The following is a 72,089-nucleotide window of genomic DNA, read 5'->3' as shown; positions in this document are numbered from 1 at the left end:
ACACTGCGAAACGAACCGATCGGGACGTGCACATGTACGTCATTTTCACACGTGCACCCACTTGTACTACATATGAGATAAATCAGATCCTTCTCGCAAGCAGGTATATATTTAGCCATGACCGCGCCTGTTGGCAACTACTGGTATTTGGCACCATCTCGACAGATAAACCCGCTGGAGGGGTCAGCTGACAAACGCTGAGGAGATGGAGGGTAACAGGGAGAATCAAACAGACGGGCGGGCTGGAGTGTGACAGCAAAAAGGAACTGAATGTTCTGCAGGAAAAAAAAGTCTTTTTTTTTGTGTGAGATGTCTTTTTTTTTTTTTGTCAATAAGATAGATAAATAAAATGAAACAACGGTATAGTTTTGAGTGTGGCTCTGCTCACGTAATGCCAGGGATCAACTTTGAGCAAGCTGGACACAGACTGTCCCTAAGCCCATGAACCTGCGACAGATCCTGAGCTGCACAACAAACCGTATAAATGAACACATTTTAAAAGTGGCTGAAAATTCCTGAAGATCTATGTTACGGATAGGTAAGCACTGTTTATACGGGCATCTGGTTGAGTAGGGTGGGTCTAGGTAGGACATGCATGATAGGAAGGTGTTAAATACATTTATATATGGAACTTGGAATCAATACCTAGACTCTTCTGCTGTTTAAAATGTCTTCCATACGAGATCTGACGAGGACTAAAATATATATACATTTCACCTTTTAAATCTTTCTTTTAAATTTCAAAATGTTGTTTAAACATTTAAATGTTGTTCGGAATAATTTCACCAGGCAGGGTCTCCAGGAGGCAGACACCCTCCCAACCCATTCAGAGCAGACTTAAGACTTTCCTTTTTTAATAAAACATATGGTTAGGGCTGGCTTAAGCTTGAACCAGCCATAGACTCCCCAGGGAATGAATACGCCGAGCTCCTATCTCTTTCTCTCCCTCTCTCTGCATGCATTCACGTCCAATTAATAGATGATGCTACGCTAATATCCACCTGTGAGGACCTGTGTGGGCTTTATATGTTTTTTTCATTTGTAGAAGTGTGTAATTTGAACTACAGGAGAGAGAGAAGGGAAATGAGGGAAAATCAGGGGAGAGGTAAAAGAAGAACAGACAGGAAGAGAGAGGGAGAAGATGCATTATGCTGAACAACCTGCCAGGTGTGTTGTATTCCCTCAAGAACAGTACACACACACACACACACACACACACACACACACACACACACACACACACACACACACACACACACACACACACACACACACCCCCACACACACCATGTGCAGTAACGTGTTATCAATATTGTTTCTTGCAGTGTGGTCGCCGCGGAGGAAAAAAAAGCAGCAACGCTCACAACACTATTGATCAAAACCTGTCAGCCTCCTTTGTATGTAACCTATGTTTTCTGTGTGCACGGGCAGGCTTCTACCATTTCCGCTCGTGTGTGCATTCGAGGAACGCGCGCGTGCACAGGCTCAGCTTGGCTGAAGTGAGAGCAGGCAGAGATGCCGCTTATGAAATTGGTATCATTTATCTTGGATGTGTTGGAAGGTGGTGGAAGCTTGCCTGTGGGCTTCCAGAGCTGGAAATATCAAGGAACAGAAATAAGTTTGTGTTTTGAGGTACAGGGAGGTTAATTTGTGTGTCGTTTTCGAGGGGGGTTTTTGACAAATGTGACTTCCCCTTCATGTTCTACCATGCATAGATTTTCTCTAACATGAAGAAATTCAAGCCTGGGACTGTGTTTTGGATTCTAGATCGCATTCTTGTTGGTATATGTGCTGTTAATGTAGACTGTGGATGAAATTGAGGTATATTTGTGCTTTTTCTTAGCAAGCAATCAAAAAGTGCTCAACGTTTGCCTTTCATGCCTCTTGTTGGACAGACAAACAGGCTAGATGCAGTTGTCTGTCAGCAATATTGCAATAGCAACAATTCTACTTGAAGAAAAGTCAACTTGTGCGGAGGCCTCTAGGCGGACGGCTCGGGTACAAGTCCGACTTGTGGCTCTTTTCCTGCATGTCGTCCCACTCTCTCTCTCTCCACAATTTCTGTCCAACCTCTTTAAAAAAAAGGCAGAAAAATAAACCTTAAAAAAAGAGGTCAACACCCTGCGTTTGCTCCATGTGCATGCTCCATGTTATTACCTGCTGCATACATGGATTTGCCCACGACTCCATGCAGATGTTTTCAAGTCGAGATGAACAAATTTGGCTGTTTGCGTTCAGCATGCAGCGTACTCCCCACTGGTGAATTTCAAGACATTTTAGGAGTGCAGTGTGTGTGTGTGTGTGTGTGTGTGTGAAGGAGCTTATGGTTCAGTGGTTGAGCAATGATTGTAAGGGAGCTGTCTGATACTTTAGCCCTAGTGAAAGGGGACGACCTCTAGCAGCAGTTTCACATGAGCGGGGTCAAACACAGATTAAAGGGGGCATTTATAATACTCACCTCGACGTGCGTCTCTGGCATTAAATTGAACTACATGCTTGGCAGCTTTTGATCAGGACTGTGTATGTCTAGCTTCAGAGGGACTTTCAGCAGAGAGGCTTTCATGCTCACTATACTCACAGCAGTCCTGTCTCAACTCAGTGTCTAAAGGTGATGTCAATGATTCACTCTTTTTCAATGGAAACATTTCTGTTCCAGGAAACCTTGAAGGCAAACAAAGAGCACAAAAGTATTCATTCAAGAGTCGGTAAAGTGCAGGTTCACTTTAAGCGGCATTGACAACAGCGTAGATGTTCCATTTAATACGCGATGCCGAAATGCTTTCACACCGAACACACCGCTTGGTTTCTTGAAATAAACTAAATAAATAAATAAAGTTAAAAATAGACTATTTGATTTGATCACTGATGACTGTCCCGTCTGCCTCTCTAATGATGATTAAAATGGAGTAGGCTGCAGCACACTCAGATGATTGACAGAACAATGTCATCCCGTGTGTGTGTGTGTGTGTGTGTGTGTGTGTGTGTGTGTGTGTGTGTGTGTATGTGCAGGCAAGTAGAAGCGTGAAGGTGTGTGCACCATGTTGAGGGGTTTATTTATACGGAGTGCATTCCACACACACCTCTGTTAATGGATTGCATGGAGATTAATGCATGCATGTACGTATATGTGTTTGTGTTGATGGGTTGTGAAATGTCTGGCGTCGGCATTAATGAGTTCAGATGGCTCTGATCTTAACATCCGCCCCTCTCTCTCTCTCTCTCGCTCTCTCTCTCTCTCTCTCCTTCCCCGCTCTCTCTTTCTGTTGGTCGGCATCAGGCCCTGTCTGACAGCTTTGGCAGCTCGTCAAGTCTACTCACTACACACGCCACTCAAACCCCGTCCAAGCAAATAAGCAATTAATCACTAGCATCCACAAGCAGCCGACGCAGGGGAAGAGAGGAGGAGGAGGAGGGGGAGGGGGGCATGAAGACAGGGGGTATCAGGGTTCATTTGGGTTCAAATATAACCCCGCCCCCATTCACACTCCCGCTCACACTAAAACAAATGCTCACAGTTCCCTTGTGGATTCAGCGTTGGCGGCCGCATAACAAGGAGATTATCTTCTTAATAAGTCAGGGGAGGAATTATGGAAATGAAAAAAAAAAACACGAAACAACTGGACAGCATCTGTTGACTAATAAAACAAACTATTGTCTCTATTAGAGTCTCTTCTCCGCCCACAGTAATGGTGATTAAATGATTAGTTGCTGATAGAAATGATTAAATGGTGCGTATGGGAGAGAGAGTGAGTGTACCTTTTGTGTGTTTCATAATGTGGAAACAGAAGACAGACTTGCTTTGGAAAAGCTCCTAAATATCAAGTTAATTTGCTACTTGTTTGCTCCTTTGATACTGTGGACCCCCATTGTTCCTGAAGGTGGTTAAAACATTGAATGTTTCGCACAGACGGCACAAATATGTAATATTATTTTCGTAATTTATTGTATGAAACGCTAGAAGTAGAACACCCCTAATCTCTTGAACTACTTTTTTTTAAATATATTTTCACAATAATGGATATGATTTGCTAGTTTTGATTTTTACATGTTTTTGGAAACATGTAAAAGCAGTGTCTCATAACACTCTGGGGGGGTCTCGACTCCCACTTTGGGAACCACTGATCTAGCTCGTAATACACTTATAATAAACATTTCTTTCAACAGATTTATTAAAAAGCTGTGCAAGATATTTACGGTGAACATCATAAAGAAACTTTATCTTGAAATATTTGCCAACCACTGCATTGAAAATGTTTATAACCTTCCTTTATCATATATATGTTATCACACTTTCAGTTTCAAGGACAAACACTGAAGTACTTGTGTGGCTGTTGATACATTTCATAACCCTTAGTCACCCTCTACAATCTGGTTTTATAGCCATTCAATTGTTTCCGCTGTTTGTTTACTTAGTAAGAGATAGCTTAAGTGGTTAGGTGATAGAGACTGGACGTCCTTCCTGTCTTCTTCTATAATTGGTCGAGAAAAGTTGTTTGTCCTTTATTGCTGTCTGCTGATCTTTTGACTTTGGTGCCTATAGGTCAGCCCTTTGACTTCTGCTGATCCTGAAACAGATGGCACACTGGATGTGTCTGTGAAATCTAACTGGAGAATAAAAAAATGAATTTTCTGTTTTGACAAGTGAAGGAGTGAGGACTGCTTGTTGCAGGTGGACAAAAATCTTGGAGAAAAACATTTACTGAGATGCCCTGGGAATTATGTTTTAAGAGCTGACCTGCAGTGTAATTTCACTTGGAACTAAAGGTTTGAACACCATTTTTAACAGAGAGGCTTAAATGAAAACAGTATGGATCCAGAGTTGAATTCTACTCAATAAGAGGCGATCAAACAATGTGCTGCCAGCACATTTTTCAGTGCACTCCAAGACTTGAATTATTAATCCGTCAAAATTCAAAGACACTCTTAAGCCACCCAATATGACTGCTACCACCCAGCCCCCACCCTCATATGCATGTATTAACAAGTGAACCCTGTGACTCTTAAATGCCATAACATAGAGAAGGAGGGAAAGACTGACATTTTAGAAAAAAAAAAAGATCAGGGAGGGAGACCAACAAATGACACGAGACAAAGAAAGTGATAAGCCCTTATTACACACACACACACACACACACACACACACACACACACACACACACACACACACACACACTCTGGAAAAGTTCTAGACATTTTCATTTTCATTTATTTTTATTTTCCCAACAGCTGCTTCATTTAAACGGTTAACAATTTATTCCAACAAAAATGGATTCAACATAGAATTTTGAATGATTAGAGATAGAAATTGGACATTTTAGTACAGCTATGGCCCTGACATATCGTCTTTCACACATGGCCCTTACAGCCGCAGATTTTCTTTGTTGGGGAAAGAAAAGGGGTGGGCTAGTTTAAAAAGTCAAGACATACTGTAAAGGATGCTGCGGATGTGGAAGTTAGTGTCATGTCTCTAATGTATCCAAGATGGTGGACTAGCAACAGTCCGCTACGATTGCAGTGTTTGCCTTTATGTCAATGCAACGTGTAGTTGGACGTATTCACATCACAAAACAGTTGGGATCAAATCACATGATTGCAAACAGAAAAGAGCACATATCAGCTTTTTAAGATCAACCTGGATGTGTAGTGGTCACAGGATGTAAACGTCGTCACCCACACTCACCTGCAGTGATTGTTCCTGAATATTTCCTGCTCAGTTTATACATCAGCTCATCAAGTCTTCTTATGAAATCTGCAGAAATCTGGATAAAGTCAGAGTGGAAAAGTCAAACATTTCTGGCGAAACATGCAGCTTACCCCGAAAATTTCAGGATTTTTTATTTTTTTTTGTGCATGTGTGAAAAGGCTAATAGAAAGAAGGGTACAGAGGAGCCTGGACTGAGAGACTTTCTCTCCATTCGCTGGGGTCCACCGGAGATTTCACAGCTGGTGGGCCGCATGTCTGTGCCAATTCCCTCACTAAAAAAAATAAATAAATACTCTCCACTCACCGACACCAAGATCAGTAGCATCAATATGTGTGTGTCCCTGTGTGTGCACATGTCTGTGTTTACTGTGCATCATTGTGTAACTGTCCCTCCCACAGCAGACACCTCAGCCAAATGCCAGGATGCCTGCTTAAGATCCAAACGGCTGATAACTGGCTCAATCTGCAGTCAAAAGTTACACCGCTCCAAGCCGTTAATGTAGGAAATATCTACTGCAGCGCCAGTGGCTGTTGCAGACACACAAACACACACTCAGGCATGCAAAGAATGATGCTTTGACTGACAGAGAGACAGACAGACAGGCAGACCGTCTCTTGTTGATATCAGACGCATGGCGATGAAGCTGACAGATAACGGGTGGCATTTCTTATTTGACATGCAGTACACCCTCATTAAATTCCAACCAGGCCAGCAGGCACATATTCGGAACATTATGAAATGACGATAAGAGGCTTCCTTTTTGTTTGTGATTGTAACCTTTAGTAGGAGATTGGTGTTTGTTTGTTTGTTTTCTAGAGTCAGCCAGCTGTAAGAAGTGTTTCAGAGAATATCGGGTAAGAATTAAGTGTATAAACTGTTCTTAGCTTTTTTTTGGAAAATGGCCCTTCAGTCTTGAGAGGTATGTTACTGGAAATTCTCATTTTTGAGATGATGTGGCTTCAGCGTTGGCTGGTTTGCAATATTTTTGATCGTCCAACTGCAACGTCTTTCTGTTCCTGGTTCCCTGATGTTAGCGTTGACTTCACTGCAGTCCTATGTTTGAATCACAGATAGTTGATGATCAAAACAATACAAATATACCACCAAAGTTGTAATACGTTTAGATTTCATTCAACTACAACAATATCCAAAGCAAAACCATAACAACCAAGGCCCACCAAGGCAATTCATTTGCTATCTTTTCAGCCTCCTAAAGATAAAACTCCAATCATTAGCCCAAGCAAGGTAGCTCCTCAAGGTTCCTTCTAATTTGCTCTCACGTGAACAAAGTTTATATTTGACATGTCGGCTTCCTGTTGTACTTTGCCCCCCGAAAAGCTTGGAGCGTTCAAAGCTCTCGGCTGAAGGTTGTGACTCATGGTACCATATCTGAGTTATGCCGTTGTTTTCACTGAACACTCGAGCTATGACGCATCCGTGGTGACTTTAGCCTTCAACTCACTGAGGCAGAGACACTCCCTCATGTGCTCACACTGGTATCTGAATCTCAGACATTCTAGAGACAAACATGAAACCATGTGATATACAATCAGTGCAACAGTTACCAAAAACCAAAATCATTATAGACTGAAAATCCTCTCTACCTTGGTTGGAAAAAAAAAAGGTGTAGAAAACACTTCAAGTGAGTTTTTGGGGGCCCCACATTTTTTATGTCAGTTCGCTTTTTAATATTCATAGACGGCAGTCGAATCTTGACGAAATTTGCAGCCGTCTCTAGCTGCACCTTTCTTTTTGCCACTAGTCTTCTAACATTTTTCTTTGCTGTCTTTTTTTCTCCTCTTCCCCCGAGCAAAGGGGACAGCTGCTTATCCCTGATAAACGCCTGGCATTTGGCGCGACGAGAGAAGGGAGAGATGAGGGGAGAGGGGGGTGAGGAAAGGGGAGGAACGGTGGAGGGGAGGGGGAGGAAGTAGGGGGGGGGGGGGGGGGGGGGGATGTCAGATGGGTGCGGCACATTGGTCGAGACGATGAGAAGTGAAAAAGGCAGCAGGGATTAAAGAGCAGGGGTTTTTTTTTTATGGCAGCGGTCAAGCAAGAAGACGAGCGTGGGGGGGGGGGGGGGGGGGGGGGGGGGGTGAAGACGAGAGAAGATGAGGTCTAATCGTGACCTAGATTCCAAGACGGCCAGACATAATAGGCAGGGCCTTACCCCACGTGAACCCCCTCACCCCCAGCCCTTCTCCTCAGTCATAACAATAACAGAGAGAAGAGGAGCTGCAGGAGGAGAGGAGAAGAGGGAGGGGGAGGGCGCCCGGTTTGGGGATGGTCCCACTCCAGCACCTCAGTCGCCTACCTTGTTTGGCCTCTCTGTGTCTCTAACTCCAGGCAGCTGTATGCAGCGTACGCCCTCAAACCTCTGGAAATTCCTGGAAAGGGATCTTTTGGGTCAACGTTTGGATAAACTTTTCCTGGGGTCTTCTGAGATCAACTCTGTTAGGATCAGGCTTGTTTTATTTGCTGAGAAGGACAAATACTCTTAAGCGGAATGGATGGAAAATCAATAATATTGGTGTGTAAGCTCAATATGCTGAATTTGAAATACATTCATGGTATAGTTACAGAAATTCCAGGAAACACACTTCCCATATGAAACAAATAAGATATCATTATGCTGACCAGGGAGCTCATAAGCTGCTTGTTGTTAGTTTTCGTTACCTTTGGACAGAGTGAGGCTAGCTGTTAGTGCTCAAACGTAAGGGTGGAAATAATCTCCTGATCTAACTCTTGGCAGAGCATATTTCTCAAAATGTTTCCTATTACTTCAAGGATTTCTCTCACCTTGTTTGTTTGCGTTGAAACACGTGTTTACTCGTTGTTTAGAAGGGAGCAACTACAGCAAACACCTTTCGAAAATACCCATCGTTTGTAAGAACGAAAAACATGTCTGTGTTGTACATCAAACTGTTTGTGAGCTTGTCTACACTCTGCTAAACTGTGCTCCCTATGAATCAATGTAAACATGAAATATGAATCAATGGACTAAAATATTCAATAATACATGAATATGTACAAGCCTACAGGGGTCAATAGTGCAGTGGTGAGTTGTGCAAAGGATGTTGAAATAAACATGACAATGAATAATGTAAATATATAACAAGTGGGTTTATTTACAGGTAGGTGGTTTTTACAGTATCAATCCAGTTTCAATTATAAGGCACCTTAATGGCAGCTTTTAATGAAACTGGCTCATGTGTCATGACCCCACCGAAGTCCAATTTATGACACAGGAGTAGATTCCAGTCAATAAGCTGCTACCAATAACCTTTCCTCCAAGTTTTGGAAGAAGTATATCCGCTTAAATCTCCAAATTATCCCATTGTGTTCCCTAAGATATATCTATTGATCCCGATAATTTGCTAAATGAACCTGAGCCTGACGTCAGGATCAATAAATACTCTAATAAATGTAAAATGGGAAGTAGAACATTCGGTCATCAGGACCCGGGAGGCATATATATACAAATATTTGAGGAATCATTCATTATTGATTGTCAGATGTCTCAGCTCAGGTTTACAGTCAAGATTACCTTCTTGCATAAATGGTAAAAACGATATACATTTGTCTCAAATACTGTGATACAGACTGTTTGCAGCAGACACACATTCTGATACTAAAGATCTTAACTCTCTCTCTCTTCCAACATTCACCGCAAGTTTTATCTTTATATCAGGATTACAGCATAGTTGATGTCGGTGTATGTCTGTATCTCTTTTTTTCTCTCCTCTCTCTCTCTCTCTCCCTCTCACACAGTAGACTAAAGCTTATCTTGTTGCCCTGGTTGTGGAATCAGACCCAGACAGTCATTGCGATGTAAGATGTCTCAGTGCGTGACTTCAGGCTGACCCTGAGAGTTGTCCTCTTCCCGCCTCTTATGAATCCACACAGTCATGCTAGGAACATATGAAATCATGCAAAAGGACTTTCCCCTACAGCGTTGCGCTCGTGATTGTTGGTGTGACACACGTCTGACAGTACATCATTTCTATGTTCAACGTTTAACAGTAGATTTACAAGAGCAGGAAAAACTGTGGAAAGACGAAGTATAATTGTGCTCAAATTGTTACACAATTGGAGCTATTTTGTGATACCCGACTGTTTACTCATCCACTTAATCGCCTCTCAGCAGCTCAAACAGGTGTTACAAGGTGTGCTCACCGGCTTTCACTTGAGGTTTCTGTTCACAAAAAAAAACTGCAAGAAAAGGCACAATTTGCCAGTTCATAAATACAGATGGGACCTCTCTCTGGACTACAAATATAGAACAATTATCAAACAGATATTATCGACAGGATGCTGTCAAAAAGAAAATGTTATTTTACCCAAGAGCCCTGTGATGCCCTTTACTGGAGCCCTGTGAGTGACTAGCCACCAGTCCAGGGTGTACCCCGCCCCTCACCCAATGACCTCAGGCCCCACCGACCCCAAACTGGAAAAGCAGTATAGACATTGTATGGCGTTGGTCATACAATATATTTTAAGTAACTTAACAATTTCAAACTGAATGCATGTATGTATTTCCAATCAGCCAAGACAACTATATTTAATTCTGACCCTATTTATTTTGCAGGTCAAACATTATCCAAACCAAAAACCTCCAAATATCTTGGCCTCACATCTCACTTTTAAAGATCAAATAAAGAAAGTAACTATGAAGCTCAAACAGAAACTGTATGTTTTTATCAAGACCACACCGTATCTCACCCATTCTGTCTCTGAAACATATCTACATGCAATCATTCTCTCAACAATATTCTACTGTCCAAACCATTGAACCTATAGCTGGACTGGATAATAGAGCTTATATGATTCATGGCAGCCTTCCCCCTTGCGCTCATCACTGCTTCTCGCTGTAACGCCCTGACCTTTCAGAATTATACAGATATTCACGCCATTACAATTTTACTTTCAGATCAATAACAGTTCAACAACAACTCTTTTCCAGTACTTTATATATTTTATACATATTGTCAAAAACAAAACAAAAAAAGTCTGAAGTGCATGTCAGCAGTGCTGGAGACGTATGCAGTGTTTGTAGACTTGATTCTAAAACCTGATTCTTAAGGGGAAGATTATGGCCTAATCTGTACTCCCCAGTGCCATTTCACTCCTGAGGAGTGGCAAAAGGCTAATTCCCTTATTTGGCCAAATGCAGCTGATGCTATGGCCTGAACCAAAACCAGGGTTATTGGCTAGATTTCCAGGGGCGGATCACACGAATATTTGAAAAGCCGAGGTCATTGGGTTGGTTTGGGTTAAACAGAATTTGGTTTTGAGTCAGGGATGGGGAGTTAGTGAGTGCAGGCGTGGGAGGATTGTGGGTTTTTTTTCGCTGAGAGAGAGAGAGAGAGAGAGAAAGAGGCTCATCCTGTAGCCACCAGCGACAGTGACCAGCATTGGATTTGCAAACTGCAATCATTCCAAATAGATGCTGTGCATCCATAATAAGCATTTTGCACTCATGCAAAGTGACAATTTGTGCGTAAATACAACCATTGGACAATATGGTGGTCTATTTCTGACTCATGGCTGCACAAGGAACATACTGAATTGTAAAATGAAAAATGTAAAACGGCCATGAGCTTTTTATTTGATGGACTTTTCACTGAGACTAAATCATTCATACATGATTGATCTTGTAAAAGATAGACGTAGATGTTGTTAAATAGATATTTATTTCTTGAAAAGCTTTCCCAGCAGTTCTTCTTGTTCAGTTGCTTCCACAGAACACAATACAGTTATTATGCAACATGGGAGAGAGACTATCAAAAAAATACTGGAGACTAAAAATAAAAAAGGAGAAAGGTCCTTCAAGGAGAATGAAGAGAATGTGCCAGGCTGGCTGGTACAGTAAAAACATACAATTACTAGAGCTGCTTATGTGTTTACCCAAGCCTAAGTGATTATAGGTGTGCTCTCAAACAGAAGCATCCTTGACAATCATCTTCCACACTAACCCGTTGTTCTGTTCCAAATCTGGCAGAACAGCAATTAATATAACCAAACTGCTAAAAATAAATCAAAACATTTGGGATATAAATAATCCTTGCAACTAAAGTCGGGGGCACTTCCTCTCTTTGTTCCATGCCGAGAAGGGCGTGCGAGTAAAAATAAAGAGAGAGTGGGAGAAGGAAAGGAAAGAGGAGGGCGGGATCGTATTAAATAAAGAGGAGAGAAACAATGTGGGTAGTAAAAAAAATAATAACAGAAAGAGTAGGAGACACAGTTGTGACAGCCATGGAGGAAAATGAATTGGAGGAGAGGAATGTGACAACTTTCCCTTCTTTTCACTCAGATAAGTAGATGTGTGGCTTGGGGCCAAAAAGGCCAAGCGGACACTTTAATTATGAAGACAAAGGAACTGAAGAGAGGCTTGGATGATTGTGGTAGTGGTGGTGTGTTTGTGTGGGGGTCCTTGAGTGCGTTTGTAGTGGAAAAGGGAGTAGTGGAGTGGACAGATGATTTCATAAGAGTGGAACATTTTGCCTTTTTTTAGCTTTTGAGTTTAAAAACTGTCAAACTAATTCGCTTAAATATGTATTTATACAGTTCAAAACACACACACACACACACACACACACACACACACACACACACACACACACACGCACGCATGTGTAAGCACAGAAAAGACACAATGGTGCATTATACAACTCATGTTGCACACTACATGAAAGTCTAACAAAACTGACAAACATCTTAGGGAATTCAACTGATTCAACCTGAATTGAAACTGTGCGGCTTTGCAACAAAAATAGCCCCCTCAAAATACTAACAATGTCTAAAAATATTACCTCAATGACAGCTTGAGATAAAAAAAAAATAAATAAAAAAAAGTGCAGTATGATGCTCAATGGTTATTCATTTTATGCAAAATCAGGCCACTGATCAAAACCAATTAAAGCTAGTTCCATGGGGGAATAAAACAAGCTTTCATTCCTTTAAAACTCAAGACTGACTTTGATCTATTTTGGACACTTGACAGCGGCTAAGGTCCATGACAGGTCTTGACATGAGGTTATAGTGGATTCTGTTATTACAGGGTCGGAGCTTACACAAGCTGTTATTGGCTAAACAGAGGTTGGTGGTGGTACGTTGAATAATGGATGATTGGCCCCGTGTTCTTTTTTTCGAGGTAAAATGGGCACCTTGTAAATGAGGGGCTGGTCAGCACTTGTGGCCTTGGTGACATCTGATACAGGTTTGTCAACATTACAAACACACATAGAGAGACGCACACTTCTAAAGGTATCCACCAGAAGCACACACACATACAAAATCAGTATAAATCCATTTGCACATACACACACACACACACACACACACACACCCTGTTTGACAGTCATTGGTCAATAATCTTCGACAGGTGCAGCTGGTTGTAGGATAAAATGCCTGTGTGTGCTCATGTGAAATGGAAAACCAGCCCCCTCTTTAACCACTGCGTTCATGAGCCGAGGTAATGTGTCCTCACCCCCACCCATACATTAGCTTTTAAAGAGGGACATTGGGGGCTTGGCAGTTGGCATGACCAAAAACCTCCACCAATCAGACGACCACATGAAAAGAATAGAAAATAACTCTGCTTTTCATCCACTTTTAAAAAAAAAAAAAAAAAAAAAAAAAAAGAGATTTTCCCAGAAAGTCTCCAAACTGAGACCAAGACCAACATCGGGCTTCTTGATTGCTTTGAGGATGATTTACAGGCAAGAAAATATAAAGGTTTTGAAAAGCATATGGGCTTAAGTTTATGTGGTTCACACCATGCATGTTGCTCATGAACAGCTACCACCGACGAAGCAAGAAGTCAATGTGACACCTCATTTTTCGGCGGCTTGTTTTCTTCTGGTCACAGGCCAACCTCTCCAGCATTAGTATTCCATCAGCACGGTCAGGTGATGATGAGAAGCTGGATCTTAGGGAAGCTGAGAAGGCCAGTTGTGACGATCACTTTCACTTGACGCACGTCTTGATACACAGCCAGCATAACCTGAACCTCTGGGTATGTAAAGACTCTCAGATCCCCTAGATCCCCCCCCCCCCCCCCCCCCCCCGTCACTTGAGGTCACAAATAAACCTGGGCTGGGAGTAAGGTTGCCTAGAAAATTCATAAAATGACACTGATGAGACACATTTTTTTTATTTGTTGGAAAAAAAAACCCTGAAATTGTACATGCAAAAACAAAGCTGGAGAGAAATCAAAGTGTTAACCCAAAGGACAGATTATGCTGGTTGACCTGAAACTTTAGTAAATACAGTTCTTTACTTTATCTCATTTCTTTAGAATATGATATTGATTCAGAAATGCTGAGCTACACCAGGGTGTCAGTGAAGTTAAATAAGTATTCGGACTGCACGTATACGGAAGTAATAGCTAGGATAGCTCAGCTCTCTCACATGTTACAGCTTCAAATATTAAAATAGAAGTTGCTATGCAGGTTTACGCTTTGCAAAACTGACAATTATCGCGTGTGTGGAAAAAGTTTTGGTTGGAGCCAGGAAATGACCAGAGGTAAACATCGAACGGGCTTAAGAATACAAGAAATGCAAAACTACAACAACAAAAAAAAAGTTTGCAAAGAAATTCTCTTACAAGCCTGCTACCTGTTAAGAATACTTTAGCTCCCACCAGTATAGCACACCACAACTCCAAGCGAAATGTCCAATTTTGGGACGCATTTTGGGTAATGCAGGCGTCATAAGAAATGCATTAAAATACGTGGTTGAATGGTTATTTAGCTTTCTCTTTCAATAAGACATTGGTAATGTTTTTGATCAGCTCACTTTGAGTTTGGAAGAGATCCAGAAGAAGAAAATTGTTGAGCAACGTGGATTTTATGTAGGAGACAGCATTTAACCAATGTGGTATATGAGTCCTGTTAAGAGTTGGAGTTACAGGATCATCACTTGACAGCAGCTGTAGAGCTTTCAGTGAGCGTATCACATCACCTGCCAAACCAGTCCATGACCCACTTGTGTTAAGTGTCAAACCGACCTGTAGTATATGTTTACTGCTAAACAGTGGCACCCGGCCTGTTTTTCACCCAAACAAAATGCCTCTTTATCCTTTCCGTGACATCCAGGTTTAAGCCCTGGCTCAATTTCATCTTGAAAAAACAGAAATGGTTTAAAAAAAAAAAAAAAACGAAACAAATAGAGGTTCAAAGGCAGTCTCGAGAGCAGACAGCAGCTATTAAAATTGGCCTCGACTCATGCTCCCTTGTTGTTACACTGACCTTGAAATGCAGATGCTATTAATAATTCCCACGGTAAATGCACGGTTATTACCCTCAGCCACTCTTACCAAAAAAAAACGTGTGCACGGCATAATCAGGACATTATGTTAATCTAATGGAGATTCACCGGCGACGGAGTTGCGCTAAGCCGTGCCCGGCTCTCCCCCACCTGGGCTGTGGGGAATCACCGATGCATCCCTCTGAATGAGTGATGGATGTTGATTGAAGGTCATTACTTAGCACCCTGCTGAACTCCTGACCCCAAGCCTAGGGGGGGTAAAGGCCCCGCAATGCAAGGTCGAACAGCGGCAGGTGGAACATTACACAATACAACTCGCCTATAGACACACATGTGCCGGCAGGTTTAAGCACAACAGAGCTACACACATTCTACACAATGGGTTCAGCCCAAAGAGGATTCAATATCATATGGCATAATCGGCCTCTAAGCCTGAACACAGGGGGTCTCTGCGTTAGATGAGCTTAGGACGCTTCAATCCTATTTTATCTGCTTATATTTCCAGCACTCATAACTTTCAGGATTTAAAACTCGCTTGGGTCAAGGTAAGTTCAATTCCTGTGTGACCCTGCAAAGGTTTATATATATGTCTGCTGCGGTTTATTCAGAAGACGTTTAGCACTTCTGACATCCGATTCCCTGTAAACATTCTAGAAAAGGTCATCTTGGGCTATACGTTCAGATTTTCCGCTGGAACTATTTCATTCATCGGCGTGGGCTAATGCACACCAACACGACTCGTGACCACACACAATAAATGAGATTCCTTTACAAACCCTGGCGACATCATCTCCTGGGAACCCTGTTTAAACAGGCGTCACACACAACACTGGTGAAAAGAAAAAAGCTGAAAATTGGATCACAACGTCTCCCTCGTTTCCTCCTCTCTTTTTTTTTTTTTTTTTTTCCACTCCCACTAAGCCTGCTTCACGTGAGACAGTGGGATCCTTTTTAGGTCCTTGGAGAGACAGGCTAATCCAACTGTGGAGCCCCAAGAGGAGAAATAAGGGGGTGTGGGTGAGGAGGGTGGGGGGAGCCTGCCTTGAGGAAGGAGGGAAATGGAGGAACAGAGAGGGAGAAAGGTAGTAAGAGTCTCACAGAGCTGTTTCATTAAGGCCTCACTGTGTCTTTTAGGAATATCTACCATGTGTTTAGCGAGTCTTTTTTCTGCTTTGTCTCTTCCCATAGGGAGCATCGAGTCATTTCTCTTCCCTTAAATAGACAAGCGCACCCACACACACAAACACACCCTCCCTCACGTGCAGCCTACTACCAGACAAAGTGACTGTATGGTCGGATAGAGTAACAACCGTTTACTCTTCTCCCCTGGGATCTTCCTGCTACCATATATGGGGGTTAACCACGCTTTTTCCATTATGCACAAGCCAAAACAAATCGCTCCTTTTACATGTTTCACTACGACTTGGGGGAAAAAAAAACAAACAAGGCCTGAATTCTGCTCAAATTTACTTAAATTAGAACAGCATGAAAACGTAAAGGTCTTACACATGAGATTTCAACTTTAATAGAGCAGTAAACAAGTATTAGTTTTGTTGTGACTATATAAAAGTTATGGTGTCTTGAGCAGAGGATGAAGCCACACTCATTGTGTGTGTGTGTTGTAATTGGAGCTTCTCTGTTCTTTGTTTTGGTTGTCAGGCTGGCCATGTGTACATGTGAGTATTTGTGAGACTATTACCCGTCCCTGTGTTTAGAAAGAGACAAAGAGAGGTACCTCCCACACAGCTTACTTAAAGCAAGGTGGCACAGAGTAGCACAAGGTGTTAGCTGAAACACATTCAATTGAACTCGTCAAACTTTAGCTACCTTCAAATACTTCCTTGAAGTTTTAGGGTAGCTAACATTAGCAGGATATCTAGCAAGCAAATTATTAAGTTACATGGATTTAGGTCAGTTGGCAGACAGAAGAGACAGCTCCGAGCGAGCTACAGCAGACGGTGACTTAGTCGAGGATGTGTTTGTCTGTGTTTGTGATCAGTTCAGCCTCTGCATGAACTCAGCTCCAGACTCTGTTTCTTTCTTTTATTTCCCACCAGTCTCTCCCCCCCCCCCCCCCCTTCTCTCTTTCCTTTCTGTAAGTTCATGAAGTAAAGTAGGCCTGCATTTCCCCTCCAGTCAGCAGTCAACATTGAAAAAGAGAGACTAATTATATTATAACACCCAGCAGTGGTGGGCGGAAGCTCCCCAGCTTGCTGCTGCAGACAAGTGAAGACGCAAAAGTGAAACTAAATCCTATCTTTAATCCTACAAATAAGGAACAACGACTGTGACATTCCATCACGCTGAGAATTCATTCCTCTGGAAGTTTCAGTTCTCACCGATAGGCTCTTTCTTTCGCAGCTCACAGATTGCGATTCCAACAGTGTCGTATCAAAGTTCCGCCATCATTCCACCTTTAGTTGTACATGTTGAGACACGGCGTGTGAGCACACAGCTCTGACGCTACACATTGCTACCATCTCTACAATTCATTTAGCAGACGCTTTTATCCAAAGCGACGAACCTCAGAGAGTAAGTACAACACAAGCAAGTAACTAGAGAGGAGGAACAACGGCAGTCAGTGCAAACCAACACCTTTAAGTCCGATCGGACACACAGGAGCTGACAGGCAGTGCACAGAGGCAGAGCAATTTTTTTTCCATGTCCCCACATTACTAATGGCCAATCAGGGGCGGAACAACTTCGCCCCACCAGTATGCCTGGGAGCATTAACCATTGCAGGTGAGCCATAAAAGGGGTGTAAGAATCCCGCCTTGAACTGGCATCATGTCGAAGTCTGAGTCATTTGAAATCATTCCAGCTTCCATCTGCCTAAATTTGTGTTTACGGTCATCACAGCTTTTTCTGCGAGTTTTAATTGCTGCCAATTTAGTTGGAATAAGTGCAATTTACGATGACTTGGAAGATGAAATTTGAGTTTTGTTAATGGAATCTGGAGTTGTGGTGGACCACTCATTTTTTTTTGGTCTGAGATGCTGTTGCTTAAGTGCTACTAGTGGTTTTGCATGTTTTATAATACATCAAAAATGTCTGTTTTGAAAGATAACCTCATCCATGGAAACTGGGCTCCAAAAATATCAAACCACAAATGTTGCTTAAGTGCTTTGTTGTTCTACAACTGGTAAAGAATAGAATTATAAAAAACAAAAACAATATTCAGCAGACTCCTTGTCTAGACCATTGACTGTATATAAAAATGGACAACACTTCACAGTCTCCTTCCATTGTACTGAAGTGAAGCAAAAAATACCCCCACAATAGGTGTTGACAAATTGTGATATAAGATTCTTGTGATGGTTACACTTACCGTTATGTAGATATTATGACTGTATTGTTTTTGTTCCTCCTCTACTTTGCTAATCCAATTATTTTCTAGCTGTAAGCTAGCGAGCTAGTTAGCTAGTGTGTTTATCTCAGCTTTCAACTAAACTCAGAACTCGGTTTGGTGAACAGACTGAATAAAGTTCGGTTTATTTCCGTTTCTGTCCCTCAGGTTGAAACACTCTCATTAACTTGGAAATTTAAAAACCAAGGCATCACAAGAAACCTACATGCTAACTGAGTATCCACAAGAAGTAACACATATTTGGTCTTGCTTTCTGCGCTCACAGGATAAACAAGTGTTGACTTCAGAATCAATACTACTTGCACTTATCCGTCAACTTGACAACGTTAAAGGCATTCCAAGAAGTCGCTACTTAGACTTCAGTTTATATACGGATTAAACAAATGAGATACAACATATAGCCTATGGTGGTGAGCTTTAGAGGTGATGGCAGGTGGATTTTGTTTACCTTTTGGGCAGAGCAAGGCTTCTGTTCCCCTATGATTACAGTTTGTGCTAAGCTATGCAAAATGGCTGTTGTAATGACTTGAAACATTGTAGGAAACAATGCTTAATAAAATGAGACATTTATCTAAGAAAATGTTCAGCCATGATTCCATCCATCATCAATCCATCTTTCTTACCGGATTTAAAAGTCTGTAAGTGAGTTAGATGGGGACATGGATGTACTGATATATTGGCTTCCCTTTTAACCAAACATGCAACGAATTGTGTGCCTCTTATCTTTTGCTCTTCTCATGTTCTATGTCTCTCTCTAATTGACTAACAAGAAAGGTCATAATCCTGACCCAGAAGACCATATGCTTGGTGGTGGGGGTGGGGTGGAGGAAATAGAGAGGGGGAAATGAAAAGGATGTCATAGTAGAGGGTAGGGGAGAGGAAACAAGGGAGTTGTGAAAAAAAGGATGAAAATAAAAGTAAAAAAAAAAAAAGACCAGTTGGCAAAAGCAGAGATACACAGGGTGAATGAAAACATCGGGAGAGAAGGAGAGAATAAGAGAGGGGGGGCAGTGAACTCATTAAGGGCTTATACAGCAGGGATAAGGCCGAGTTGCACCCTGGGTGACACAGGGTTAACTAATCCCAGCCACAGTTCCTCCCCTGGGATCTGGACAACATACTCAGCTCTGCACCGACACACTGAAGCTATTGAACCTAACAAGATTCCAGGTGATTTCTCTCCACTTCACTCTCTCCACCTGTACATCCTGACTGAGTGATAAAGACAGAGTCGGGTCGGACATTACTGATTCGGCATAGTAGCAGCATTAGTGGCTCTCTGGTTTGATTCAGATGTAAATGAAAAGAAATGAACAAAGTAACATCTTTTTAACAACTAAACCATAAAAAAAAACTGCTTTTTCATAGCGCGGGTTAACAAAGTGCTCTCTCATTATGCTTTCTAACACCAGTGAAGGTAGAGCTGCCTATGATTTCTGGACAAGTTGTGATATTGGTATCGGTGCAAAAGCTATAGGCAATCCTTTTGTGAATCAAACCATGAATCTCGTCTTACATTTAGTTGAAACTAATGCTGTTGGACCTCACACTTGAGAGAAGAGAAAGATAAAAAAAAAAAAAAGAAAAGTAAAATACAAAAAAGAGTTTAGGATTTCTTTTAAATCATTTTTTATGAAGCTAATCTTAGAGAAGAGAGGTGGAAGCTAATGCTCATTCCAAAGTTTTAACCAGGAGTGGAGTGAGACGCAAAGCCTCAAAAATTCAAGCAACGCTCAAGAAATGGCCAAAACATTTCACAACGCGAGGCTATGCAATTCATTCCATTAAAAAATAAGTACACGGTAAACACAGTGAACAAAAGTTTGCACCACTTTACAAAAGGAGAGTGGATAGCAAATGTCTTGCTTGTCTAAATTTGTTGTCATCAAAAATGTACTCCTATATATTCTCCATGTTGATCATGGACATTGCATTTGCTAGATCCATTTTCACCTACAGGTGGACTTTCCCACTCTGGTCTCTTACATATTGCTTTAAAGCTTTTATGTCTGTGCAGCAGTGTTTCTATCATGGCGATGGAGTGTGTGCTTACTTGACCAATAGTCACAAAGTATGAAAATATGAGAAAGACACCCAGACTGGAAAAAATGAAGAGACAAAACTGGACACTTCTTTTCCCATTGACAGCTTATGCTGAAATCCATTGACTGCAATGACAGAGTACAATGTGACTGCCCTTTTAAACCTTTACATTTGAGTTCCCTTCAAGAATGCCTTTGAGAAGATGTCTGTGTAGGAGAATAAAAACTCTTTATGTGGTTTTGCCCTTTTGAGGAAATACTCCGGGCAATGTTCGCACAGAAATGTGTCTCTGTCTGTTAAGTCATGTGTCACGCTCCACTGGATCTATTTTGTACATGGGTCTGTCTTTATCTTTTGTCTTCTTTGGTGGGTGGGTGGGTGCTTCTTTCTCTGCCAGTTTCTGTCATTCTCTTTGCACAACTTCTTCCCTCACTTTCCTCCTCTCTTGCTGTCTCTCTTCCTTTTATTGTTTTCGAGTCACTTCGACATGTGCTCTTTACTGACATGTGAACACTCTTGCACCATCGTGCTTTCGCTATAATTGGACACATGGCTTTATCCTCCTCTGCTTAACAACTCACTCACAAGACAGGGAGAGAGGAAGGGGAGTGGTAGCTGCCGGCGCCTCGGCCTGGTCAGTGTCGTTGATCTTGGTTGTAGTAATATTTAGTTTAAACACTAATAGCCAACCACATGTAAACGTCAGGCAGCCTCGAACAAGTGCCCTGCAGCGTAAGAAGTAATAGCAGATGGATCCAGATATATACACACACACACACACACACACACACACACACAAGGCAAGTATACTGTAAATGCAGACTGAGTTTAAAACGCTGCAAGCTTCGTGCTTGTGCATTGTGCTGTTATGGTTGATATAATGCCAAAGTGCTGTTTGCTTTTCATGAACATATCACTGGGCAAATAACATTACAGGGTAGCTTCTAACTGCAGAGGTAATGCAACATGACAGATGATTGTTCCTTTTTACCCTCAAAGCTCAATAAATTCAATTGTGCCATTATTGCTTTTTATTGCTACTGGAGTGCCGTGTGGAGCCACACAGCAAGTATTATCTTCAGTAGAAATCTCATCTGCAGGAAAAAATGGCCATTTTAATCATCTTATTCAAATGAATGTAACCTGAAACCATTCAACCATGAACTCACTGTTTAACTTGTTTAGCATTGTGATGCTTTGTTACCCTCCAAAAGTGGGTCCAAGTCCAAAAGCATTTATTCTTCTTGAATTGCTCATCTCCTCTGTGGAGGAGGAGAAGGAGGAGGAGGAGGAGGAGGAGGAGGAGGAGGGCTTCATGGCCCAGATTTATCTGCCCTGGATACACTAGGGGGCTTTAATGGGAACATAATGATATCAGTGCAGATTTACCTGGTCAGAGTCCTGCAGATAAATGGGTCAGAAGGATAAAAGGATGATGGAGCTACTCAGCAGGAAAGGGACCTGTGTGTGTGTGTGTGTGTGTGTGTGTGTGTGTGTGTGTGTGTGGTGGGGGGGGGGGGGGGTTAAGTTGGTAGGCAAGGAGTTAAAGGTCAACAGATATGATTATCTTCTTTACTTAAGTTTATCTATAAATGCTTAAATGTACTCCTTCATTTACCCCTATGCATTCTCCAGTGGGAACGGTCTCCTTGGTGGGTTTCCCGGGCTGCCCGCTTCGACTACTACAGCAATAGTAGCCACAGCAAATACTGTCCACCTTTTTTCCGTCTCCACTCCACACTGTCATGGTACGAAGTTGAGGACATGTCAAAGAGGCATTCTTGCCCTCTCCACGACTCCACCAGTTTCATCTCTCTGTCAGTTTTCTGCTCACATTTTGTTTAAACGCAATACAGAACTTATTTACAAAGTGTAATAACTTCTGACAGAATTCTTTTTTCAGACTGAGAAAATGTAAACTACATAAAACTTAGACAACAAGGCCAATATGTCGCAAAAAAGATATCACCAAAAGGGAGCAAAAAAGCCAAAAATAAAAGGGGACATTAATAAACTGAAGGACAAAAATAAATAATGTAATTCTATTCCAACTGTTGATGGGGGTCTGGTTAAGTGTGAGCCATTCATGAATGTAAAAGGCATTTATAGATCTTATAAATGGTAAATGAACTTGAGCTTGTACTGTATAGTGCTTTTCTAGTCTTCTGACACCAGCGCTTTCACACCTCCGGCCACACCTACCCATTCACACCACACTGGTTGCAAAGGCTGCTATGTAAAGTGTCCATCGGTATTAACTTATCACATTCATATGCCGTCAATGAAGCAGCAGGAACAACTCGGGGTTAAGTGTCTTGCCCAAGGACACATTGGATATGTAGCTGCGGAAGCTGGGGATCCAACCTCGACATTCCGGTTGAGACGACTGACTCTTCCAGTGAGCCTCAGCTGCCCCATTTCAAAAAGACTCTTTTAGGAATGATAAAAAAAATCCAGCTATGAACCCCCTGCCCACACACATATACAAAAAAATACAAAAAAGATCAGGAAACTAGATTTATTTATGTTGAAAAGTTGGAGTCTTACGTTTCCAACAGGTACGTGATGGGAAATCATCTGAGAGACTGTCGGATGATAGTTTCTAAAAAGTCTAGTTCAACTTTTGGAAAATTCTTCGAGTGTGTGGAAGGTATAATTCGCAGGAAAACTCCTGATTTCACCCATGTTTCACCCTCGTCCACTCCAGTTTGATTTGATTTCACTATGAGTGATTCAGTTACGCGAAAAATCAATTCCACCTTTGATGCCAGCCAAAGATAGCACTGTTGTAGATTCAATCTGTGGCACACACGCGCGCTGCACTTTGTACAGCACAATCACTGCCTCTGACATGCTGGCATGCTTTTTAATGCAGTCCGTCCATCTGCGCTTGGCCTAGTTTTTGGTTCACATTGGTGGCATTCCAGACCTCATTCTCAAAGGGGACAGACAGACAGAGACACTCAGTGTGCCTCTCACTGGATAATTATAGCCATGACATTCAGAGCGCCTGTAGTTTGGCTAGTCGATTCATTTTGGCAGAGGGCAAGATAATCAGACGCCCTGACAGCAAACTCACAAAACGGAGCTCAATGAACAAAGTGTTTCAGAATGTTGGGTTGCGTAATACATCTGGATTGACTAAGCTGGTAACACACACACACACACACACACACACACACACAACAGGAGGTGTGTGTGCATGAGGGTGAATCATACACACATTCAGGTATGGGCCTGCCTCAGAATCGAGGGAAACTGCACCGATTGTTGTTCTCACCGTGAAAAAAATGTGTATCCCTTAACTGCAGAACATCCACTGCTCCAAGGTGTCAGATTATACAAGGGTGTGTGTATGTGTGTGTGTGTGTGTGTGTGTGTGTGTGTACTGTAAGTGTTGACACAAGCCACCCGCAATTTGGGCTCATTTGGCACGAGATGAGAGGAAACGTTTACATCTGAATTTATGAGACAAGCAGCGGGAACAGTATGAGCACTATGAGAATAAAAGACACCTGATAGGAAAAGCATGTGAGAGAGATCCTGAGGGGGAGAAGTGCAGGAGTGGAGTGCTGAACGGTTTCAAAGGCCAAGCATGTACTGGGACGCACACTAATGAGTGAGTGTGTGTCCCAGTACATGCTCAATTTGGGCAAGACCCTCAGAAAAAAAATGCATGTTTTGACTGCGAGTTTTACAGTCTGCAAACACTTTCTTTTTTCAAGGGTAGTTTGTTTATCTTACAAGTGTATTTGCCCTTCAAAAAAGAACCGTTTTATTTCTCTACTTAGTTTATGATGTTCCCAAAGATTAATTTAGAAAACGGGAGGTTGGAAGAAACACTTGAAAGGTTACATTTCCCAACTATAACTGGTTTTACCTTCATCTTATGCAAATTCAGAACTACTTGAAATACTACCTGGCAACAATCCAGCTTCCCTTCACTCACTCAGTTATAGGCTACACCTTGGGGAGCCATTAAACAGCCTGTTAATCTAAATACTGATCTAACTTGACGGCTTCCAAATAAATCTCTGTGAAAAAATGTCCATTCTTTCACAATTTAGCTTTTTTTTTGGGTTGGATGACTGTCATTGAATAATAATGCAGGTTAGTGTGCTTAGGGTTAGTGTGTTCACCCAAAGGCAGGACACCCTGTCTTTGCTTGACGGTGTGTTTTAGTTTTTTAAAAAAAAGCTGCTTGTGAATGAATGTGTAACATGTAAGTTGAGTGTCCTTCGCTGGATTGAAGTGGTGGAGTAGTAATGAATAATGGAAGCTGATGCAGCCGAGCCACCACGGCTGTAAAAAGCTTCCAGTGTCAGCGTGGTACTCCTTTTGAGGATAGCCTGGCATTTCGAATTCCTTCAAAGCCGCTAATGTGTCCTTTTGCAAAGTTTTTATCTCCTGACAGCCCCGACTTTTAAAATTCAAAAAAGGGATCTTATCTATTTAAATGGCAGCCAAGTATCCTGTTGACATTTGGAAACCATAGCTGATGGATCTACTCAGCGTAGGACTCATTTGGGATTTGCGTTAGCTCTCCAAAGTCTACAGTGGTGTGTCATTGTTGGTAAAGCAACCATAGTAACTGTCTATGAGTCACAGCTTAGCTACTGTGTGTTTACCAAGCTTAGGCCAACACTAGACGAGGGATATCCCCAGGAATCAGGACACTCCTTGGGCTAACTTCTTCCCACCTTATGGCTTTACTCACTTCACTCCATCTCTATTGAACTTTAGGGTTGACTGAGCACAGTCGCTATAAACACACATTCACACATAATGTCTGCTGCAGTTCACTCAGGAGTGTAAGACTTTACTCAAGAAAGATTTCTTAAGAGAGGAAAAGCTGAATGTGTAATTGAGGCATCGTTAGCAATAAAACCCCTTAAGATCATTTATCATGTGTGTAGCAATGCAATGAGTCACATAGGATTATGTTCCAAGTCTAGACATGGGTGTTGGTGAGGATCTGCAGAACATGAGTGTTCATCTAAAAATATGAATGGATGTAACAGAGTTCAGAGAAGATGATCTCAAAGCTGGAAGCTCATAGAGCTGGTTCTGGGGAAAATTTCACCCGAAAAATGTCAAGCAATGGTATCCAACCTGGGGTCCAGAGGAGCACCAAAACCCTGAGGGTGGGAGTGGTTAAATACATTTCTCCTCACTCAAAAATATCAAGCTACTTAGACAGCCACACCTCTACTTCAGGTTTTAAGGGATACATGGTTGCATGTGGCTGCTGGGGGGGCTCAGCTTTTCATAATTACAAGTAAGAACAAAGGTTAGGAACCACTGACAAATCCCATTTCAGTTGAGACAAAAAAATAATAGTTTGAACATCGATAATAACCTGACAACTGGGCAAACTCAGCAAGACCTTTGCTCAAGACAAATTACAGTACTTAAATCAAGATTAGGACAATTTATATATGTATCTATAAACAAATCTAGTTGTCTGTTTAAAGACATGTTGAACATGTGCTAAAATATTTAACAGAGTCAAAAGTCAGGGTATTTGGGTGGATTAACAAAGTATTGTTTTTTGCCATTGGAGGTGACTGTTCATTTCCCATTTCATACATACAGTCAATGTGATCCCCTTAACTTAACCACATTGTTTCTATTGTAGTTGTGTTTTTTTTTTTTTTTTACTAAGGCCTTCAAACCTCGATTAAGAAGTCATTTCAAAGTACGCCATTTGCAGATTTCTCTAAGATCAGAACAAGATGTTTCAAAAAGGCAACAGGTTCCTAGGACAGTGCAATGTTGTCCCATTGATTGTGTCAGATCATTTAGGCTTATAGTTGTCATTCAGTTCAATTTGAAGGACTTAGTGTTGTTAACTGACAGCTGATCAGACAAAAATGAAAGTCTTCCTGACTAAGCTCCATCATTTAGGTCAGAGGGGTTGGAGGTCGAACACATTAACTAGTGATGGAGGAGAGAGCGATTCTCTTTCACTTCCCATGGTGTCCCTAATTTGTATTGGCAGCCTTCCAATCATGCTTGTCCTTTAACCTCTCAGCTGTCTGACTGTCATATCAGTCAGTTGATCTTGCGCTTGATTAGTTATAATTGGTCCTGTGTGCGGCTGATTTGCAAAAGAGGAGTTTTTTTTCTTTCTTTCTGTGAGCATGAATGAAGCAAATGTGACACTGGAGATTTTCCATTTGCATCCGTGCGTAATGCTGTACACAAGAAGTATTATGGGTCCACTCAGCAGGCCACACGTGACCGTACAGCTTATCATATCCTACGCAAATTCCCGGCTGTGTTTGTTGCCATATCAGAGCGTGGACTGTGTCGTATTGACATTCAACAGAGCTTGTCGTAGTCACTTGTCAATAGTGGAAGATTCTTGGGAGGGCACGGAAAAGAACCAAGATCTGTCATGTAACCAAAAGGTGAGAAGGTGTGCACCCACAGACACATGTCCTATCAGAGTGTCCTTGGGACCAAATGCTGAGTGTCATGTAAATCTGTTTCTGATCTCTCTTACTATTTTGCCACTCATCTCCTGCTGTCATTTTTGAGTTCCCTTCCCTTTCACCTCATATCTCATCCCACCTCAATCCCTCTTCTGGCGTGTCACTCTGCAGGAACATGTTGTGCTTCATCGCCTGAGTGCCATCCCTTAAGGGTGCTGGAGATAGCAGAGGCATGCAGTAAGCAGTACATTGTCTTCCCTCGTAACACTGTTTCAGGTGCTTGGCGTTGTGCCATGGTTGTTCACACCTGCTAATGATAGCTGTGAAAGGAGGTTATAGGTTAATATTGAGGGACAGCTTGTGTTTAGAAGCCAATATGGATGTCCAGTGTCTACCATAGGTAGAGACAGAAAGATAGCTGTAGGTATGTCCCACCTGCTGCTTCTCATGTAACCATTCCAATATGCTAAGTGCTTTTATTTATAGCTTTTATGCTAAAACGGTAATGTTTTTTTTTTTCCTTGGGGGGGTTCACCGAAAGTATTAGAATGAATAAATCAGGGAACATCAGAAATATGATTCAAAAAAAGGTAAGATAGGTCAGACACCGCCTGTTTTGGGAGTCTGCCAGAGCTGCTAGCTAGTGGTACTGTATGAGCACTTATGAGGTAGCATATATTATGTTGAAGTATGGACCCCCAGCCATTCCTAGAGTCTCGCTGCCCACCTCCGCTGGCCACTTTTTCTCTGAAATGAAGGAGTCTTTTACATCAAATCAGCACTTAGTCTGCTTTATTTACTTTAAAAGAATACCACTGTTTTCTTTAAATGCCTGATTTTATGACCTAATAAGGGAGAACAGCTGTTTAAAAAGTGGCGTCGCCCGCCTGTTCCCAATCACTATGTATCCCAGAACACTTTGAGCAGCAAAGTGGCAGGTTGTTTGCAATACACAATGAATAGGGGATCATTTTCAGTTGCTGCCGGTCATGTGGAGTGGGTAGTGGCGGCAGTCATTATGGCATGTCTCAGCATTTTATACTGGCATATTGGTGGGCACCTGTATACAGCATGCAGCCCATGTTTTAGATGAAAATGAAAGGTATTAGAAGTGTGTCATACACACCTTCATTTATGTAAGCAGTTTTTGTAGGATTTTGATTAGTCACCTGACAAGCTTCAGATATCACTTTTAAGCCTCACATTTCAAGCATAGATTTCATTTTTAACTCTTATCAAGCTCTGTTTTATTCAGAGCAGCCAAAAACAAAGGCAGAAATTAAAATAAATGAACTTAAAACAGAGTAGACGGATAAGGGTACATTATGGCTCATTCAGGATAGCAAATGTACATGTGACTGTGTTCTTCGTATTCTAAGCAGTACCATTATACTGGAAGTGAAACGAATTCATAAGGCCTATGATGGAAACTCGTAAAGGCACAAGTCTTGAGTGGTGATGCTCAGATGATACTTGGATACTGGTTCTTATTGTTTGACACATGCCCACAGCATCACATGCAGATGCTGGAGTCCAAGAAGTTGAAGTTCATGTGTTAATGGCAGTAACACTGGTACACATGATTATAAAGCCCATTTGCTCGGGGTACTCACATGCACACACACACACCATCTGATAAATAAATGTATGAAGGCAGGGAGTGAACAAACTCGCTAAATTGCATGAAGAGCTCCACTCAGTGATAAGCGGAGCCACTCAAGATTTTCACACCTTAGCAATATGAACTCTGCAACCCTGTCATGACAGCACCAGAGGGCTGACCAAGGAACACACTCAGAAAGACACACAAAAAAAGAAAGATAGAAGGGTGTGTGTTCTTTATTGTGTGTGTAAGAGAGAGAGGGAAGGAGGTCAGGCCTTGCTCTCTCACATATGTTCACACCGATGATAGCAGGTCGGCAAAAAAGGTTAGCGGTGTCAGATCACACATCACACATAGCCTACAAACACCTGTACAGACACACAAACACACAAAAGATTTGATGAGAATCTGGGCGTTAAGTCACCTTGGTTATTAAGTTAAGCATTCTGCTCTGATCTGTAATATGTATAATATGACGTCATTTTGTCTCCCATTTCTCTTGCAAGTTTGATTGTTTTGTCCTGTCACTGAGTTGTACGTCTACAGTTCCTCCTTTTGGATGTAGAAAGTTCTAGATTTCTTTCATAATATATTTAAAATATATCTTTTTTACAGTCCCAATTCATTGAAGATGAAGGAAAACACATTGTTAACATTCCTTTCCCTTTAACTATTTATTGTGGTGCAAGCATGTGTGCACTAGATGCCGGTTTGGGTCCATGTTCAATAAATGAAATATGGTAGCCTACAGAAATGGCAAAAATACACTTCTTGTGTAGACCTAGGCAAAGGTTTTCTACCACGGTATCAAAATACTCTTGTTCTTGCGATATTGCGAAATTGACGAAACCGCTACAACCCCAATGGGTCCTCAGAGGGAAAATGTCTCTTTTTTATTTTTTATCATTCAAAAAGCTTTTTTTCTAATTTCTCTTTTCCATTATATCATGACATAATTATCAGTCATCAGTAAGTCACACAATAAGTAAGGTGAAATTGCTTTTCATATCATAGGGATGCATTGCTCCATTGTATGACCATTTAAATCTGTAATTTCAATGAACATTAATTGAATGGTGGCGAGAAATGAAGGTGCAGTGGAACAGAACGCAGCATACGAATACTATTTCAAGAAATAATTATGCTTAAGGGGTATTATCTAACTGGACTTTCCAGTTGCCATTCAACCAAGTCAAATTAATTCTGCATGCAAATTTGCCTTTTCAGGAGGAGAAAAAAATTATAAATGAGCAATTCAACTGTGCTTGGCATTTTGGTTTCTGCCTCGAGTCTTTTCTGAGGATATAAACTGGATTTGCTACGGCTTGAGGTTCTGTGGATGATTGACTCATTGAATTATCTTTTTTTTGCCCTGCAGTAGCCTATATGTTAAAAAGCGGAGGTATGGGAAGTGAAAAAGATTTGAATGTTATGATAAAGCTGAATACATAAGGTGGTAATGGGAGACGTCATGTAATGTGTCTGAAACTTGAATTGTGGTCCTTTGTTATTGGTGTTATAGCAATAAGTGTAACAGTGTAGCATTAAAATAAGTCCAAGCATTAACATTAGCTCAGCCTAATGAAACTGAAGGAACTTTTTAAGCTATTTTCTCAACAAAATCTAATTTAATGGTACTACCTAGAAGTGTGTACCGTCTTAAGTTTACCTAAAAGATAGGATACTACAACTGAGAAAGAAGGTTCAAGCACTCAGGCAATATTTTACAGCATTTCAGTTTTACTGGTGATAGCCAAAAAAAAGCTCGTTGCTCTGCAGACATCATACAAATAACAATAAAACTGCAACTTATAGAACTAGTTTGACAATTTGTGATGAATTTGTGGTGAATTTCTGTATGTAAAAATATAAACTATGATCCATCAGACTGTCAGCTTATCTAAGCACAAAGACATGAAACAAAAGGGGAACCACTAGTCTTGCTAATGACGTTTTGTACTTGTTAAACAACTGACCCATAAAACATTTAGAACTTTTGCTTTTGACATGCTAGTATGGCCAATTTTGTGAGTTTTGTGAGTCAAATTTGAGCAGCCTGGTTGTCCTCTTGTCTGCCTTTTTCTAAGGAGAGCTAATCTCCTCCAGTTTCAAGTTTAGCATAAATACCAAATGAGTCCAATTCATTACTATAAGAATCAGGGGGGTCTGCCTGGTGAGTAAAAAATACTGCTCTACTCAAGGTTGGAAACTAGGCTAGACCCATATATCTACTTCCATATGACACATTTACAGATGTCTCTTATTGTATTTTTGAATAGAATTGGTGAACTAAGCCTATTCATTCACATCTCAATAATTAAGTTGGGGGTAGACAAGGGGGTCAGAGGGCAGGAATTCAATCTCTAAAATTTCAGTAATGATTAAAACAAAGGAAAATTAAAGTAAGATATCATGAAATGAAAAGTATAATTAAGCCTGCCTCTCTGAGGTTTCAGTTTCATTTCAGTTGAAATTGCATAGTAGCTGTCAGAATCCTCCCTAACGTTTTCTATGCAGTTAGCCTGCGCAGCTTTAGCTCCTGATACAGTTTGTCCAGAGTCTCACCAGACAGGCCTGCAGGCAGGGAACTTCCATGGTCCTGCCTGGGTCCTACCCTCCCCCTGCCCACTAGACTGCAGAGGGAGGGGAGGTGTGGTCTTTTTGCAGCTCAATGGATGAAGAAATCAAAACCTCAACAGGCTCTATTGTACCAGAGCATCAAACGGAGCGGTGGCATGGCGGGGGCTTTGATCATAGCAAACACAGACAGGGAAAGGGGCTGGTTTGAGGGAGAGAACACCCCTGCTCATGACCTCATAAAAAAGACACTAACACACAGGTGCAAGGATATAGACAGGGTATGCGTGTGGACATGAGCATACTGTGCATGCACAATACCACTCTTAAATGTAGGCATGCATTGTCACATGATGAACATGCAGCGGCGTTTTCTTTGATGCCCATCTGTGTGTGTACCTGAGGCAAAGTCACATGATCACACAGCGTTATGGGAACCGTGCTGAAGGGTTACGTTTCACCATGGGCTGAACTGGATCTACCACCACAGGAGTTTGGTTAAGTTGCTATTGTGTTGGTCAAAGTAAATAGGCTACCACACCCAATCGTGTCGCTCTTCTGAAGAGAAGAAACACCCTTAGCATCGTTGAAAAATAACTACAGTGTTGTACAAATTCCTCTCCCGACATTTCCGATATAGTCAAATCAAGCATAAACTTTAAAGAAGAGTGTTGAATCATAATATCAAACAAGGGCAAGTACATGTTTTTGATTTTTTGTTACTTGGGTGGCCCAACTGTGGCACTAAGTTATGCAGAAGGCAGAAGTATGCGTGTAAACACACATCAAAATAGACAGGCTTTTGCAAACTGTCATATAAGTTGGTTTGAACTTAGGTCCTGCCTCTGATTAAGCAGATAGTATCTAATAGTTTATGGGATGGAACCTGGGTCGGAATTTCGGATATCACTCTATTAAGAGGGAGAGCATGCAACCCATTTGAACCAAAAGCAAAGCATAGAGCATGTGCGAATTCACTAAGCTGTAAAGTCGTCCATGTTTTCACTGTTGGACATTCAACCATCACTTTGCTGTTTGCTAACTTGCTAAGTTGTTAGGAAGGTCAACTGGAAGAAGTTAGAATAGTAACTAGCTGAAAGGGGGCATATCGCCACCTACTGTAGCGGAGTGGGACATACCTTCGTCTGCAGTACTCCAATGAAATTGCTCAATCAAGCTATAACCGAAGCTTCACTTCACTGTGCATGTAAACAAACTGATTGGCAATGCTAACTTGCGCACCAGTGTTAAATGATTCGCTCTAAACACGATTTAAAACTGAGGCTCATTTTTAATATAGCATTAGAAAAAATAACTTCCTAATGGAAAAAAAAAACACTGAAACAAAAAGTTAGTAAATGTAACAGAAACTGTTAAAGGATAGTCTTTGAACTGTTAGCCCTAGACAAACGCTTTGGTTAATTCCAATTTATAAGCACATATAGTCTCCACCTTTAGAGCTGATGTTTCAACAGGCCTACAGAACCCAGCTGCAGTTTAGGTTCAAATCACTTTGGCTCAGAAATGTTTGTGATGACTTTCTCCAGCCTGAAACCTTGTTATTGTGTTGTCATCAATCATCAGCCTGCAACACGTAGCCCCTCCTGACCTTTTTCACGCTGCTCTGCTAATCGGTGCCCAGATGCATACTGTTTATGTTGCGCGGTACTAACCTAGTGGACTGGAGTGTTTGACCAGCAGCACTTCTATCAGGTTTTATTTCAGGGTTCGTGCCAATACTTAAATTAGATCAGCATGGAAGAAGTTTATATTTCCAAATGTATTTTTCCAAAGGCTTAAACCAACTGTGCTTCTTAAAAGATTGAGTGTACACAGTGTAAGCACTTCCAGAAAACTGACCAGGAGGCGCCCCATCAAAGGGATTTTCTCTTCTCGATTCCACCCATGGAAGAAAGGAAAATTGAGACATTCTGTACCAAAGTGCGACCTGTTTCTGTTTAGCAGTGTGCACGACGCCCTGCTGTTACATTACAAGCCCAGGTCACATGTGGCAGAGTTCCCAGTAGGAAAAAGATCAGAGGGAGAGGCGGCGAGCCATCGAGGAGTTGGAGGTCACCTTGGAACACTGACCTCAGAGTGGTCAAACAGTGGAAAGTCACAGCCTATCTTAATCAGGGGTTAATTCTGTATGCTGATAAGATATTAAAGGGAGTTGAACTGCAGAACAAATAACCATTATGTTTGTCAAAACACACTACACTTTTACCGTGTAGACTAAATTAGTTGGGCACAACGTCATTTTTGCAACCCAAACTGATTCTAAGCTTGATCCAAAGGCAACTGGACAGGTTGAAGATCCTGAAGACGTTACACCACTCCGCCGAAAGGCTTCTTCACTATATTGTTTTAAGGGACACTATAATTTTTGGGCTTTAGGCAGAGGATGGTTTAGCATTATGTTTAACTTTCTAAAAAGCAGGTTCCTCCACAGGATACAAATATAATCTCTTTATTTCTTTAACTTTACCTTGACTTGGAAAAAAAAAACTGCAACAACCTGGACTCGTCGTCCTCTATAAACGGCAAAATGAACCATAAGGTATAAATCTATGGTTTGAAAAAGTATTAAAAAAAGATACGCAGCATGTGGAGTCCAACACAAAATCCCCCAAGAGGAAAATGTATTGTATCGTTTCCTATCGTATATCTTATCATTAACAGAATAAAAGTTACAACCAATATTAAAATTAGATTTTAAATAGGACCACTTTTCCAAATAATTCTTTTTACAGTCCCTAAGAAGACAGTGTAGATGTAGTAAAATATGTGCCTTTGAATACTAAGCCTTCAAGTAAATTTGATTGTAACTGTAACTGTTTTTTTTAGTTAATGCTTTAACAGGAAGTCTATCTGAAGCTATCAAAAGACAAACAAAAGAAGTTCCTAAAAAGAAGATAGATTACTGAATGTGTGTTTTGGACTATTTGCATCAAATCCTTTACTCAAATGTTCTATGGACTGTTTGTTTTTCCATCACCGCAGTAATTACTTGATGGAATAATAAAAGAAACAGCAGCCACTGCACCTGTACTGCACATTTATTTTCCATTTATTAAAGGTTTGGACCAAAGTAACTCTGTATTAGAACTGGTGGCAGTGGGTGGACTGTTTTGGTGTTCCATGTTTGAAATGGAAAACTGGACAGAGAAATGTCAGTTGGGGACTATTTACACACCAACACAGTGTTGATGAAGGACAAACAGCTTGTGAAAGTCAAGGTTTTCACCTTTATGGAAAGCTTGTGATAACCTTAATCATAGTTTCCTAATCAGCTGAGAGGGACGGAGGCCTCTGGAAAAAAGTAGGCCCTTGTCAGTATGGTCACACACCCCTACCGGTTTTGATGTGGTTGTGTGAGGGAGTGTGTGCGCTGGAACTGTGTTTATGTTCATGTGTGCATGCCAATGTGAATTTTTGTGTGTGTGTGTGTGTGTGTGTGTGTGTGTGTGTGTGTGTGTGTGTGTGTGTGTGTGTGTGTGTGTGTGTGTGTGTGTGTGTGTGTGTGTGTGTGTGTGTGTGTGTGTGTGTGAGATGTGGGGTTTTGGACAAACAAAGGCAGGGGTCCTGTTGACGAACCAATTAAAGAGCAGGAAGAATGGGGGAGGACACACCGGCCCAGCATGCTTTGCCCATCACTCAAATTAAGGGTGGCAAGTGGAGTAAAAAACAATCAGGATGTTATGAAGGCCTTTCGTGTTTTTATGTTCCGCTAAAAAATGTTCCAAGAAAATCCTTTTGCAAATTATTAGTGATTCATCCGTGCATGTCAGTTATTGAGAGGTTTTATCAGTCTTTTATTCGCTTCCATTCATTCAAGAGAAATCATAATTGACTTGAAAAACACATCCCTTTTGTGGTTACTGCCAAACAACATGGAGAGTGTTTTTGCATGTACATTGTTTTTAATGTTCTAAGACTTGTTTTTGTTTTAGTAAAACTGTCATTAATGTTAAACAATTGAATTCCAACCAACAATGCCTTAAAAGAGATTTGTGCTGTGGTTGTGGTAAAGACCAAACACAAAAAATCCTTGTTTCCACCAAGTGGTCTACTTTGGTTCAGTGCAGTTTGGTACAGTTTGGTACGGTTTTGTATGGTTTGGTACAGTTTGGTACTGTTTGGTACAGTTTGGTATGGTTTGGTATGGTTTGGTACAGTTTGGTACAGTTTGGTACAATTAGATATGGTTTGGTACAATTTGGTATGGTTTGGTACTGTTTGGTACAGTTTGGTATGGTTTCTGTCCAGTTTGGTACAGTTTGGTACAGTTTGGTATGGTTTGGTATGGTTTGGTACAGTTTGGTACAGTTTGGTACAATTAGATATGGTTTGGTACAATTTGGTATGGTTTGGTACTGTTTGGTACAGTTTGGTATGGTTTCTGTCCAGTTTGGTACAGTTTGGTATGGTTTGGTACAATTTGGTATGGTTTCTGTACAGTTTGGTACAGTTTGGTATGGTTTGGTACAATATGGTTTGGTACGGTTTGGTACAGTTTGTTATGGTTTCTGTACAGTTTGGTATGGTTTCTGTACAGTTTGGTACAGTTTGGTATGGTTTGGTACAGTTTGGTACGGCTTGGTACAGTTTGTTATGGTTTCTGTACAGTTTGGTATGGTTTCTGTACAGTTTGGTACAGTTTGGTATGGTTTGGTACAGTTTGGTATGGTATGGTTTGGTACAGTTTGGTATGGTTTGATACAGTTTGGTACAGTTTGGTACAATTTGGTACAGTTTGGTACATTTTGGTACAGTTTGGTACAATTTGGTATGGTTTCTGTACAGTTTGGTACAGTTTGGTATGGTTTGGTACAGTTTGGTATGGCTTGGTACAATTTGGTATGGTATGGTTTGGTACAGTTTGGTATGGTTTCTGTACAGTTTGGTATGGTTTGGTACAGTTTGGTATGGTTTGGTACAATTTGGTATGGTATGGTTTGGTGCGGTTTGGTACAGTTTGGTATGGTTTGGTACAATTGGGTACAGTCTGGTACAATTTGGTACGGTTTGGTATGGTTTGGTATGGTTTCTGTACAGTTTGGTATGGTTTGGTACAATTTGGTATGGTTTCTGTACAGTTTGGTATGGTTTCTGTACAGTTTGGTATGGTTTCTGTACAGTTTGGTACAGTTTGGTATGGTTTGGTACAATTTGGTATGGTTTCTGTACCGTTTGGTACAGTTTGGTACAGTTTGGTATGGTTTGGTACGGTAAACTCTGATCTTTATTGTATTTCCACAGCCAACCGTGCCCTGACTTCGTAGGTGGGATGTATACCGTATGGCGATAGCAACGTCAGCTACATAATAGCGTGCCATCATAACTGGTACCCTTTTAGTTTGATATGTTGAGCACCCCAACAGAAGGGTAGCAAAAAGGTAGACATTATGGATCGGTTATTTTGGTACCTTCCAAACTTTTGACAGTGGAAACGTCGATAAACATGTCCCAAATAATTTGAAATAAATACTTAAAATTGTGGTCTCGTTGAAAATGTTGAATCTCTTCATGTGGGATATTTCTATGAAGAACATCCATCCATTATCAATACCCCTTATCCCATTCAGGGTCGCGAGGGGGGTGAGGGGGTTGGCGTAGCTGAAGCCAATCCAAGTTGTAATTGGGCAAGAGGATGGATACACCCTTGACTGGTCGCCAGTCAATCATAGGGCTGACAGAGACAAACAACCAGGAACACTCACATGCACACCCAAGGGAATTTTTAGAAACTCCAATTAACCAGCATGTGTTTGGACTGTGGAAAATGAATGGCATTTCCAGAGGGACTACTAGGACTGTTGTGCATCACAACACAAAAAAAACCAGAAAGTATCAAAGTTTTCCTGTAACAAAAGTCATATTTTTAATATACTTTTGCAACCCGACACACTTTTCCTATAAATATGCAAATGTAGCACAGGAAGTTCAACTGATTTTCAGCAAGAACCAGGATCTTAAATTCCTGTAGGCTATAGCTCTTTGATTTGTAAGGTTCCAGGGCTGGACTTTCAGATGGGAGTTTTATTTACTCATTACCACTCAGGCTACTGATTAAAAACAAAGCATCAAGGCTGCTACAACTTTTTATTCATTCAATCATATAGTAAGTATATGGTGCTGTATTATTTAATTAAACTGCAAGAATGTGATCAGATTCAATGACCTTCATTCAATGACATAGATACTGAGCAAAAATAAAATGTATAGTGTACATATATATGAAATGCCTAATTTGCTTCCTTGGAATTTTGTTGGTCAGTTTTCCATAAGACTCCAAATAGGCTACATTAAAGACAAAAGGAAGTTACAGAAAAATGGCAGCACAAACTACAGAGAGCTGAGGAAGAACAAGAGGAAAGAGCAATGGCAATAAAAGAAGGTGGGGGGGGGGTTGGTGGCTTCTCCTCACAGGTGTTTCTTAGCTTTGAAGAGGGGATTCCTCCCTCGCCTTTAAGGAAGAAAATAATTAACACCTTTGCGGTTGCCATGCCAACGCACTGTCTCTCACTCTGCTCTCGGCTGTGTGCATTCCTGGCAGTAATTACCCACAGTTCAAGGGCCCTCCATAATTACCCACAATCCATCTGCACTTCCAATGCAAAGAGAACACTGAGGAATGAGGAGAAGAGAGGGACAGGGCATTTATTTGCATATTGCGTCCCATAAGAAAGGTCACCCGTGGGTGTGGTACAAAGTCGCTGCGAGCTTTAACATGACATTTACTCGAACTATATGTACTGTACCTGTTACCTCGTTGTGTCTCTTTATATCCTTCCCATCACTCATTCTTTCACCACCTAGTCACAGAAGAGCGAGGGTAGAGCGATGAGTCACCCTTAAGTTAATTTTAAAGCAAATCAGCCACTTTATTTTTTATTTTAGATACTTTATTTATCTCTGGGGGGAATTCTGATTTTACACTCTGTTATTAAGAAGCATGCTTCTCACACATATAGGCCTGAAATACACACAATCACAAACAGGACCTGTTGACGTGCATTAATGGGAGATGTCAAAGTGGGTACTGCTACACACTGCTATGCAGGGAGCCTGTCAGAGCTGTTTAGGGTTTAGTGTCTTCCTCAAGGGCACCTTGGCAGTATTCAGGAAGTGACCTGCCACCTCTGCACCAATTTCCATATTTGGTCCGCACCAGGACTTGAACCAGTGTCCCTCCAGTTGGCAACCCAAGTCCCTACAGACTGAGCTACTGCTGGCCCAAATATGATGTAATATTAATGATATTTGTATTTGAAGATAAAGAAACAAGTTTTTCCCAAAGGATAAAAAAGGCAAAGACAGAAACACAGTAATTGTTTCTCAGCCTCTGCAAACATGTAAAAGGATTTGCTAATTATTGAGTGCATGTGTGTTTTCAGGTATAATTGGCATTATACAAATATACGTATGTTTTTTTTTTTCTCCATCAAACTCGGCTGCCAAATTATCCTCGCACATATTCTGCATAGTGGTAAATATTTATAGCGTTTGCAGTATCGTGCTCGCCACATGATAATGAAATTACACATGCCAATATTGACATGAGAAGGAAAAAGCGTATTATGTTCACAGGAAATAATTGGACACGTTGCATATAATTATTCAATAAGCACTCAGTGTTATCTTCGACAGGCAACCGGCTTCGGTCGGGGAAGTTGAGATTACAACGCAAAAGCTAACCAATTAGGGCGGAGGACGCAGGCCTGTTTCTCAAACTGCTTAGCGTGCAAAGCCTATTGACGTGCAATTAGTCGGGGCCATCGTTAGGAGGCATTCCATCGCTGCAGCCCTCAATTAATTCTCATTACCTCCCTATTTGTGTGTGTCTTTGTGTGCTTGTGTGTGTGGTTCTGCAAGGAGAAGGACAGAGTGGACTGTGACTTTTCAATGCAGAAGGTCATTGTGCTAAGCGGTGTAATTACGGAAACCCAAAAGCCCAAAATAGAGGACCCCTATTTTGGGAACGTGCTCCTATTTTAAAGGAACATCCCCCCCCCCCCCCCCCCATGTGTTACTTTTGAGTTTTCTCAGACGCCATTGGTTCATTTAAAGGGGCAATCAGCCAAATTAACACATGAATATCATCTCGCTAATCATGAGAATTATCCAGCCTGTGAAAATGGTTATGTTCAAGTGTCTGTGGCATTAAAAGGAGTGCTTCAAATTTTGATGATGCCATGAGGATATCATTGTCTTGAATGCACTTCAAATTAAGAGTCTTTTTTTTTTTGTAACACAATGCCTGTTTACAAACTAGCGGTAAGAGGGTTCTAGCAATAATAAATTGTGAGGAATGCAGGTTTCATGTTAAATGATCGACGTTCTCTTCTCTTTGTCGTTTTAGGCAGGCACATTTTTATTTTTTGAGTGCGCCCATAAACCAATGTAAGTGGAGATGTACTTTATATAAATAACAGCTTAAGAGTTCTAGTTGTCAGATTTCATCGGCTCAGACCCCTCAGCTAGCCTTGAAGGATAAGCGGTGTAGCTAAAGGATGGATGAAAAAAACTTAAAAGGCACAAACAGGCTTTACTCACCTCTAACACCTTCTATCTTCTTGTTTCCTAGATCACATTACCATTCATTACACATGACATGCACGCCTACACACACACACACACACATGAAATCTAACTGGGACTGTCCATAAGAGGCTAAACCACCTCCTTCGCCTTACACGTTAGTGGTGATGAGCTGCCAATCCCAACCCCACCTTCCACCTTTTAATTACCCTGATCATGTAAACCCTAACAGAGCCAATTTGAGTTTGAAGACCTGATAATGCAGGGTCCCGTCTCCATTCTCCTCTCGGAGTTTAGTTCATTTCATTGGGAGCGCTCAGGTGTGAAGGATTTGAGCGTCGGGGGGGGGCGGGGCGGGGGGGGGGGGGGGGGACCTTTTTTATTGTGCTGGTGTCATAGGTGTCGTGGCGTCCGGGCCTGCAGCCGGTTTGGCCGCTATTGTGACTGTCATAACATCAGGACCTATGGATTAGGGCCTCCTGAGGGGGAGGGGGGTTCAGTTTCTGCACAATGTGTCACAGCTCCTCAGTGACATGTGGCTATTAGCGTCACTGGTGAATTAATAATGATGTGACCGCAGCGAAGATGGAAGACGAAACATGTGTGTCTGTGTAAGGACTCACGGACAGAGACGCTTGTCTTCTGAGCACATCGTGTGTGATGGTGAAACGCTTGCTTGCTTGCTTGTGTGTGCGTGTGTGGGCACAGACTGCTGACCACACAGCCTGTGCCAGAGCCAGGCCCTCACAGACACACAGTCAGCACTATGTCTGTCATAGCAGCCAGCCAATCAGATCACTCGGAGCACGGGCCAAAGGGCAAACAGGAACCAATTGTTATGATAGGATTCTTCTCTGCAAAGAAACATAACTGGTTTGCTGAGCTCAATTTTAGATACTGACGCTAAACTGTGTCTTGTCTGTGTTATACAAACAAAATATGAGCAGTAAAGAGAGTCAGTGAATCACTGATTTCCACATTGAACATGTTGGTAACATACTGTCACCGTCTGGTTGTCTCTCGTTCTCCAGGAAAGCCTCAATTCAGTAAATGTATAGCAGGAATAGAAATGTGAGATTATGGGTTTAAGCGTAAACTCAATTTCTGAAAAAAAAAAAGAAAACTTAGGATGTATTGTAATTATTTCCAGGAACTTCAAAAACTTAGTTTGGAAGTTATGGACTGGTAAAAAAGAAGCATGACTATTTATTTAAGCATCACCATGAAACCAAAACAAACTGCTGTTTGGCAGCGCCTCCGCCACACTAACAGCCTCCGCTCTCCTCCAGATAGACTCTTGCTTCTCACTCACAGACAGTCATGACTCAGAGAGACATTTACATAAGATATACTTAATATCTGCTGTATGTATGCACATTCATAGGCATTCTTCCTTTCAAATAATTTACAAACCCTCCAAGAATGTTGCACTTATGTTTGATTGCAGCACTGACACAAAATCTATACCTCAAAGTTCAGTATGGAGGGCTAAATCAAGCTTCTTCTTTTCAGATTCAGACTCATTATTTGTGGATTCTTCAGACTGAATGATTCAAATTTGACCAGAGAGGACAGAAGAAATGTTGACCTGGCCATCCCTGTGAACAATAACAATGCTCATCTCTTCCTTTGTATCCTCATCCCTTCACAATTGGTATCTTAAATGGCCAATCAGTAAAAGGAAAAATGCCCTTAACTTGGGTAAGAGTGAAAAAGTAACTAGCAGTTATGTTTTGAACATGCCGGGTATACTATCAGAGCTCCCCGGACCCTCCTGATGCCCTTCCCCTCCCGAGGTCCTGAGCTTCAGGGATTTACGGCTTTGGTCTCAGTAACCTCTTAAGACAGGGATGTGCAGTTAAATGGATCAAGTCACTGAAGGGAAGTGGAGCACTTAGCTGAAACTTTCATGTATACAGCACGATGACGGTATATACCGCAGCTCTCCTTCTGAGGATTAACTACCAACACAGCTGCTTGGGGGGGATTTCTTTCTTTCCAACGGTTTGAGAGCAGTAGACGTGGATAAATTACAATCTCTAACTAAGGATAAGAGGTGAAAACTCAATTTGGGATGTAAACCGTTTACGCCAACTGTTGAGTAAATCCTGAGATGTCGCTTTGATAGCTAAATTAAATCCATATGGTCGCTTAAGGAGACAAATTAGAGGGAAAACAGAGCACCTGTTTTGAATTTCTTCCCATCGAAAGTGTGCTAATCTTTCCGACTGCAAAATCTTTCACGGCCTCAACTTTGAGTTGGGCAGCTTGCCAGACTTTGTTTTTAACACGGTATAGTCAAAGGCCCAGTGCAAAAAAAAAAAACTAAAACCTGGACTGACTCAATAAAAGCTTGTTTCTTTTCCAAATGATCGGTTGGGATTTGTTTTTATAAAATCTCCTGCACAAGCCCCGCGGCCTGTTCTGCCCCCCCCCCCCCCACACACACACACACACACACTGCTGTCTTTATGTAAACTTAAAAAAGCACATGCACACAAACCAAGTTCCCATAGAAGTTAGAGAGAGTTCAATACGTTAGGCTAATGTGTTTTATTATAGCAGAGAAGAGTATGTGTGAGTGTGCAAAGTGTGCGTGCATGTTTGTTAGAAATTGACATCTTTAGGCTTCAGAACCTTCCCTACATCACATTACAAAACAATATACACTAGCTGATATATTAGATCATGTAAGATCTCTTTTTTAGGACACCATAAGCTACTTGACACCACTCGTATCCTTCATGCCCCACATGCTCAGACATGCTTACTATATAACTTTGTGAAAAGATGTAGAATTCCATATGATGCAATCTAAATTGGCTACTACAATGTTTCACTCTTCACTCTGTCCTGCTCTCACTTCCTGGCTGGCTGGCTGGCTGGCTGGCTGGTTGTACAAAAATACACACACACACACACACACACACACGCCCACAGATGCACACAAGTATTATTACACTCTGTGTTAGCAGCGGAGTACATCTAGGGTAAATGTTCATCCCGACATGAACGGGAAGAAGAATGTGCCGTATAAATGAGCAGGAAATAACTGTTTATTCATACGTGTGGGGAAACTAAAGGTGTGCAGAAATGTGTCGAAATTTTGTTATGCAATGTGGCCGCCAGATTACGAGACTGCCTGACAGTGTTACATAAAGCTGAGTCCAGACGGTAATCCATGAAGCGACCTGGCCGGCAATGCAGCACACAGGACTATAGCAGCCTTAACCTATTCTGGACAGAGTTAGCACAGGTGACCACAACCTTGTCTCTCAAAGGTTACATGGCATGTAATAGGCAGCTAATGGCATGCACCAACCTGACAGTAGCAAAGACGTCGATGTAATGCTAGGCTAGAACACCGAAGCAGTCACATCAGTAAACTAGCTTCTTTTTTTTACCTCTCCATACTGTGTCATTGGCATTTTGTGCGAGGGTTTTCATTCATTCGTTGCACTGAACAGAAAATAATTGTTCTTTTCTGAAGCGTTTTATTTTCTTTCAGTGGTAGTTTAGTAAAAGATGACTGGGAAACAGAGTTTCTAAGCTGCATTTCTCGAAGTTTGGACTCAATTCCCCTCAAAGGTCAGCAGAGTCAAGAGAGCTTGTTATTGAGGAATGGCATTCATTTGTGGGTTAGATATGAAAAATGTGCATGGCTATGGGTTTTTTTTTTTTTTGTGTGTGAATGTTTTAGCTGTTCTCAATGAAATATTTTCAGTTTTAAATGCTTGAGTGACTTCACCGTAATAATTCAGTAGCCATAGGGCTTGTTAGGCTACATTTGTTTGACCAACACCAATTAATATGCATGTCAGGAAAAACACAGTCAAATGTATCTTATTTTACCATATCCTTTACACTGCAAGGTTCATTATTGGAACTCTAACTTGCATGCTAGAAAAAAAAAAGAGCAAAGGAAACAGCCTGTAGTGCACTGACTGTGTGACTGTACATGTCAGAGATCAGCTCTGGTAAATAGATTTTGCAGAGATGCAAGCCAAAGACACAGAAAACAGCCTGTCAGGATACATGATTCTGCAAGATATTGACCAGGTTGAAAATGTCCAGACAAACGCTTTGATAACCTTCAACTTGTTTTATTGAAGTCTGTTAAAACTCAGAGGACCCTGGCAGGAAGGCACTGCTTTTGTCAACATGCCTGCAGGAAACATGATACATGAATATCCTGAACACATGTTGAGGGATCTAAACCCCAGCATGATCCATGACAAATTCAGGCCCTCAGATTTCCCTGGCAGAGAGCACCAGCTTGACCAAGCTGGATCGATTTCAATCGGCGGCTTACCAAAATGATGTGGCCGCCAACGGACCAGCATGACGGGGCTAAAAATAACTTCGGTCGACTCCGAGACTCTGATGTGGCCACATACCCTCTGGTGCGTCTGGTTTTATGTGTCCCCAATGAAAAGCCATCAAATTACAGATGCAAACGCAGCCGGACCCCTCATCAAAACTATTTCAGCTCGCTGACACAGTTTGCTAAGGCAGTAATTAGAGAAAAAGGAAAATGGGAGGCATCCCAGGCACGCAGAGATGAAAGAAGACAGGGCAAAAAAAAAAAAAAAATGAAGACGTACAGGAGAGGAAGATGAAGGTGGACAGTGACAGCTCATCAGTGGGCCACAAGCCATTTGTATTATTTGGCTCTCTCCACTCCCTCACTTTGACGTTTTCTCGACGTCCACCGAGCAGAGGATTGGTGATCATAAATAAAAATAAAAAAAAGGCCTGATGATGATTTCCCATGAGAGCTGTGAACAACTGCAAAGCACGCGTTCGCATGAAGCCAAGGACAAAACAGCTGTCTTAGCAGTCAGCACGCCTGGTTGGCAAACTGCCTGACTGCCTCACTCGCAACTCAACTGGTTCTCACCACCAAAAGGAAAGACTTAATCATGGATACTTCAGCTTGACTGGTTATATTTAAGGCTGATATCTTCTAAAATCTTTGTTTATATTTACAAAAAGACCGTTAAATACTTTGGATGATGGCACTGGGAGATCTATTCTGTGATTTTAAAAATGATTTAGCCTTTTTTCACTTGCACTATACTGTCTTCAAATGAGTGAAAATAACATGTATGTGGTTATTTTGTAAAGCAGCTTCTTATTAAGGACAGACAAAGGGGAAAGGAGCGATGATTATTATTTCTATCCATCCTTAGTATCTTTTTTCAGGGTTGTGTGATAGCTGGGGCTTGTCCCAGCATGCGGTGAAAGGCAGTAAACACCCTCAACGGGACACAGCTCTATCACGGGGCTGACACTCAATGTCATTCCAGCTGCTGCACCTCCACACCATTCACTCCAGCTCCGTTTGTACACTTGCATTAAGTACATACCATACTCGTACTGAGGTCTACCCCAAAATAGGTTTTTGTGTTACACCTGTTGCATCTGCTTATGTTGCAGAATGGAAAGGATGCACTATTTTCATTCCTTTCTCTGTCATACAGAGAGTGCTCTTCCAAGCTGAAAGTGTGACCGCATGTGGAGTGACACTAGAGAAGTGCAAATGAGGAGAGACCAGTTTAAAAGCGAAAGACATAAAAGCTCAATCATGCACATAACGGCAACAAATTTGGTATTTAATTAACCTGAGCTGATCTGTTTGGACTGGAAGAGGAAACACAAATACGGGCTGGCAAGCCAATCCTGCAGAAAATATACTTTACGCTTAAGAATTCAAACTATTATTTGTAACAAGCCGGTTGTATGGGTCAGACTGCCTTTAATAATAATAAACACATGACCATGGAATTAACATACAGAGGAGGTTGAAGGTTTTTTTTTCTGCAGGAAATATACTGTTGCAGGTTGACCACATTTTCTTTGAAGCCTAATCTAATACACCTGAAAGTCTTTTTCATGTATGCAAATGCTTTATAAGATAAAAGGTAATCGACCCTTGAGGTCCTTCCATAAACACCAACTCATCAATCACCTAACAAATACAATATGCCATAGCGTATTTATATGTTTCCATTTTGTTTGTACAGCACAAAGCTTTTTACCTTCTCAATCTATATAATATGCAATGTGTCCATATAGTGTCGGTATGCAGAAAACTAACAGAGCAATGCACAAATGTGTTGCATACAAGTGACACTGCACCAGGAACATAAAGCCGGGGAAATTATCACAAGGTAAATAGAGCAGTGTGGGTTAACCCACAGGCTGTCACTCTGCTCAAATACGCTGTGTGTGTGTGTGTGTGTGTGTGTGTGTGTGTGTGTGTGTGTGTGTGTGTGTGTGTGTACATTTACATAACTTTGCAGTTGGCAGGCCTATAGCACGATAAGGTTCCTTGGAACTATCTGATGCTTCTGTTTGGTTTGTGGTCACACACACACACACACACACACGAATACATACACACACGGGTTATCAAAGGTAGCAGAAGATAAAAAGTGGAAAGTTCACACGGAGCCAAGGTCGTGTCAGATGTTTTATAGTAAAACTGGAAAGTTAACCTTTTGAAATGGGACAGCTGGCTCCACAAACATTTTGCTATCTGATAAGGTTTCTATTCTTGTTTAGATGATTATGGTGACACAGAGTTTTCATACTGATTGTATTTTTCAGAACTGTATTCATGTAAAGCAGTCTTTTGATGTGTTCTGTATGAAAAAGTCATCCATGAGGTATTGGAGACTAATATTCATGCATTAACATGCAGATTGTTGCATCTACTCTTTGCTTTTTAAGCCAGAAATATTTACTCCATTAGTTCATTGTTTCAAATCTGTCAAACTGAGCCTTTTTTATGTTTTAGGCAGTATTTGGTCTGTTGATTGTGCCACTGAAGTGTTTCAGAAGAATAGGCTATATACCTTTTTTCAAAATAAATTTGATATAGGCTTTGGCTTTATACACTGTTTGCTCTACTTTATATATTCTGTGTCAGTTGTCATGTGTGTCTTGTCTCAAACTAGGCCAATTGTTAAAAATGTCAAATGTGTGGGCATTAAGTTAAACAATTACTCAAGTGGGTAATGCAGACACAAAGCAACTTTAAAGAGGTGCTCAGAAGTTTGTGTTGGTTTACTCTATTAAGTGAACTCCTCCCACATACCATAAACTCTGTGTCCGTCTCCCACTGCAGAGCTGCAGAGGAAAGGGGAGGAGAGGGGACGGCGCTGAATTGCCGCCACGTGCGCTCAAATGCCTGCTTTATTATAATAACTTTTTCTCGATTGGTCTAGATACGCAACACAGTATTTATATACGACATCTCATTGGTCGTCGCCTCCGAGTCGATAGTGAACACAGCGCATAGCTTCCAGACAGGGATTCTTGGGCGTCTCGTACTATGACAAAGTAGTGCGCGGTGAAAATGATTATTTCAGAGCAATTGTGGAGTGAAGGCAAAATAAAATGACAACACGTGCTCAGTGTTTGCATGTGAATAATTACATGGTGCTAAATGTTGGATTTTCCCGGGCGTTAAGCAAACGTGTCGACTTGTAGTGGCCGCGGAGGGATATCGACATCCTACTGCGCGTCAAAATATTGGCTTGGGGAGACCGCGCCAAAGCTCAGACAGCGGCCACTCTTCAGGATAACAACACACTGCGGAGGGCATTTAAACGCACTCTACTGTTGATACGGCTACCATACACATCGGAGTGTTTGGGTGTTTTTTTTTCATCACTTAAGAGGACTGTTTTCGTCTTGAGTTTCTTGAGTCGATACACCTAAGTCAGCTTTCATGCCGGTTTTTGGAAAAAGATGCACGACTTCATGGTCGTGACACGACTTTGACGGGCGCGGTGCGGCGGAGCTGGCGCACTGCTGGACTGGATATATTATTCGCTTGGAGCCAAGACGGTCTGCACCATCATTTGAACAGCGCCTGAACTCACTTTTCATCTTACTGTATTGGTTCTTCTGACTCTTCCGGGGGGCTGAATAGGAATCGTCTGCACCGGTTTTTCAGCTTGAATATGTTGCTGTCAAAGTTTGGTTCTTTTTCGCATATTTGCAATCCTTCAAGTATGGACCATCTACCAGTGAAAATACAGCTCCCGCCGGGTAAGTCACAGTCATAGACTGATGCGTTTTCATCGCATTTGCAGGGATTTAATTTAATATTAAGAACTGTTAAGTGGTTTAAGAAATGTATCCTCCATGTAGCCTACACTGTTTGTTGAACTGTTTGACCGGCTCGTAAAGCTTGACGACCTGACATCGCACTAAGCGGCGGTCTCTTCTAAGAATTCTGCACTTATTTGAACATTTTTCCACTTTTATCTTGCAGTTAAAGCGGAGAAGGAGGCTTTCGAAAAGGTTTACCAAGTGGGCTCCGTGCTTGGCAGCGGAGGATTTGGAACAGTGTACGCCGGCAGCCGGATCTCTGATGGCGCACCGGTAAGAATGTGAAGCGGCGTCTGTGTTTTGATCTTTCATGTGCCGCCATCAAAGCCGGCTCGTCCTTGCTTCGCCTTTTCGTTACAAAATGACTCTTCTCAGCATCGTTTTCAAGCGTTTTCTAACGAGATTTCTTCTTTATTGTGTGTTATTTCAGGTTGCAGTGAAGCATGTTGCAAAGGAGAGGGTGACCGAGTGGGGCACAATTGTAAGTACTCATCCCCGATCTGTGTGTGTGTGTGGTTTGTTTTGGTTCCCCCCCCCCCCTCCTCCTCCTCCTCCCATGCATGCCCGCTGCGGGTGGGGGGTATTGTGCTGTGCATGGATGAATAGCTGAGTATCCCCCCCCCCCCCCCCCCCAACCCACCCTCCTCCCTCAACGTATCTAATAAAACATATTTCATCATTGTTATAGAATGGAGCTATGGTGCCTTTGGAGATCCTGTTGCTGAAAAAGGTCAGCTCGACGTTTCGCGGAGTTATCAAATTGCTGGACTATTACGAGCGCGCCGACGGCTGGCTCATCGTGATGGAGAGGCCGGAGCTCGTCAAGGACCTCTTCGACTTCATCACCGAGAAGGGCGCCCTGGACGAGGACACGGCCCGGGGCTTTTTCCGCCAGGTTTTGGAGGCGGTCCGACACTGCTACAGCTGCGGCGTAGTACACAGAGACATCAAAGACGAAAACCTGCTTGTGGATCTACGCACCGGGGAGCTCAAGCTTATTGACTTTGGCTCAGGGGCGATTCTCAAGGACACAGTCTACACCGATTTCGATGGTGAGTATCTCCCATCTCCTTTTTTTTTTTTTTTCTTTTTTTTTTTGCTATTGCAGTAATGACTATTCTGAGGCGGTAGGATGCTGGATGTGTAATTTGTTGTGATGAATTCATATCCGTGTGGGCTGGTTTGTGTTTGCCCTTGATGCTCCGCTGTGCTATATTCAGATACGGAGGCGGTTCACGCGGCTGTGACGCAGTGGTCTGTTTTTGGTCGAGGGTTTTCCTTGCCTGGGGGTCTTATCATTACTATACGGATATACAATAATGCAGATAAATGGGATTCGGGATTCATGACGCGCATGTTATGTTTTCACGGATGTGACTCACTCTTAGTTAATCCTATTTTTTTTATTCTTTAAGCGCTCATACTACCCCGTCTTGTGAGATGGGGTGCTCACTTTTAATGTTTCCGGCTGTTATTTTTGTTTCGAAAGGGTTGACTCATAGTCTGCAGGTTATGGTGTGTTAGGTCAGTGCCACGTAACATCTGTTTGTTGTGAAACCCGAGTCGGTGGTTCACGTGATGGGCTCACATTGCCTTTTTTTTTTGTTTGGTATCCAAGTTCCTCCTTCCAAGAGGGAGGGGGGAGGAAGAGAAGGAAAGGAGGGAGGGAGGGAGGGAGGGAGGAGACGCAGGCAGGTCACCCAGTTTGTGTTTTGTGGCTTAGAGAAGATGGAAAGCATTTCTACCATGACTCAGCCATTTTACACATCCACACATGAATTATTCTCAGCTTTTTTTTTAATTTTTATTCAGCGTCTCTTTGCTGTTCTTATGTTTTGAGGCAAGGAAGCCCTGTTGACATTTAATGGCACATTTTATCCCTTAATAAGTAGAAACTTGTTCTTTCACACGATTATCACCTCTGGAATGATCACCACTCAACATCTGTCCTTTTTCTTTTCCTGTGTCTTTTTTTTTTAATTTTTAGGTACAAGAGTATACAGCCCCCCAGAGTGGATCCGCTTTCACAGATACCACGGTCGCTCGGCAACAGTGTGGTCGCTAGGCGTGCTGCTTTATGACATGGTGTGTGGCGACATCCCCTTTGAGCAAGACGAGGAGATCCTCAGGGGTCGTCTGTACTTCAGAAGAAGGATTTCAGCCGGTATGTGAACCACAACAACCCACATAATACACATGTTGACTCTGTTGCCCTCTAGCTGCAGTAGCTGGTACAGCACCAGAATCCCATCTCTGGGTTTGACTGTATAATGACTCAGTTCACATCAAAGTAATACCTCACAATTATGATGGACTAATGGCTGATCAAAGATGAAGAAAACTGAGATTCTTTTATTCTGTTATGATTACCAATGGTGCACTTTCCCATGGTGCACTTTGTGTAACAGCCCTAGTCGTGTCCTAGTCCCACTAATGGTTGATTCAAAACAAACTGGGTCATACACAGTCAAACACAATGCAGAAAAAGCCACTGGGGTTATTTCTCTTTTATCTAAAACATTGTTTCTGTCTCGTCCTTCAGAGTGCCAGCAACTAATCAAATGGTGCCTGGCGTTGAGGCCTTCAGACCGGCCCACCCTGGAGCAGATTTGCGACCACCCGTGGATGAGGACGACGACGGAGTCACCCAAGTCACCGGAGGAGCCGGTTGCTGGCGAGATCCGCCTCAGAACCATCGACACAGACTCTTCGTCAAGCACAAGCTCAAGCAAGGAGAGCCTCTGATGGCTCTGATGGACTGAAAAGACTTCTCTGGGGGTGGGGGAGGGGGGGATTTGGATGGAGGGAGTGATAATGGACTCATGGCCAACAGCCTGTGGCCCAACCGGCCCATCAGTGGCTTGGCGTTTCACTCAGCTGTTCTAGCTAAATGTACTTTAATTTTCCTCTTTTGTAGGGAATTTCTAATTTATTACTATTTGTTTTTTGCTTATGTTATTTCCCCCTATCCCCTCTTTTTTTCTCTTTTATCATTATGTTTATAATTATTCTTGTTTCCTAATCGGGAACATTTTTTTCTGTTTGGGCGGTCTTACCAGCACTATTTACCCCTCCCCCCCCCTTTTTTTTTTGGTAACTTTATTTCACTCATTTTGTTACTAGGCTGGTATATGCAGCTGGCAAGGCCCTCCTATTCAGACATAGCTGCTCTCATAGAGCCCGGCGAAAAAACCTTTTTATTTAAATGTTTTCATTTTGATTTTGTAGTGCCTTTTTTTGGAAAGCTGCTTTTCTGGGGGCTTTCATCAACAACTCTGTTTTTTTGGATTTGCCCGTGGCCTGCTGGTGAAAGCTGACTGTGCTGTGATGGAAAGGAGGGGAGGCTGTTACTTTATTCTCTTTTTTTTTTTGTTCTTTTCTTTTTTTTTTTTTTTTCTTCCCTCCTTTCCATCAACCGTAGGCCTATCTTCAGCCCCCAGCCAGAGGGTTAGGATAGCATTAGCTAGGAGAGAAAGAGGTGGGGGCTCCTCCTGACAATGGAATACTTGAAAAACACTCGACTCAGCTCTGTGTCGCTCTCTTTAACGCTGCTCACTCACTCTATAGCCTGAACAGGTGTTTTGGAAACTGGATCCTGTCTTTTCTGAATGTCTACAAAATGTCTACACACACACACACACACCTCCCCCCCTCCCCCCCCTCCTCCCACCTTTTTCTCCCTCTTGTCTCCCCATGCCTCTTGCTGGGTGTTTTGGCCCTCTTGACTTTTCATTTTTGCCTCTTGCCATCTCACTGCTTGGACACTACATGGCCCCTGCCCCTGGCCTCCCCTCAGGGTTTGGGGTGTGAAATGCACAATCAATGCAATATTCATTGTTCAATTATGTCTTTTTTTTTTTTTTTTTTCAACAAATATTGTACAGTGTGTATTTTTTTTTTCTTTTTGTGTGTACATTTTTTTTTTCTCCCCCTTTAATTTATTTCATAAACATGTAGACATTCCACACTCTGTGGCTATTTATTTATTTATTGTCTATGCTTAAAAGCCCCCCCCCCTCCCCTCACCTTCAAATTTGCATATCCTACTTAGTCTTTGGTTTGCATTCCTATAACTTATTTTTACATTTCGACATGATTTTTTTTTTTTCTTTTGAGATGTGGAGGATGCACTGAAGCAGTTGTCGATGTAAAGCAGAATAAAACAAGTTTACTTAAATTTGAAAAGAGCATTTGAATGTTATTTAACTACTTTAAAAAAGAAAAAAAAAAAAGGTCTGTTGGTAATGTCGAACGGCGAAAGTATCGGAGAATTCCATCTGGTTTCTGTGATGTCAAGATTCATTTTAAACTCTATGGAAAGCTAGACAACAGCTTCCATAGCAGTCACCAAGCATCATAATGGAGACTCCTCATTCTAGCTGTGTGACTTGTGGCTGTGAAGGATGGATATTGCTATTTTTTGATACAAAGTTTCAATTAAACTCCCATTTTTTATGTACATAAATAAGTGTGGTGTCCTGATCATTTTGAGCATGGTGTGTTGTCGTCACATGATCCACTGCATTCAACTTTTGATGAAAACAACACAATAAAGCAATATGTTATATTCATGTTATTATAGATATACCAGGATGCATGGTCACTTTCCTCAACACCTTACATACACTCCAATGAATTCCTATTCCATATTCTTCATCTGACTGCAATCCCTCGGGACAGGAGGCTGCGCCACGCTAATGTACATGTCAGATGTAGCACGTGGTTCATTTACACTTCTGATTGTAATAATAGCAACATTGTTACAAGCGTCACGACTAACAGCGTGGCTGAGGTGAAACATCACAGGAGCCATTAACCGGGTGACAACCTGCAGAAAACGCTGCACACAAAAGAGACAGATGTGTCGAGGGGAGAGGTCAGGATGTTATGCATCATCACACCCATGCAGCCTCTTAAATATAACCAATTTATACATCCTGCTGCTTGCCTACCTTGTGCACCATCACATAAGTCATTCTGTTAGTGGATGCAAGAGGGCTGTGAGTAACAGGCTTATGATAGAGCATGTGTATGTGCGTTTGTATACTGTGTTTGTGTGTGTCTGTGTTTATGGGTGTTTCAGTAAGCAGAAGTTGGCAATGGGAAAGGGAGTTTTTTTTTTCAAGGAGGTGCTGCCCCCTCTGGTAAGACAGTGTAATTCGTTTTTTGTTTTTTTTATTTCATACAGTGCCAAATCACAACTTCATTTCTTGAAGGATATCAAATAAAGGGCAGGTCGAGACTGTTCTCTGCTGTGTTTTTTTTTTCAAGAGACTCAACATTAATCCACAATACATTTGGCAATGGTGGCAAAGATAAACTTCCTTCAAACAGGCAGAAACCTTGAGCACAACCAGACGTATCTGTGAACGGCCATCTGCTGCACAGTAAGCAGACCTCCTGCCTAATACCCTTATCAGTTTTTAAGAAGATACTTCGAAAGGTCGTACAGATGCCTAAACTTGTGAACTGTTTTTGACTGGCTGCTTACAATCTGACTTAAATGGAGACATATGGACACTTGAAGACCTCACGAGGCAGCTGTTCTCTAAATCTTCTCCATGAAAACACTGATTTATACACTTGGGGGGGGAAACAGTAAACTTTGAATCCTCTTTGGGATATATATCTTGATATATGGCAGACAAGACATGTAAGCATAACTGTTCTAATGATGTACTTTTTGGTCTTAGACTTTAGTTTTAGTACAAGTTTAAGAAGAACTGCTAATGTATTCACATGTCTTCCATCTGTGATATAAAAAAAAGGATGAAGAGAAGAGTGTAAATGTATTGCAAATACAGCGTGCCTGCCCTAAACCCAATCAGTTCAAATTAAGTTGTATGTTTTTGTGCATACTAATTGCTGGTCGCAACAGTGACTTAGTGAGAACTTAAGAGATCAACCAAGAAACTTTGATTTGACCCTTTGATTTCTTTTTTTGGTATGGCTTAAACAACCCACATGTCCAAATCAGGGAGATTTGGAGGTGCGCCAAAGTCAATTTTGACCACAAAAACCAAAATCTTAGCAAGTGTGTTTGTGTAGTTACAATCAATCGATCAATCAGTCTTCATTCATATAGTGCCAATTCATAACAAATGTTATCTCGAGGCACTTCACAAAAAGAGCGGGTTAAAGACCCATTGTTATGTTATCTACAAAGACCCAACAATTTATTGTCAAAAGCTCACACTTATTTAAAGTCACAATCACCTGAGGTTCAGACAAACATCTGATTTCAAGATACAAAAAAAACGAGACCTGAATAGATGAGATGAGAATATTTTTACTTGTCACACGCAAAGCAGGCCTCATTTTTTGAGTGTTTTCTATCTTGAATTAAGATGTTTACCGCGACATGTCAGGTGAATGTGGCTTATAATAAATGCAATGAGATATTTTTGATGAGAAATCAAACGAATGCACTTGCTTAGATTGCAGTTTTGGCAGTGGTGTTGCATTTTGAAAGGGGCAAAGGTAGCCATTTACCTGTTTCCAAAACGTGTGCTAAACTTAGCTACCTAGCTTCTGACTCCAGCTTTATATTCACCAGACTATGTGGTGTCAGTCATAGATAAATCAAAGCAAAAATAAAAACATCAAGTACATTTCCAAATAAGTAGAAATGTTTTTGTGATGTTGTAAAATGATACACACATCTGAACCATTCACTTTAAGTAGCATGATATGAGAATATTAGCAGAGGATGACTCTTAATCAATCTTCAACATTGTCCCATTGCGCCTCCTTGTAATAAAACACAGCGCTATAAATGATTGCTGGTGTCAGACTCAATACGTTGACATCTGTGTTTCTATTTACATGCCTGGTAATCCTCCATTGTCTGTGAGTCTCCAGGCTTTTTGACATGCAAATGACCAGCAACTTGTCTTCATCAGATTCCCCTTCTGCTTAAAGGGAAGCCTCATCCAATCTCACCGTGAAATCCTCATTAATTCAAACGGGGCATATGCCACATACTGTCGTCAGCTACAGTCTGATCCCAAAGGCTGCTTTATATCGTCCATCAGTGCAACTCAGTCTATAAAGACGCAAGTGTGTCCCCACCCAACCTGTTAAAAAGGTCAAATGGCACACATTAAAGGAACATTTGAATCTTTGATGGATAAACATTTAATTGGAGAAGAAAGAAAGTAACTATGGTTACGTGTACAAAGAGGTGGTTCTCATCATTTTACTACCATTTATATACAGAATATGTTGTTTTCAACCCCTCTTTGTCTTGTTTGACATTCCCAAAGTGGAGCGCAGGACCCCTAGGGGTTAGGGGTGGGGGGGACTTATAAAGGGGCTTGTTAGTTTTGTCAGTTTGTTGTCACACTGAACTGCTTTTCTGTACCGTTTGCAGCCAATGCTTGAGATAAATTATAAAATATATAGGCATTTGTGTTAGCATTGAGCAAGACTGACAGTGTGTTTCATGTATGTGGATAAATGTTGGTGTGTTTGGTGAGGGGTTGGTCATCTACCAGTATAATTACACACCTGTTAAAAGCTTGTTAAGAAAACAAATTATATTGAATTCTTCTTTGGTGTTGGATATGTTTCTAGTACCTAATCTACGGTGGCTGTGCTAATATTGTTGTCAACTTTAACTCTCATAGCTTTAACTTCACGTCTTGATGATGAATATGAGGCTAGAGCAATTGGTTAGCCTAGCTTAGCATCAGTGATGAACTTCACAGCATCCTAAAGGCTCACTTTGTTTGACACAAATTATATAGTGAAACCATTTCTTAGCCAGAAATATTAATGTCCTCAAATCTCCATTGATTTCTTATCAACCCTCAACCCTTATGCTAAGCTAAGCTAATGGCTCACTGACTAATGCTTATATAGATTGCAAAGACATATTAGTGACATCAATCTTCTCATCTAACTATTGTCAAGAAAGAAGACAAATATATTTTCGAGCACATGAAAAATGTTCTTCTCGGGAACAGCCAGTCAGTTATGCAACCTTGTGAAATGTGGATCTAAGAATCAAGCATCAGTGGTGCTAGACAGTGTTGCTAAAATGGCAAGTTGGAGGACTGAGAAAAAGAGGTGGTTTATCTCAGCCAGCATCATTGTGTAACAGCTTGGTAAAGGGCCAAATGATTGTTTTTATTTATTTGTAATTTAAGTACATACATTTGTGCGGTAGACACTCAAGTTTAGCTGAGGTCACTACATTCAGAACTTTATTCTCTCTCTCCCGTTACTCTGTATTCTCTGAGAAAAAGTGCTGGCACGTTGAGTCTGTCGATGATGGCCGGCATAGGTGACAACTCGACAGACACAGAGGAAGATGCCAGATGGACACGCGGCCTGAGGGCCCCAATGGGCACAGATGGGTGGGTGGGTGGCACCCACACAGGCAGCACATGCAGCAGTGCCAGCACCAACACTAGTGAAAAGAGAGAGAGAGAGAGAGAGAGAGAGAGAGATCACACTCCTGCTAGTGATACTACACTTCACACTACTTCTCTCCATGAGTGTCCATCCATTGATGTGACCCTTTGATTGAGGATGTATTTAACTGTATGCATTAAAGTGTGTTTGTTTTCATTCTGTGCTAGATGACGACAACTTTCACCACCTTCTCAACGCTGATGGGGAACAACACATCCTGTGAGTCATCTCTTTATTTCAATTCGGTGTTTATGCTTTTTCTGCATGCATTTTTGTGACCCTCAACTGGTTAGCTGGTGAACAGTTGGAAGGCAATGACGTTTAACACAAGCAGTCAGGAGATTGAATAGGTTGTTAAGAAATGGTCAGACATTGGAGGAAAAGAAAACGGCTGAGTAAAGGGAATACGCTGTCTAAATCAACTCTAACTATATCTCTCTGATCACTCTGTGAGGGCACACGCTCGAGCTTCTCACTGAGGTTGGTAAAAGAATCAGCTCAGTGCAGAGGCAGGTGTGTGTGTGTCACTGATTGGCCTTGATTTAAACCAGGTGTGGGGAGTTTATATATGCTCTTGGACTTCAGTGCTCTGTGCTGGCTCATTATCTCACCTTCAGAGGTAGTGAGAGGTTCTCCCCTGTGGTGTCTCTCGTGTTCATAAACACAAATGAAAAACCTTCTGTATTTGTGTCCATTGCTAGTCTCTCAGTAAATGACTTGGAGTGCTTGGTAGTTTTGTTGATATACTCCAGACTTTTGTGTTAAGTCCTCCCTGGCAGCCTACTCTTCCTCCCCCCCCCCCCAATCTATCACTTTCGATTTATGTGGTTATCCTTCCTGGATAACTTGAAGACACCCCTGAGTCCCATTTCCCCTTTCCTGACACACTCAAAGAGATTTACATAATATGTGACATTCAACCATTCCGACTTTTTTTTTTTTCTTCCCATATGCTTATGGTGCAAGCTGCTATATGAAAGTATCAGCATCCAGTCTAAGTCAGTCACACACACAGTCTCATACTCTTGGGTGTGTCTTTGTGAGAAAAAAAAATTGGAGTTCAGGATCTTTCCCACAGACACTTTGGCATGCAGACTGGAGAAGCTAGGGATTGAACAACAGTGGACGACCCACTTGACCTCTAAGCCACAGCTGCCCTGGATGTATTCTTGCAGCTTTAAAGTGCAGTGACAAACCTTAACATCTCTCAGTTGCTGGAAACTGTGCCATGTTCCCAAAACAATATAATTCACAAGATTTCCAATATTAGGAATTTCATAGCTTCAATTTTCACGTTTTTAAAGATGTAACTTGAAGGATCTTGAATCTTAAATGATCGTAACAATGCTGAAGTGCTTCAGTTTTTTGTATGCTGTAGCGGTTGCTTAGGGTTGCAGGACGCCTGACTGACTGGAGGCCTCCCTGTTCTCTCTGTTAAGGGACTTTCCACTGGGTCTGGCTGAGCGTTCATAAAAACCTGTGTTGTTGCTAGAGAAGGAGTACCTGGGGCTGCCTGGCTGGTGGGAACCTGCTGCCGTCACCAAGCACCTTAAAGGAACTCATTGTTCTCGGTTGACGGGACGTGCCGTAAAAATAAGGACTCTGTGTTTTAGCAGACGTGAAAAGAAATACACACAGACTGGCAAAACACACACAGTTGCATAAAGACATAAGGCACGCACACAAGCAACCCAAACAGATCCCCAAGATTAAAATCGAAGCAGAGCTACAAAGGCTTGATCTGTGCAGCGCACTGTGCTGCCGTTGCCAGGCTCCCGAAAAAACATCAACAACTGCAGATCCCAGCAGGAAGGCTGAGGTGACTGCAACGGCTTCATATTCCCCAAGATAAGTCGAATGGGAGCATGTGCGAGAGACAGAAACGTGGTCAGAGGGGCAGATGGGAAAAACAAAACGTGAGAGGGACAGTGAGAAGAAAGGAGGGCTTTACAAGTGGGAATTAAGACAGTGTGTGTGTGTGTGTGTGTGTGTGTGTGTGTGTGCAGCAAGAGAGAGTTGTTACAGTCTTTTATGAGTGTGTAATTTGATCAAAGGAATCGTTGACCTCATGTTCATTTCGCCCTGAGGCTGTTATGTGTTTCTCCAGCATGATGAGAGGATCCTTTTCTGCTGATGAAACAGGACACTATTTTGGGGAAATATCTGTCCTGAAGTAACATTTCTTGTTGTACAGGAGCATGTTGCTGCAAACAAACAGTTGCATGTAGTTACAGGTGTACTGTTGCATGAGGAGATGTTATGATGTTCTTATCCCTTCCTTGATTTTCACATAGTTTCACCGATATGTTGTCCTAGTAAGAAGGCACAGTGTCTCAATGGTTATCACTGTGGACACACAGCAATCTGTTTCCATTCTCTTTGCTCTGTTTGTTCAGTGAGAAGTTTTCACCTTCTCACTTGACGCTCAGGTTTCTTTCCCACAGTCCAAAAAGACCTCCATGACAAGAAGAAGAAGAAGAAGATGGAAGGAGTGTGCCCAGTGATGGATGACTCCTACGTCGGAGTGTTTCCTTTTGGCACAATGCATGGTGGGACAGGCTCCAACCCCCTGTGCCCTCATAATAAACAGGTTGAGAGCTTGAATTGGCTGAATGTTCCCATGGTTGAGAGCGCGGCGGGGACGACCTGTCAGTCAGGTTCTGTTGCGGGACCGTGGCTCTCGAGCGTTGCCTTCAACTCAAGACAAACACGGCCCCTGAAGATATCCAAAAATCAGTCGTGCAGTGAGCACAGATCTTGGGTACAGAGTCGGTTGAAGTTTAAAATCGGGATGAGTGACTGCATTTTCTTTCCTCCCAGTGACGTATGCGCACTGAGGCGTGAATTATGGTAACAGAAACAGGAAAGAGTACAGCAATACTACCTGAATGAAAATGTACTTCAGTGGAAGTATAATTTCCGGTCAATGAATGTACTCAAGTAAAGAATAATGATCGATTGATTGATGCACCTGAGCACAAAAATTCTCAAAGAAAGTAAAAAGTGAAATTACTGATTTTTACTGCAACGTGAGTAAATGTAATTTGTTACTTTCCACCCCCTGCATAGTAAACCATATCGCTGCTAGGAGACAAATATTTAGTTTTCAGCAGTTCGTTGGAGAAGAGGTCAAAGGAAAGTCATTATTGGTCTCCACCAATCTGCCACCTACCTGCAGGCAAGGTAGAAATAAAGAAAACAAAGGCTTTGTGTTAGCACTGCATTCATAAAGGCAACTGTTTTCTGACCAACAATCAACAAACGCTGTTTTAAAGTTGCATACACACTGTAACATTGTTGGTGGCCTATGTAATAGCACTTGTTGAATTTATGTTATCAGTTGCTGGTCATGCAAATTTGACTCTGCTCACACCCATGTTCAACAAAGCACCAAAGGTCATGAAACCATTTAACACAGAGTCCTCCATCGCAGACTCAAAGGGAGCTTCTTTTGCAGCTCTAAAACAGAATCAGAACCATTTTTACTTTCACTTAAACATTTGAGTACAGTCTTCTCATTGAACTAACCAACTTTCATGTGCCTTTATTTAGATAGGACGATTGATCGAGTAGGATATTTGGGAGAGAGTTGGGAATGTCTTCCGGCAAAGGAGGCCATAGTTTAGACTTGAATCAGAGCCGCCCTCCTGGAGGAATATACCTCCATATATGTGGCGCGACCTAACCACTAGGCCACCATCGCCCCACAAACTTTCCTGTCTACCTGAAGGATACCATTGTAAACGGTAAATGGACTTGAGCTTGTATAGTCTTCTGACTACTCCAAGTGCTTTTTATAAACCCACATGTCCCATTGGCCCTGAACACTACATTCACTCACTGATAGAGTCGGTCATCTCTCAACCAGCAGGTTTGGGGTTTGATCTCTAGCTCCTGGAGCCACATGTCCGAGGTGTCCTTGGGCAAGACACTTAACCCCAAGTTGCTTCGTCGGTGGAGTTGGTGTAGTCAGAAGAATACAACAAGCTCAAGTCCGTTTACCATTTGCCCATGTGACTCAAACTGACCAGAAAGCCAACATCACTTAACATAAGATTGTGCTCCAACCTGGTTCCACCCGTCGTGACCAAGATCAGGTCGGGTATCCACCAGCTAGTCTTTAAACCCCTTAGTACAACGAGAGGAAAGAGAGGCAAAAAAAAAAAGAGAGCGTTGCGTGACAAGTTCAGCGCTGTATTAAGGATAACAATATTTGCATGGAAATGGAGCAGGACATGAGACTCAGAGGAAAAGGAGTCTAGACTATACCAGAGTACCAGAAAGAGAGGGACGCATGGCAGCACAGAAGTCCACTTTGTGTAGACCTACATTTGGGGGAAAAAAAGTACTTTTTTTTTGTGATGACTCACAGCTCTTTTATACAGCAGTCATGCTAAATGTATCACACTGCAGGCCCACGTATCTTCAAGCTGATGTTTCTGTTCCTGCACTACCTCATCTCTGAATTTGAAAGTCGATTTCCCATTTCTTCTAAAATAACTTCCAAGACTTGTTCTTCCGTGACCCACTTCTGTTGCCCAGGCTGTCTCTTTTTAAAATATAAACGAGGAGAAGAAGAGTGGCTCACTGAAAGGTTATATCAGGGCAGTGACAAAAGAAAGCAAATCAAGCTCTCTTTTATTTCAGCTGAGTAAAGAGCACTACGCGGAGGAACAGTTGACACAAATCAGGGTTACGATTACAAGCTGTGAGAATGGCAGGGCATTCAGCCTCCCATTCAGGACTGTCGCGAAAGCTGGTGTGTCTCCTCGATGACAATGATTAAAGGGCGGATGTTTGCCACAGGTATGTAACGACCACTTCAGGCCAAGTTAGGCTGCCCTCGTGCGACCAGGAATGTATGGGAGCTGCACGGAGAGGAGAGAAAAGTATCACTGTGGGCAAAACGCTGCTCCTCCTCTAAAGCTTCTTGCTTAGCCACAGTAGGTGCACCATGGAGCTGCACTTTCACCACCCGTATAGCCTGGGAATATACTGTACGGCTTGGGAGGACCCTGGGAATCAGTGGGAACAGAAAGACAAGAATGTTTTTTTTTTTTGTTTTTTTTTTGCTTTCTAAGAATTGAACGTGCTGGGAGTGAAACCGAGAGCTTTTGATGACGCCTGTAATAGCGAAGACTTTGGAATGTTTCAAACATCAAGCGTTTAAAAAAGACAAGTCAGTTGGGAGTTTTTCCAAATCCAACCTGTGGCTCCTTTGTCATTCCCTGGTCTACCTCTCCCAGATTTCTGACTTTATCCGATGAAATGCATAAAAATAAAAGTCAAATCATAATCATAAACCGTAGATGTTAGGCCGAGATACTTCAAATTGGAGGCGAAAAATCACCAGTGGTTGGAAGTTTGATGGCTTCTTTCCTGTTTGTTATTCCCCACTCTCTTCCCAGTTTCCAGCTATATCCAGTCCTGTCTAAATGATTTTAGATACAATTGGACGCCCCCAAAGAAAATAAAAATATATAGTCATCTTACTCTAGAAAGAGGTCTGGAGATGGGTATCGCTCCTTCTGTGGGGTTATAGGAAAAGACTCATGGTTACTGTGTGTGTGTGTGTGTGTGTGTGTGTGTGTGTTTGCGCGGGCATGTGTGACCCAGTTAACTAAGGCCCATGTTTCCAGATGGTTGTGTCAGTGCTCCACTGCTGGTCTACGCTTCAGGGAGCTCTCTCTCTCTCTCTCTCTCTCTCTCTCTCTCGCTCTTGCTCTCTCTCTCTCTCTCTCTCTCTCTCAAATCGTTACCACTGATATAACACTGCAATGCACTACATAACCTGGAAACATTAAATCACAAAAGCCTTTTTTTTTTTCATCTTTCACTCTATAACTTTTGGCAGAAAATATCTGATCTCCTCAGAAGTGAATGCATTTTCAGAATATAGAATACATGTTTATTGTCATTTGCAAAGGTACAGGTACATTGGAATGTCTGCGCGCTGGCACTTGAGCTGGCCGAGGCTAACGGTGCCCTGTATTTTTGTAAATTAATCAGGATATTGGATACAGTTTAAAAAAAAAAAAAAAAAATTGAATTTTGAATTTCAGATTAATACAACCCTCTTGGATTTTTGTACTATACATTTCTGATTTCAAAAGTTTTGGCTTTCACAACATTTAGAGAAATAAAATTCCATTATGACTGATCTATTTTGTCCGCCAACTTTGTCGTCACAGTGACCCTGTTGTCCTCTTGCTATGTTCAAGGTGACCATGTTCATCAGGGCATCGAAGCAATCCGTCACAGAAAGCTCTGGAACACAGTGACCTCGATGCAATATGAGCGTGTCACGAATGAAACCTCCTTCCATTTCCTGTTTACCTGACTCTACACCTCTCTGGCTCTAGGTCAACTTTCTCTCCTCACTCTTTCCTCCTTTGCACTCTCTCTCTCTCTCTCTCTCTCTCTCTCCCCTCGTATCCTTAACAACTCTTTTTACATAATACCTTCCTTCATTTCCTCCCCTCCTCTTCTCCTTCTCTTTCTCCCTCATTTCACTTTCCTCTCGTCTCTTTTTTTTGTTCTTCAACTCTCCTCTCCTCTATTTCTCCTTGTCATCACCTTCTTCTGCTTTTCTTTGACTTCTCCTCGCTCAAACTACCCCTTGTTTACCTGCAGCTCTGTAGCCACGGTGACAGCCACGGTTGTCACAGTGATCATGTTACAACTAGGACAGCCAGTTCCGAGAAGGGGAAACAAGGGATTCCCAATAATATGCCACTATTGTTCCCAAAAGGCTCTAAGTCTCTCAGTGCCACTCCCAGAAGTCACACACAAGGACACACAGGTACTCGGGGAAAAGGACACCAAATAGACATAAGTTCATGAAGGAACAAATATGTTCACACAGGAGTGAAAGGGCAAACAAAGAGCACAGTAGATAGCTGAAGAGAGTGTATTAATTCAAACATTTTTAATAAAGTTCTTGTTTATTTAAAGGTTAATGCAAGGTGCATTAAGGGGTCAACTCCAAAGGTCTTATTAATTTGAAAGTTGTTTTTAAAATCAAATTCAAATAGCTGAGATTGTATTTCTTTTTTTTTTATCAGTTTATTTTACAGGGACACGTGATTGCTTCATAATGTGAAATTAAAAGCAGATGCCGTGCATACAGGTTTCGAGTCATGGCTAATTGGCAGCCCCTGTCCCTGGCATGTGACATGGAGTTGAAATCTCCAGAAAAATATCCAAACCATGATACAGTGTCTACTGTGCACTTTGTTTGCACGTTGACTCCTGTGTGAACATATTTCACACTGTTTACTTTGTAACTGTAGTGGAAGATGGCATCCCCACTCTTCATTCCGCCCTCTAAACTTTGATTTGTTGATTTTTTTTTTTTTTTTTTTTTTCTCCATCCAAAGGAAGCATCGGATACCACAAAGGGCACACCACAAGATCTAGCACATTCTCTAAACAAATTAAAATAATGGGAAGAGATTAAGAGGTCTGAAAATATCCCATGCTAAATTTAAATTTTCCCATCTTTTGTCTTGTCTCTGTGGGTATTATACAACTGAGTCCACTGACTATGTGGTACTCCACATGATGAGTGGATACTCATGCAAAGTTAATGCAGTACAGGGCTTTCCCGTTATTCCCATTCCGTCGACACTGCATAAACGCACTTTTAATCCACATATAGAGCGAAGTGGAGCCTTCATCCTCTAAAGGCTCCTCTACTTCTCTGTAATCAAACTTATATCGGTCACATTGTGGGACTGAAGATTTTTTTTTTTTTTCTTGGAGAGACCACATGGTGTGTACATTTCAGGGCCGCTTGTACAATGTTCCTCTCATGAAGAAGAAGGTGCCGCAACCCCCTTGGTGCACCAGCGCGTTATAGAAATGTGTGTGTATGAATGAGTTGAAGTGAAGGGAGGACTTAAGTGTGTCATATAAAGCAAAGGGAGGGAAACAACAGAGCTGAGGTCAGTGCTGAGCGCTGGCTTTTTTTCACTCACACGGCTGCGCAGAAGCCGCCGCTGTTCCTCCGGCACCGCTGCAGCCGAGCACGAATCCCCCACAGGCTTTTTTTTTTTTTTTTTTGCATCCAGTGTACCACAGAAAAACAGAGCCCGGGTAGCAAACGCTTTAGTTTTTTTTGTTTTTTTTCATAGGGAGCGAGTGAGTGCAATGCAGTATAACCTGCAGCAGGGAACTCAGATGCTGGCCAAACAGAACTAGGTCACATTCAGCGTCATAACACACAACAGCAAAATGGAAATATGGCTGAGCAGTGAGGCCACTGATTACGCCCCACTTTCTGCCTCTTTCTGCAACACTGCAGTTTTTCAAAAAGTTAGGCGGCACACGGAAGATGTTTGACATGAAAATGAAGTACAACTTCATTTTAAGCACTGCGGTGATGCCTTATAGGAGGCCATTATTAAATCCCATTAACAAGTACACACAGAAGAGAAATCGATGAAGCCTCCCTGAACATGAGGATGCTTCTCTCTTTTTCTTCCCTGTGTTCCGTTTGTAGGTTGAGCGAGAGCACATGAACTCAAAATAACTTTCTACAAACCACCTTGCTCTTTTGTTCTCTGCCAAAAGAAAAAGGAGAGAGAGAGACACACCGAGATGAAGGAAAAGAGGCAGAGAAAACTAAACCAACACAAAAAAGATCAGAAAGATACATGGCTGTTCACGAGGATGGCAAAAGTCCCAGGACAATTTGTTACTCAACAAGTGCTGCCAGGACTCTAGACCCTTCGAGAACTTTTATTTAGGGAAAGGAGGAAGCAAATGAGCTTAGTAGTTTCAAGAGTGCTTTAAGGAAGCATAGAGAAGGTCACAGTGGAGGGTTGTGTTTCTGCTCCACTGACTGTCTTTCTCAGCATCATCATTTAGAAGAGGGCAGGGTTTAATTATTGTCCTCTGTGTGCATGTGAGTATATGAATCCCATTAACACTGCTAGTGTGGTGGCAAAAAAAAAAGGGGATTTCTCAGTTTGTGCTTTCTTTCTGTTTGTTCCTCATACATGTGTTTGACTGAGGCAGCGATGATGTCACCATCACTCAATGTGTCAGTATAAAAGGTTATGCTGGTATCAGGTATCCCATTTGTTTTTGTGTTGGATCTGTTTTTGGAGCTCCCCCCCCCCCGTGCATAAACAATGCAGCTAAACAGATCATGTAAGTCTGTGTTTGCTGAGATATAATATGTGACACGGTTGAATTCACGTGAAGAAGAAGCACATTCATATTTCATATGACATTCAGATGTGATGTCATTAGCACACATTTGTTTCTTTTGTTGGCACACATCAGCATGAATGACACTTCTTAATCTTTAACGCCTACAGTGACACCGCACAATTTCTTTTTCTGTTTTAAAACCCTCTTGATATATTTTGCCCTTTTAATTTGAAGGTTGAATGCACATGCTTTACTTAGAATCTGACTTTTTCAATTATAGGACTGTGTTGCTAACTTTGGGCTGCATCTTTAAATGCGTGTTACAGTCCATATATATATATATATATATATATATATATATATATAATTTTTTTCCAAGCTGCCTATTTGTTTTCCACGGCCCTTTGAAATTTCAATATCTTTCCATGCGGGAATCATTTGTAGATACAGTATCTTCCTTCTTCTTCTTGTTCTCAATAACAGTGGATACCATGATCATATAAGTGTGTTAACTTTAGAAAAAGGGGCAGGCAATTAGCTTAGCATGATGAGGAAAACAGCAAGCCTCTCAAATGTTCAAGTCCGACATATTGGCACCTCTTATTTCAATGATTAACGTTCATAAATTTGCTCAACTAATGTTTAAAAAATGACCAGTAGTAGAAGTCTGGTGAAGTTAAAGATGTCTATTGCAACAAAAAGAGATAAGATAATGTAAACACGTTGAGAGTTAAAAGATTTTACTGAGTTGCAAATTGAAACCAACTTTCCGTCCTTGTTTTTACTCTGTAGTTCTGACTGATTTAATGACATCCTTCCTGGTCAGTCGTTTGTAACTCATGTATGCAAATAGCCAGCTGTCACACCTGGAGTCACGGAGCACATGAATGACATCATGGAGAAGCAAATTTTAAACTGAGTGTGTCAACATTTCCGCACAATGCATTGTCCTTCATTCTCTTAGGCCTTAGGCGCACACGCACACACACACACGCATGCACTTTTAACCACCCACCTAACACGCACATACACTCTCTTTGTTCCTCTCCTTTATCGCTCGTCTCTCCTTGATGTGATATTCCACATGAACTCCATGGGAAAAAAAAAAAAAAAAACCTCCACAGCCGGATGATAAGACATGATATGACAGCATGGGTCGTGCTGGTTACCGAAGCGAAGAGGACAAAAATGCAAGGCATGGATGAAGAGGATAAAAAAAAAAAAAAAAAACACTGGTCAGCAACTTTAATACACTGACCCAAGAAATCTATATATATTTAAAATCTATGTATACTCTATCTACACTGCCAAGCCAGCCAATCCTGGCCTGCCTGGCTGCTTCCAAAGGACACTTTCCCAGCAGGCTTTGAGGGTTCAGCGTTGGGCCAGATCATAAATGCAGCTCACAAAAAGCTTGAGGGGAAAGGATATCTACTTTGGTCATATATGCACAGTTCAACATGCATATGCATATGCAGATTATCTTTACAATGGAGCTTATTGTGCACCTATGCGGGAATAAAGCCTTGTGATATAGACAGTGTTACCCAATGGAAAGGAGAGGATTTAAAGTGCATAGTAAGGTTAAGGTGAATGAGGGAATTCACTGAATATGGAAAATGAATTTTTTCTTGCACATGCTGTGTCCTGCTGTGAGCATTTAGTAGCCTTCATTTAGGACATGGAGGTGATTTTCACTTTTTTGCCCCTAAGTCTCTTTTGTAGCATTTAAGTTCCCTCACTTGTGACTTTTACTTTGCCCCTTGCATGGAGGGATGCAAAGAAATCACGCAAGACAGATACATTTTTTTTAAATAGCATGTCAGTTCTACTGTATATAAATATGGACGATGTCTCAGTGATTTTATCCATTGGTTACTGCAGGGGGCTTTTGAAGCCTACATCGAAAGCGTTCACCATTGGACACCCAGTCTCAACCTATAGCTGTTGCTCAACCTCACACCAGCCAAAGAGCTGGAGCTGAGGCGAGTCTTAAGCTTGCTGACAAACCGCTTAACAACAAGCCCTTCTGTCAGTCAGGTAAGCCAAGAGCCTTATAATGAATCACTCTTATCTTCTGTAAAATCAAAACGAATGGGTTGTAAAAGAAATCCGACCCCCCAATATTCAGACCTTTTTTTTCTTCTTTTTTTCACCAAGGTGTGAACATTTTTATTCTTGCTTTAAAAACTGGCTTTTTTGAATGGGTGTGTATGTGACTCACGGGGCTTCTACAGCCAGCTTCAAGTGGACACTTGAGGAACTGCATGGCTTTTGCACTTTCGCATTTGCGTCATTCTTTACCGCTTGGTCAGTTCCCCTGAAAAAATCACATGAAGAAGTATACTGCTGCACATCTGGGTCTACTGTGCGAGTCTACACACACACACACACATGTGAACTGTACTTGAACTCATTAAAAGTGTGTTTTCTCTCTGTAGCCTCTTACTATTAACACACACCTGCACACAAAGAGCAACCTGCACTCTGTACTTACACAATGTGCTTCGCCTGCTGAGAGGAACAGGATTCATTGTTTCTGGGAGTGTGCCTTTATATTACTAATCATTCATCATGTGAGTCTGTATCTATTGATATGTGAATACAATTTTTATGAACCCACAATATCGTTATGACGTCATATGATGAATAAAGATATATTGATCATGTTTCCATGCAAATCAACATTATGTACCATGAATCAAATCTGAGAGAAAATGAATGATCACCCTCATATGTGACTGAATGGAAATAACCATAAAAATGTTAAATATTTGAACTGTTAAGTGTGCATGTCAAAATATGATGCATGAGAGATTAGAAGCATGTCTACCAGACAAAAACAAGATGACGTCTCCATGTGTGTATGTATACGTAAGCATCAATACGTCAGCATGTTTCCCTGCGTGCCTGGCTATAAGCTCCGCCTCTTGTGTTTTACTGAGTCATGGCCAGCGAGCATTGGCTCATGCTGACTAAAATTAGTTTTGGTTATCTGCTCAGTGAACTGCTCAGTAGTGCTTAATTATTCAAGACCTGGAAAAAGGCTGAGGACTGCCATTTCCTCCCCTTTATCTCTCTCTCTCTCTCTCTCTCTCCCTCCATCTCTCTCTCTCTCTTACTCGCTCGCTCTCGCTGTGTTTTCGTTTCCAGGACATGATGTGGAAGATGGATGAAAGCTCCTGCGTCACTGCTGAGTGCGTGTCACTGTGTCATTCAATGGTTGCTGGATGATAATAATATCTTCAAGGCTTTTCCCCTCGTCCAGCTCTGTGTGCACGTCCACGTTCATGTTGTTGGAGAATAACATCCAACGTCACAGGAGTAGGAGGTGAACAGTCACATGCTCACTCACAGGAACATAAACACACATACACACATTGTTATTCTGTTATTTCCCCCTTTAATTATTTAAATTGACTCTGACGTATGACTCTTCACTAAGCATTAGTTTAATCATATTTATGATCCTATCTTGAAGCAACTGGTATTAAAACATGTATATGGGGAAGATATCCTTCATCTAGTGGCATTTTGTTATTTTTTTCTAAGTCCAGATTTATTTAAATATACAAATGAAACATAATGTTAACAATATTCCAGATTGTAGGCCTATTTATTGTTATACAACAGGCTAGTGCCAGACTGTATATAAAAAGATGGACAACATGACAGCTTGCCCTCAAGTAAAGCCAAAATATTTGGAGCTCCCCATTCTGACAGGAATGCAGTATAGTCCATAAAACCTGCCTCCTCCATGTTAGCAGATGGGAAACGAGGAAAGTGGAAGACATAGTAAACTAGCAACTGCATAATAGCCATTTTTATTAAATTAAAGTATACATATATTTTTGAAGTAATAAAAACTATGTTGCCAAAAAAACATCAACTTTCAAACTGAATGACCTGGAACAATAGTTGACGTCATCCACCCTTTGTCTTCATCCTCGGCAGCCATCGAAGTCGGAGGTCATTGTCTGACTTGACGATTGTGTGGTGTTTTTTTTTTTGTTTTTTTTTCATGTTGGCGTGTGCACCTGTACGTCACATCCACCTTCCCTGTAACACCTTTTGTTCCCTTGCTGTCACCTCTCGTATGTCAAACACTTTCCTCCATCACGACACCCCATCACGTTCTTGCTGTCCTTATCTCTCTCTTATTTCTTCCTTTCCGCTGATCTCTCTTTCAACCAGCAGCCAGTCGGATATACAGGTCAGTCCTCTCTCCTGCATGTTTCTGAAGAAAAATTAAAGAATTGTAAGAAAATAAAGACAAAGAAAATGCTTAAAAATGTTTGTATTTTTAAAATGCAACTCTAATAAATGAAATTTAACAAATACTTTATGTTTTTATTCTCTTTCTTTATACTCAAACTTATGTAGTACAATGTGAGTCTGTCTCCATTTTTTTATGACCAGCAACACTGCCCTACAAAGACTAAAGACCTTAACTCGCCAGAGTGTAGAACTGCGAAGAATGACTTTGAAGTCTTTTTATTGACCAGCCAAATGAGCTGCAGGCAGAATGTTGGAAATGTGGCAATTCATGGTCTTTTTAATGAGGTTATTAATGGTCATAAAAGTCTTTAGCTCAAACATGACCTTTGACCCTTATTTGGAAGTTAAGGTACTCTGCCTTTGCATTGCCTGTACAATAATAACGGGGTCATGCCAAGGCAAAAGGCATTAACTTCCATTTGATGCTGTATTTCACTTGGTTGCATGGTTAAAATAACACAACAAACACTATTTCTTTGCTACACTTTAGTCAAGCTGCTGTGTGTGTGTCAGAAGCGCTTGATGACAGATATTAAAACAAAGGCCTAACGTCTTAACTCCACTGCAGTAAAACAGTAACTTCACTTTGATCCGCAGCAAAACAAAGGCAGAAGACCTTAACTCAGTTTGAGCATTCCCGAATGCTGCAGTACAAAGACAAAGACCCTGATGAGTGAAGTTACTGGACTCTGCCTTGGTTTCTCGAGGGCTTTTGGAAGTTAAGGCAAATACAACCTACTATTTTCTCAAAAGAACAACAACACAATTGACTCAAGATATTTGTCCACATAATAAAGCACATCTGTAATGTTCCAAAAATGACAAAAACTCTTTTTTTTTTAAATTGAAGTTACTGCCTTTTGCCTTTGTAGGGCAGAACACAGGGTTAATAATGGTTTGGACGGCTGTGGCTCAGTGGTAGAGTCGGTCGTTTCTCAATCTGGGGTTGATCCCCAGCTTCTCCCACAGGACAGAGATCTCCATCGCCATCATGGAAACACCAAATAAATATATTTACCAAGATTGGTCCTATTCCTTCAGATAAGAACCACAGAAACATTCAAACTTTAAAGTATTGAAGTTGCTCCGGGGGCTCCTGATCGCCCAACATATTAATATACTTTGATGTCTTTTTCCTAACTGGAAACTTTATTTTAGCCTTGGTGAAAAGTAAAATATGATCTATAACCTGCACCATCTTGCAAAAGCTACTTTCTATTGAAACCTCAAAGAAAAGATAAAGCAGTGCGAGCAGACTAATTGGACATATCAAAGGACCCAGTATGGAGCTGCCACACATACAGTTGGCTGACAACTCGAATGAAAAGCACAATTCAGTGGTAGAGTTCACTCGGGTCGTTTGCTGGCATTGTCCATACAGCACGTTTTGCCCCCCAGTCACACACACAGAAATGCATGAACCCCTCTGAACCCCCCTGCCATATAAACAGGCAGGCATGTTTGGAATGCCCACGTGCATTAACAGACATGTTTTGTGCCACCGGTGGCATTTGTTTGGTTAATCGGTTTGGAGCTGGCAGCGGGGTCTTTTGTTATTGGCTGGAGCGCAGGGCGGGGCCTGCTGGCTGAAAGAACCTATGAGCATCAGCAACATACTGCTTCTTTCAGCAGGAATACAGGATGCATTCCTGTAACATGGCACCATTGTTATCTCACATAATACCACAGAGAAAAAGGAGGAAAAGTCAAGTGACATCAAATGTTTCGACTTAGCAACTAAATCATATGAGACACATATGAGAAGATGTACTTTACTTGAAAGCAGGTGAAGAATGTAGTCTTTGTAGTTTTATTTAAATCCAACAAGAGCAAGTAGTTGGAAACAGGGGCAAGGACCCGTTTTGTATAGTCTCGTGAGGTTGATACTGTATGTCAATGATGTGATACTAAAAGAGGAAAGAGGAGAAAGTCCTCATCAACTGCAATCACAGCATCTCTCCACAAGACCTGTGTTTGAAATTCATTCATAAAAGGGATTCAAATTCATTCATTTTTCCCATCTAAACTAAGTTTTTCAAGAGTTAGACAGACCATGAGCATGACGTAATAAAATGCAATATGCATCAAGTTAACAACTTTCACTGCTCTGCTCTGGTGGGCTGATGAACAATGGTGTGGTAATGAATGAATGGGATTAGTAAATAATGATGGGCACTTTAGCAGCCTCTACAATCAGTGTGTGAATGAGTGAATGTGACATGTAGATTAAAAGCAGCTACAGGTCCTTTTACCAAAACGGTCAAATGTATCACTTCCTGTGCATATTTTCAAATGGAAAATGGATTCAAAGGCTGTTTTGGGTTATTTAGTCTGACACCGACCGGACAGCTTTAGCAGGCATTAAAAAAGATTCCTAGAAATAATTGCTCTTCTCACTGATGGTCTTGTTTCCTTTTGTAGGTCATATAAATCATTAAGATGCATTTCAGTCTGTTTCATAAACCAGACTGTTTAAATTATGCAGTTCCAAAGAAAAGGGAGTGGCATCAGCCTTTTCATTCATGCCGCTCAGTCACTGGCTTGTTCACAGCTACGGCTATGTT

General features: G+C 41.6%; 1 protein-coding gene and 1 long non-coding RNA gene across 2 annotated transcripts in view; one reads left to right on the top strand and one right to left on the bottom strand.

Annotated features, from left to right (window-relative positions):
- Positions 1-48, bottom strand: part of LOC114920510 (uncharacterized) — a 1,564-nt gene extending 1,516 nt beyond the window's left edge. The window contains exon 1 of the long non-coding RNA XR_003808825.2: positions 1-48. This exon is cut by the window's left edge and continues 472 nt beyond it. This is a non-coding gene — a long non-coding RNA (uncharacterized lncRNA).
- A 46,993-nt stretch (positions 49-47,041) lies between these two features.
- On the top strand, positions 47,042-51,536 carry pim3 (Pim-3 proto-oncogene, serine/threonine kinase). Its single transcript, XM_020639492.3, has 6 exons — positions 47,042-47,607; positions 47,834-47,943; positions 48,101-48,151; positions 48,359-48,722; positions 49,658-49,834; positions 50,213-51,536. The coding sequence occupies exons 1-6, from the start codon at positions 47,520-47,522 to the stop codon at positions 50,413-50,415; spliced, it is 993 nt and encodes a 330-aa protein (XP_020495148.1). The 5' UTR covers positions 47,042-47,519; the 3' UTR covers positions 50,416-51,536.
- The last annotated feature ends 20,553 nt before the right edge of the window (positions 51,537-72,089 follow it).

Source organism: Labrus bergylta, chromosome 23 (genome assembly GCF_963930695.1).
Source record: "Labrus bergylta chromosome 23, fLabBer1.1, whole genome shotgun sequence".
Taxonomy (NCBI): Eukaryota; Metazoa; Chordata; class Actinopteri; order Labriformes; family Labridae; genus Labrus; species Labrus bergylta.
This window is presented reverse-complemented; position numbering and strand designations above follow the sequence as displayed.

Coding starts and splice junctions, on each gene's coding strand:
- pim3 (XM_020639492.3), top strand. CDS start 47,520: ATGTTGCTGTCAAAGTTTGGTTCTTTTTCGCATATTTGCAATCCTTCA. Junction 47,608..47,833: donor GAAAATACAGCTCCCGCCGG/GTAAGTCACAGT, acceptor TTTATCTTGCAG/TTAAAGCGGAGAAGGAGGCT. Junction 49,835..50,212: donor CAGAAGAAGGATTTCAGCCG/GTATGTGAACCA, acceptor CTCGTCCTTCAG/AGTGCCAGCAACTAATCAAA.